Raw genomic sequence first — 72089 nt, 5'->3', positions numbered from 1 at the left:
ACAATTTTTTGACTTTGCGATTTGCTCACTTTTTACATTTCTTTAATTTAAAAAAAATATAATTTGAATTAAATTTTACATAATATTATCTTAAAGCTTATTAAATTCCTTTCAAAATGATCTATTATTTTTTTAAATTCTGCCCATAGACTTCTAGCATTTATCTAAAATGAACCCGGTATCTCATAATAGGAGTTTTTCCTCTACTTGTGTCAACTGTGTCTCCTAAAAAGACAGCAACTTTGTATTCAGAGCGTGTTTTGTTTAGACCGAGCAAACTTTTATGAGAATCAAAAATTTTTGAATGAGCAGGTAGAAAGATTTTATTTCTAAGACGCATTATATAGAGAGTCTTGTAATGTTTTTTACACAAACGAATTTGCACCAATTTGGGTTGAATTAATACTCTACTATTGGTTGACGTTATATGTTCTATCAATAGAAGAACACAACGTTATTAATCCAACAGGTTAATGCAAATTCTCTCGGGCCGAATTAGGATATGGCTGCGTTCAGTAGAAAAACAGCTTTGCATTTTAAAATTCTTTAATATGATTGGTTTTGTTCTTAGTTCCTCATTGGATCTAAATATATAAACCATATTTAAGAATTTTAAAATAATTTTAAAAACAAAACTATTTTTTCTGCTGAATGTAGCCATTATCTTATTTTATCAGAGAATAATATTTTTAATGAATTTATCTCGCACTCGAGATTATTTTTATATTTGTACACGCTCGAAAATCACAAGAAACGATTGCAAAAATGTAAAAGTTAATAAATGAAAAAAATGCCGTAAAGCAATAAATATCGTTGATAATTAATCGAACCACAATAAGGCACGAACCCTGATAGCAAGCTGACGTCAAAATGATGACAAAATAACGTAGCTTGCTATCTGGGAAAAATATATCAGTCATGCTTTTATCGAATAAACTGTATAATAAGTCTGAAAAATTAATTACCTCGAGGGATCGGTATTGAATATGTCACATCATTGAATTCGATGTCGACTGCAGCCATTTTTGAAAGATATGATATATATGTAACGCCGTTATCATTGTTGAAGGCATCTTTCTGGCAAACACCGTTATCGGCTCCATTTGCTTTGCCTTCTGGCGTAAGGTCCATGACGATCTTCCCACTGGAATTTTCTCGAAAATGATTTATCTTCAGCTAGCGGTTGTCATTACGTGATACTTTTTTCTGTGATGCGACGAGTCGTTTGACATCAGCGGAGAAACGCGATGCGAGAAAATGATTTCAACTGAAATTGAATTAAACATTTAGAAGAATGAATGACTTAAAGAAAGAAGAAAAAAGAGGCATAAAGTTTCACAGACTTGAAAGCTTAGTCATCAAATTATGACTATTCATAATCCAATGCTCGCAAGATTTATACATCTCTAGCTTATTCGGCGAACAACTACTCGAAACTCGGCGGCCGAACTGTCGAGCACTCATGTGAAGCTCTCAGGAGCGTCTCTATATCAGAAATATATTGGGAGCGCACCTTCCGCCAAATTATTATTGAAACATAACGATTATACGTTTCGCGGGTTTCCTCCGTGTCCAGATCCATTCTTGGAATGTCAATTCCAACGCCGCATAATCTTTATGTAGAAAGCACCCGTGGAAGTCTCAAGAATTATTGGAACATGTTTTTTATTAAATAATTTATTTCTATTATTAATAAAAAAATTCTATTGTTAATTTAGATAAGATATTGTCGAAATGTATGTTATCATAATTATGTAATGTATCATAATTATGTAAAACTAAAATATAAGTATATCATTAAAGATATAAGTATATCATTAAGATATAAGTATATCATTAATGAAAATTTATTCATTGTTACTTATATCTTAAATCTTTTAATATATATATAACATTAATATATAACATTACACAATTATGATAACGTACATTTCGACAATATCTTTCCATATAACCCAATACTATTGTAAGATGCGTTTTTTTAAATGTGGTTTTAATGTGGTTTCCCAATAGCCTATTCTACAAAAAGAAGAATCGAAAAGAAGAATCAAGATTATATATCGTAAAATATGATACATAATTTTGCTTTCCTGCCAAGCCACATTCCGGTATTTGATTTTTTTTTTATGGAATAGGCCTACTGGGGAAATCATATTAAAAAAAAACATCTTACAATAGTATCTCACAGGAGATGTGAAAAGCTATTGTCGAAAGTGTATGTACGATAGCATAATTACGTAATGTATTAGAAAACTACTTAAGATATAAATTAAGATATCATTAAGGAATAATGAATAAATTAACAATTAATAAAAAGAAATTTTTATGTTAGTAGAAACAAATTATTTAATAAAAAAAACATGTTTCAATAATAATTTGGCGGAAGATGCGCTCCCAGTATATTTCTGGTATAGAGATGTTCCTGAGCCAGAGCGTCACGTGAACACTGGACTGCCGAGCATTAAACGACGGGGATCGCTTACTAAAATTAGTCCAAAATATACTGATTCTAATCTCAGGGCTAACCACTTTTTTAAAGTCGTTCTTTAAAGGTGATTGTCGAAACATCGCGAATAAAATAATTCAAATTAACACATATAAAAAATAAGAGCATAAAAAACCACAGCACAAGTTATAGTTTGTGACATTTAATTATTATTACATTAATTAAAACATTAAACGTTTCGGCCACAATCTGTTTTACAAAAAAACTAAACGATGAATCTCAAATATTTCTTTTGCACAATTAAAACTTTGTCGTGACATTATGTGCTATTTTTGAAAATAAGTAGTTTATAAGATATATTCAAATTATTTAAATCAAAACATAAATTAAAAAGAAGCACCCAGCTACACGCGGAAGAAGTTTTTTTGCCGAATATATTTCAAATTAAAAATGTAAAATTACATTTTTTTATTTTGGCAAAAAACTTCTTGCGTGTAACTGTATGCCACACTTCCCATTTATGTTTTGTGTTATTACATCTCATATAATTATGTTAAATTACATTAAATTTTATCGAATTATTTATTTAGCTAGAGATGCATCAGATGGTAAAATTACTGGATATCTAGACAGAATGTAACATCGGATATTTTGCATCTAATCAGATATCCGAGAAGGAAATTTTTTCGAATTAAATTTATCGAATTAAATAAATTTAATGTGCAAAAATCAGAAAATTGGAAGAATTTATAGGCGAAGAAATTAGCGCAAAATTTATCGTATTTTATATTTTTTACGCTATAGAAAAGTCAATAAACAACTAAGAGATAATAAATAAAAAATAAAATATAATGTGCCAATAAATAAAAAAGCAAAATAAATGTAGGAAAATATATTAGGAAAATAACGAACTTTGTGCTAATATTTTTATGTCTCTTTGCTTCTTATCTACACTTTTTTTTACACAGCTTCTATATCTTGTCATTGTGCTGATTATACATGCTGACTAACTAAAAAAAGGTCTGATAAATCGAGTAGAATCTATAGTGTTATTTAAAAGCAAAAGAAAATAGAAAATGATGCAATATAATATTTTAAACATAAAACATAAATATAAAAATCGTGGTTTTTAATTAGAGCGAAAAATTTGAAAAATTTTCTTTTTTGTAAATTTAGAAAAATATGCCAGTACACCAATGAGCTTCAATAGGAACGAGTCTTTATATTTAAATTTTTAAGTCTGGCAGTGATAAGACTGACAAGATCTTCTATTTAATCATTAAAATGATATAAGTGTCTCGTGATCGTAAATAACCTTAATATATAAGATCAGATTAAGAATTACATCTTTCTACATTACATCAATAATCATTTCATCAGAAGTCAACGTTTAATAAATGTTTTACGCTGATTGATTATACTTTTAAATCTAGGAGTGATATTTTATTTGTGCGTTTTTGTCATACAACAAATTTTTCCTGTTGATTGATTATAGGATAGAGAGGTTCGAGGACTTCTCTGTCCTACATACATTTGTCGTACGACAAAAATACATAAATGAAATAGTATTCTAGAAGAATAATTTTATCTTATCAATGAAAAAAATTTCTAAAATGGAAATAAACTGAACTCAGCTGTTGTAACTATAGAAGAAGATGATAATTGTAAATATTCGGATAATTCGGTATTCTGCGTTTTCTTCATATTAAGGTGCAATTTCACGCAACGAAGGAAAGTTTTTTTCCCCATTTCTCTCACAATCAAAGCAGTTCAAAAACTGCTCTTCTCCAGTTTCCTTTTCATAGAGCGTATCTTCGCTGGCTTTAAACTAATAAAAAACTCATTTATTTTCACTAGCTTTTTCATTTTAATAAAAATGACAATTTTATACAAAAATGAATACAATTATTAAAAAAGAAAAAGTATTATCCAGATAGTAAACACACTTTGATATCAAATTTTGGTCATGTTGGTACGAATAATAATGTTAAGTGACCAAAAATTGACCAACCGATGTTTCCGTCATGTCATTATGATATCATATTTTGATCCTGCTTAATTTTCAGTTAACAAATAATTTTGATTTTACGCTTTGATTTCTCATTGACAAGGTTGGCAAGTAATGTGTTATTTGTAACGTCATTACCGTTACAAGTTACTTTTTTCAGTAACGAATGGGTAATGACGTTACATTTTCTTCTAAGTATTGTTCATTGTAACGCAGTTACATTTTTGGGGTAATGGTAATGATTTCACTAGTTACTTTTATCGTTACTTTATTTCTAACAACTGCCACAAAGTTTTAGTCGTAATTAAACCGTGTATATATATATATATATATATATATATATATATATATATATATATATATATTTCAATTTTTGAGCTTTATTGTTCTACCAAAAAATAGAATTTTGACTTCTCTTCAGAATATTTATCGCAAAAATCTACATATAATAGCGTTTTTCATTGACAGAACTACCCAGACAGCACACAATAGTTATAAAATGTTTACAAAATATTTATGAATATTTATAAGATTTATTTTAAATATTTTGTAAATATTTTTGTGATGTTAGATTGCACATCATAAACATTTACTTTAAATATTATGAAATATTTATGAAATATTTGTACATGTTACAGTAAATACTGTGAAGATACTTTTAACGAGTCATTATAATTCAAGTAAAAATACTTATTAGAAATATTTATTTATATTTATCATAAATATTATATAAAATATTTAGTCTATATTTTAATAATATTTCGAATAGAACTTTATATAAAATATGTATGAAATATCTATATAATATTTCACAAAATGAATATTAATAAACATTTATCATAAATATTCTGTGCTGTCTGGGTAATGCGCATTCAGTGCAATTTAAATCCGTATACACAAATCGATGCAATGTGTGTATTTAATAAAATATAGAAACGCGATAAACGCGAAAAAAATCTTTAATACATTTTATTATACTATTTGATAAAATAATTAAATGTATTAAAAATTTTTAAATTAGATAAAATGCCCTTTGGACATTATATCAATTGAGATATTTCATTTTTACATTTAGATTAGAGTAATGTACAACGGCTTTAATATGCACTGAGTTTTGCCAATGAAAAACGCTATAATATTTTTGTTAGCATCAAGCAAAAAAAATAACGAAAAAGTAACAATTCATTATATTTTGAGTATCGGTAACGATAACGAGTTATTTTTATGGGGTAACATTGTCAACCTTGATCATTGATCTATACCGATGCAAATCAAAATGTCACTTGTAATAATAATTCGTTTCTATGCCTATCATTTATAATTTTAATTAATTAATACAATTTAATAATTATAATTAATTAATCAAATTTATTTAATTAATAAATAGGTAATTTAAAGCTTATGCCTCTGTTGACAGTACCACGAATGCCACATTGCCTAAGGCTAATTTTACAATGTGCTCTTTGTTTCCTGTTTCTTGTTGTTTGTCTCTGTTTGTCTCTTGCCTTTTTGGTCAATAAGACAAGAGACAAACAGAGAAACAGAAAACAAAAAGCACATTGTAGAATTAGCCTAAGTGTAGCCATGTTTGATTGTGCTATTTGTGTTTGTGTCTAATGTTTTCCTTCCCCAGTCTATCGCATCCTTGTTCTTTTTCGAGAAGTGGTTGCCCTCGACTGCGGCACGATATTATCAGTACCAGGCTGTGATAGATTTTCTAACCTGAATAATCGTAAGATTAATATCTTAGGTAGGAGCAGAGTGACGCTTTTTCTTGTCAGATCCCTTCATTTTATTTTTACACGTCAAGCAAGTCTAATTTTATTATCATTTAAAAATGGAGGTTTAACAAGAAAAAAGAATAATAATTTAGTTTCGCCACTGGCATTTCAAAAATCAATAAAATCAGCTTATTTGATGTGGTTTTGCATAAAACAAAGAAATCTGGCAGAAAAAAGCGAATTTGAGATATTAATCATTAAAGTTCAGACTATTCAGCAGGAATTTTTTTTTATTTTAAATAAGATGTATTGTATTTTTCTTAAATATGTTTTTAAAGCTTCAAATGCTTTAAACAATACTATAAAAAAAAACATATTTAAAATGTTAAAAAAACATTAATTAAGCATGTTTTAAAATATGTTTAATATGTTTTTTAGCTATTCAGGTTAAAAAATCTGTCACAGTCATGAAATACTGCGATGCAAATAAGCGCTACAGTCAATATTTTCGTGGCGCGAATCTGGGTCTAACGGGCTATTATTTAATAAATTATAGACTATTTAATAAATTTTATTGGGAATGCTAAGCATTTCCATACCAGGTCCATATCAGACACAAGACTAGATTTTTTATGAATTATGCCAGATTTTTTTATGACGTGGCAAAGCAGTGGCAAAGTATCATGGCGCTGATCAGTATCATTCAGTGGCATTCGTGGTACCGACAAAGAAATTTCTACAAGGGCACATACATGCAATTTATATATATATATATACTATTATAAAATCCTTCAATAAATTTCGGCTGTAAATTATTATTTACTATATTTGTCTTAATTAATGTTATGTAATAACATAGATAGCAAGCCGATGATGTTTGTCATTTTTATGTTAAAATAACTAATAATATCAACATTGCTAGCTATATGGGTCTCAACACAATGATAAGTAACTGAATCATAAAACGCCAGTTATAGTCGTAGATCAACATACAATATTTTGGGATTGTGCATTGATCCATAATTATGACACAGATTTCACAATTTAGATACGGCCATCATTGTGTTGAGTTGAGACCCATATAGCTAGCAATGCTGACATTATTTGTCGTCATTTTAACGTCAAAATGATAAACGCTTCAGCTTGCTATCTGTGTTGAGACCCTATATAATATTACTTGAAAACATCTTAACATGACGTCAACATGACGTTCCCGTGATGACGTCAATAGTTTATGATATTCGCCCGTCATTAAGATGTCATTTAGTGACCAATAATCACCCATAGTCATCCATGGTCAGTAAATGACCAAAATTTGACGTCAAAATGATGTGCGTTTGTTTGGTAGCACCCATTTTCAAAAATCCCAGCGAATATGATTTTTTTCTTTGCTTTGCTTCCGAAATTTATCTTGGAAGGCATACAATTCCATGAACATGACATGTCATGTAATGTATTTTGTGATGTTTCGCTATTAATTGAACAATATCGAACTTTGAGCGTAACTTTACTATACATGAATTCGGTGAATTCGTACTTCTGTGAATTACAGCTAATAAAATTGATGGAGTAAGAATAAAACGTCAGCTTTTATTGGCTGTGATGAAATGGCAACTTTATAGCGAATTATAATAGCATACGTGTTACGTCATTCAGGATGTCAAAAGTTTCCTCTCCAAGAAATTATACCAGGAAATTGTTTTCTCTCATATATTTTTCAGTTTTTAATTTTTTTTTACATTTGACCATTATGCAACTTTTATTGTGACGCATGTAAACGCCAGGTAGATCGTAATAAATAAAATAAATCAGTTATACCGGAATTTTACACGCATGCGCCATTATGGAAATATAGCGCATTGAACTTCGGCCGCGCGAATGTTCGATCGAGCGGTCGGTGAATTTCAGCTAATAATAATAAGCATAAGTATGCGCTTATATTAGATGACGGTATGCATTTAACAAAATTAAATTTTTATAAAAGTCTCCACAAAAGTGTCTCTTTGTTGTCCTGTTTTCATTCCTCACTCCGAATGCGAGAATTAGCTCGACGGCAATACAATATCGATCGTGCGGTTTTACGAGCTACGACTGACTCAACCTTCTACAATTTATTCACTGCCAATCGAACTACCAGTTTTAGTGACGCATCGCGATTGAAGGGTTTGATTTATTTACAATTCGTTACGACCGAGGCGTGGGCAATGACCTTTTCTCGTGTTAAATTAGTAATCCTGTCGGCTGTAAAGACTGTGCTTTCTTCTGATTCCGCCGCTGGGCATTGTATGGTTTCAGAAAAACTGATTTCTGCGTTTTGTATTCATGTGCACGAAATCAACGAAACACAATGGTTTAAATCAGTAGCGTGAAAAAAAGGCCAAAGTTTAAAGAATTTAATTTGAATATTTTAAGCGCTTTATATTGCTGTAAACGTTTCAAAATAATAAAAATAATAAAAATCACTTTTTTGAGTGATTGTAAATTTCAGATCTTATCTCTAACAGAACATAATAAAAATTATTAATTATTTTATTATATTAATTATTTCAGATAATATATACTTTAATCAGATAATATATATAATAATTAGATAATATTGTATATATTTGATAAACTAACAACAATAACGGTGATATTAAACAATAGAGGAAAATCACCGATTCTAACATAGGTTTCCTAAAAAAATGACACTTCCTTATTTCTCAGAAACTAACTACTGCGCTTTATTAATACTAATAAAATAATGATCTGTTTATAATGATTATTATTTTATTAATAAAAATAATAATTTTTGTCAATAAACGTTAATTTACAACGACATATATAGTAAAGTAATTTTGTTTATATTTCCGACTATTAATATTCTATCGCGACGGCTTTGACGACTTAATCGTTACTATTTACATAAGTTGTATTGTTGTTTACGTTTTGACTGGAATAACGGATTTCCAGTCAGATAATTTCTTAATAGTTTTTATATTTGGTGCTAAATTTAATATTGATTATAGCATTTATAGATTAATAATTCAATATTCATAACATTAAACTTTTCAAGGTCCAATAGAAGTTGTAAACATTTGTAAATGTTGAATTTAGGTTAAATCTTATGATATTTTATCGGAAAACTTGTATTGTAAAAATAAAATGTGCACACGTGCGGCTTATAAAGTTATTATGGTTATTAAAGTTATTATACATCGATAAATGAAAATCTCTTAAATTATTTACTCTTTTCTTCAGATCCTATAATATCTGTAAAATCAAAAAGCAAAATCACAAGAAATATATAACAGATTATTATTTTATTAATAAAATAATGATCATTATAAACAGATCATTATTTTATTAATATTAATAAAGCGCAGTAGTTAGTTTCTGAGAAATAAGGAGGTGTCATTTTAAGAAACCTATGTTAGAATCGGTAATTTTTCTCTATTGTTTAATATCACCATTATTGTTGTTAGTTTATCAAATATATACAATATTATCTAATTATTATATATATCTGATTAAAGTATATATTATCTGAAATAATTAATATAATAAAATAATTAATAATTTTTATTATGTTCTGTTAGAGATAAGATCTAAAATTTATAATTACTCAAAAAAGTGATCTTGCAGTTATAGCGAAAATTATTTAAGTACGAAAAATAGTTAAAATAGATAAATTTCTAGCAAGCACTAGTAATATTGGATATGTATTGCTAATCATATAGATGACAGAGATAAAATTTAGATTTGTATTATAAATTTTATGCGTATGATATATAATTTTCTATCAGATATAAAAAAAAACAGCTATAATTCTAGAAGCAAATTATTTTTTTTCGTGAAAAATGATATGTAGTAGCATTAAATTTATAATTTTTTCGTGCTGCGAATTGTGATTAGATGTCATCATTGTGACGGCGTCGGAAAGATTACAATTGTTTGTATACGCATTTCCGGTATACGCACCACTTCGTGGCATTCTGCGTTTCAAATTCTTCGTGCTAATCAAAGCCGCGATTTTTATATTTATGTGTTTCAAATTATTCGAATTACAAATATAACACCAAATATTACACTCGTTTTATCATATCTTTTTTTAAAGTACTACGTCATTAGGTAGCACAATATAATAACAGGAGTTGTAAAGAAGTAAAAAAGAAATGTAGTAATAGATACGAAATAGAAATATAATATAAAGTTCATCTTTTTAATATATACTACACTGCAAATTTTGTTTTGTTCTTTATTTATCTCTTTATTATTCATCAACTTTTTTATTGCGTAAAAGATTTAAAATATAATATAAGTATTGCGCGATAAGTATACGATAAGTTTTGCGCTAGATACTTCGCTTCAAATTTTTTATTTTTCTATCTTTTTGCAAATTAATTTCAACTGTTTTTGTAACCATTGAAACGAATTCAGATGGAGTTAAACAAAAAATAAAGTAGTTGTTCACTCGCAATGTTCGAACATAATTTTTCAAAATCTCCAAACTTCAATTATTCGCAACTTGAAGATTACTGGTCGTTCAGCATTTTAAACAAAATTATATTCAAATTGACTGAAAAGATTTGCAAATAAAGGAATATTCCAAAAGTATGTGAAAAATTCTGCACGTCGTAAATCACCGATTAACATTTACGGGCTCGTCTCGAAATGCTCCAATTTTTTACTCTGATTTTTCGCGTCCCCCGACGTTCTTATTGCTACAGAAAATACGATATTGATCATTCGTGGATAACTCACGTGGTTCACCAATTGACACGATCACACTACTGTGACAGAGGAACTGTAAGCGGTAGAACGTTGTAGGAACTCAGCGTACCGCCACCAACAACGATGGTAGACTGACTCGGAAATAACGCTGGCTTGCGATCCACACTAGTTATATCTCTCCCTGTTCGTGTATATGTATGAGCCTTGCAACGCTTCTCATTATGCTGCAAAGACAGCTGTATACAGCGTGATGGGTGTGATACCAGAGTGTTGCAGCTTGTGACTAAAATATGATGAGATGAGACCTCAATGAACGAGACGTCAATATTTTCGACGTTGGTTCTAACGAATGAAAAAATGGCTTCCGGACTACTATTGCGTGAATATCTTTCCCAGATCAATTTCTTTCCCAGATGATTCCCCGTAATATTTTGACGTCATAACATTCCTACAAAATTCAAACCGGTTATTAAAATCGTGCGTATTTCAGAATAAAATTAAATGTTCACTGAAAATTAGTGAGATTTGTTTCCGCGTTTAAGATTTTAATCTTTAATTTGCATAAAGAATTAAAAGAAGCTCGCACAAAATGTATCGCGCGTATGATTGAGTATAAAAGATAAAAAGAGTGCAACGATGAGAGGAGAAAAGAGGAAATTGATGTATCTTATTTATGACTGGATATCCATTTAAACAATTTACTTAGTTTTATCGGATAGTTTGTCCGAATCTAACAAACAGGTTTTTGTATTGAATCAGAAACAAATTTATTCATTATTAATATTGTAAATAAGCTTTTTTTAAAACATATTTTATTTAAATCTGACAAACAGCTTTATCTGATAGACAATGGCATATCATTGAATCACAAACGTATCGATTATAAATAAATCTTTTTTTTGTAAATAAATAAATGTCTTTCTAATTTAGTGATACAATAAAGTCTGTTTGTTAGATTCGAATAAAATGTCGCATATAAAGTAGGCAAATCGTGAACGGATATTAAATCACAAGAGAATGTGCGAGACACATTTCCTTTCTTTTTCTTTCCTTTTTATCATTCTAATAGTCATCGCGATATTGATATAAAAATATTAAAGATAAAGAACGGATCAACTCTAAGCAGAATCATAATAAAGCTCATAACATATTCTCATATGCCTTATAAGAACTTACAAATGCTTATAATTTTATGCAATCTTTACATATAGCTTTTTGCTAACCGCGTAAGATTTACAAGAAATCGTAAATATTTACTAATGATCATACATCTTGTGGTATATACGAAAGTATATAGAATTATAATATCAGTTATTAACTTATAATAGAATTACAGTACATAACAATTCAGTTATTAATTATTATAATGTAAGTTTTATGAGAAGATATTATGAGCCTTACGAGTCTTAAAATGTAGTATTGATATAGCCATGGAAAGAAATCACTGTGAAAATGAGTTTACTTATAATTCTTTTTACTTTATGTATAATCATATATATCGATAGTGTTCTTGTCCTGACAGAGAATTAATCAATACACATATGATTTATTTAAGATAATTATAAAATATACGCATTTAAATCTATTGCCATAGAACTTGAAATAGAATAACATTATAAGGTGAATATCACAATTAGTGACCATGTCCTAATTAGTGACCAGGCACATATATTTATTGGAATGACAAGGAAATTCTGCAATACATATCGTATTTACTTTTTAACATTCTAATTTTAAAATAGTACATGTTTATATGCATTTTTATTAATTTTTTACTTTATCTTACTAGTATAAACACATTTAAAGTAGTCGCGTTGTCATTCAAGGCATAAGTGTGTACGCCAGTAGCTCATTATGATACGCTGATTTGACGCAGTTGCATTAATTAAAGTTTGTATTTAGTTACACGTTTTATAAAAAAATAAAAATCATTTACATTAATCAGACGTGGTCGAAGTTAACAAGTAAGTGCAAATGTACTGTAAGATTGGTAATAAAATAATCGTGGCGATCACTAATATGTATCGAAAAACATACGTGTGTACCAAAAGTTCATGCACTCACCACAAATTCAAATTAAATTATTCTGTAACAGGGATGTGGTCACTCTCGAAGTAATCTCCTCTTGACAGAATACACTTGGTCCAACGCTTTTCCTGAAAGCAATGCTGCATGTCTTCCTTTGTCAGTTTCTTTAGGAGCTTCTCGTCGTTTCTCGTTTTATGGTAATCAACAGCCACAAAATATTCACTCCCGCATAATATTTTTTACTTTAGGGAACAGGTAGAAGTCACAGGGTGCTAAATCAGATGAATAGGGAAGTCTATGGTAGTGATATTGTTTTTGGCCAAAAACTCGTGCGGTGTGCGAAGATGCATTGTCCTGATGCAGAATCCATGCGTTCTCCGCCCACAATTCGGATCGTATACGTCGCACACGTTCACGCAGACGCTTTAAGACTTCAACATAGAATTTTTCAACACGTTGAATGTTCTCATTGACATGTGATGTGGAAGGGCGCCCCGCTCATGCGTCGTCATCGACAATCTCCCTTCCCTCCTTGAATAGGTCCATCCATTTATACACAGTTCTACGCTTCATGGCAGACTCACCACACACTATTTGAAGAATTTCTTGACTGTTTTTGCCAAGTTTTATGAGAAATTGGATGTTGGTTCTTTGCTCGGTTAAAACGTCTCACTCCATTCCGCCAATACGACAAAAGTACGTTAATAAAAACAGACATGAAAAGCAGAGATCTCACTCGACCATGACCTAATTTTTACTAAGGATAATTTTTACTAAGTGACGTTTCCTCCGAGACGTTACACCACTGTACAAACTTACAGCGTCATCACGTCGACAGAATAAAATTCAGTGCACGAATTTTTTGTATACATCTCATACGTGTCAAAATAGTGACAGACTAGATAAAATAGTTTGAAATGATATGGTTTTTTCATGTTAAGTAATAATCTTATGTTATTGTAGAATTTTAGCTTATTTTTATATTAGCTTGTTTTGCGGGTTTAACTTTAAAAAAGTTTATAATCTAAAATAATTATGGGTAGGTAAATTTTTGTATAAAAATCACAAATTTATTCGTTTGATCCTTTAAGTTCTTGAAACCTTGCTTGAAGACATATTACAATCCCAATCATTAATCACTGTTGATACTATGCTGGTCACTAACCACGCCAAACATAGTCAATAATTGAGACAAAATTGAACGGTCACTAACAGATACACTTACATGTAGAGATATATCCGTTATTTAATGAATATGTTACATATAACATTATAGTGATGATTGTCTGTTGAATAGACTTAGCTTTCCTAATAATAAGAATTTCAATTTGAAAGTCAAATCTCATCTATTACTTCATAGACTTTATTTGATCACTAATTGACACATTTCAATGCAACATCCCAATATCAGGACCGGGCCTCTCGTATGTTTGTAGTGCGCACGCAGATTGTACACAGACATAAGAAACCTATATATAATTTAACGCCGGTTTCGGACGGTAGTTTTGAGAGGTTTTCTTGGCAATAGATACTCTTGGTGATTTACTAGACCGCCAAAGAGAAGTTATGTGAAAATTTTTTGGATCGAACAGGAGTCCCCTAGTATGATAGATTCGCGCGCTGTCCATCATGCTACGCTTGTGCTCAGTTAGTACATTCTTTATTTAAAAATGGTCTTGATCTTTTCATTTTTATACTATAAGATACGATAATTCGATGCTAATTTCCACATATCATTGAAGTTTGAAATACTAAGAATTAAAATAGCTATGATTCGCTCTTCATCAACAAACTTCTACAAATATACATTTAAGTATTGCTAAAGAGTTGTTTACCTTGTTCAATTTTTTAACAACTACAAAATTAAGTTAAAGGACTTCTTTTTATTTCTTCTGCAAAGTTTCATTGATTGTATTTCAAATTATAATATATTAAAGATTAATCATTGTGTCAAATATTTGTGTGTATATGTACTCTCTAAAATTTTTAGAATAAATCTCATTCTGAAGACTAAAACTTACTCTAAAAAATTAAAAATTGAATCATTCTTTTTCAAGACAACTTCACTTCTTAGAGATTCCACTCAAGAGAATTTAGAAAATAACAATACCTAAAAAAAACTTCTTTAAGGGATCATTACCTTGAAAAAATCGAAAATTGTTTTTTTTTTGCTTAAATGACAATTTATACATGTAAAAATATAATACTATTAGTAGAAATGGAAAATTCGAGGTATTGAGTCGGAGGAAAAGTTCTCTCTGCGGGTATTTTGTTAACTCAAAATTATTATATACAGAATATATTTGTTGCGAAATTTTCGACTATCTGCCATGAAAGCTTAAAAAAAAGTTTTTCCTAAAAGTTCATTTTTTTAAAATATTCTTACAACTTTTTGTTACCAAGTTATAATACATGCGGATTAAATAAAAGAGTATTCTGATTTGAATTGCATATAACTCCGTTAAAAATCATTATATGCAATTAAAAAATCAAATTCTTAAAGCTGAAACTTTGGTTTATGATACAATTACTAATTTTTTAAATATAGACTTATATGTATATAAATTTGAGTTAAAAATGATATTATACTGTTCTTATAATTATTGCGCAATGATTAAAAGAAAAGTAATGTTTTTAGCTCAAATTTATATATATTCTATTTGTTTTTAATTGGCGATTATATCACTCGATAGAGCAACGTTTCAGCGCGCACGCTTTTTTTATAAGAATCTGTTTTTTTTTATTATTAAATCCTCGAATCATTACAGTACAAAAAAATGCAAGAGATTAATTTTAAAGATTACATTCTCAGTAACTTATCCAGAATAGAACAATTTAAAATCTTTAAAATCAGTCTCTTGTATTTTTTTATACGACTAATGGTTCACGATTTAATAATTAAATATTCGCATTAGCGCTTTTTTTTAATGAATTTCTACAACTTACAATAACTTCACAAAAAAATCTCAATTTTTTTTGCGAAACATTCATGTTTTTATCTATAGCAATATATTAGCTTTAAAGAAAAATAAAATGATGATGTTTCAAAGGTACACGTTTGACGTGGAATGCCTCATAGAGTGTAAATATACTAATAAATAATAAGTCATTTTACAAAACATCTAAAGTATTAACTTACAATAATAACTAATGGTACAAATTCAACTGTGTTAATTTTTGCCCTTGTGTTGTTTTTTATGATCCTGCCATTTTAAATATTAAATTAGCAGCGCCTGTTTTCTTAGAAATGATACATAATCTAGAATTGTTTTAGGTAATACAAAATAGTACAAATTCAATCCTATTGATTTCTGATATTATTTTTCTTTCTTTCTTTTATTTTGAATTGCCAGCTTAATATTAGGCTAACACCGCCACGATTTTTTTCGAAATGATGATAACAAAATTATCATTAATGGTAACATTTAGTATAAAATGAGTACTAAAAATTCCGATAGGTCCGATTTTCTGTTGATTTGGTTCTGCTAGCTTTATAAAGTTCAATATTTACAAAATTACAACTCTTTGAAGCGTCCCCTCACTTTAATTTAAACTTTAAACGCGTTTTTTTCATCAAAACGACATTTTTTCAAATCGGCATACATCATAATTTCTATAATTTTCATTCAATACTTGAAGCTTTTAAAAAATCTTCTTTTGGTAATTATCTAAAGAACTACGTAGCAATTTTACGATTATGAACTATTATTGTTATTATTACAACATTTTTGTGCAAACTTTTTTTATTAAAAATAATTTTTTTTTTCAAATCATTTTTACAAAAATGCATATTTCTGAAAATCCTTACGTACTTCTTTAGTAAATGTTATGTAGAAAATAAAAATTTTTGGTTTTTTGTTCTAAGTCAAACCGTTTCGTAATAATCTTGTGTGCTAACTTGCTGAAAATCAGCTTATTTCAATCAACCGCGCAGTGCTGCCATTTTGTTTAAAAACATTTATTATTAAAAAAGATAATACTGTGCGATATTTCGCTATTTTCGTCATAAACAATGCAAATATGTCTTAACACTTAAGATAAAGCGCACGATAGACAAAGTGTTGGCCGAAGTATTGTGTCGTTTATGGACAGTCCATGGCAACGGATAGGTATATCCGTACACGTGGATTCGACACAATTTTAATTGTTTTCCATAAACGATACGACAGTCAGTCGACTCTTTGTCTATCATATATTTTTTTATCCTTAAACTATTATTTCAAATTGAAATAACATACAGCTATGCAGGAAAAAGAACAAGATCAAACGTGATAAGTGTAACAAGCTGCAAGATTAACATAGAAAAAAAATCAGGGTCATTTAACGGATGCACCATGTATGATGCAAATTTTATTAGTTACTATTTAACATCATAATTGTGATTAATTTGCAAAATATCAGAACTTTCATTGTTTTATTAAAAGTAATGTAATTTACTTTATATTGAAACAATACAGAAACTGAAGGACTTTATTTTTATACTTATATCTGCAAATAAAATCCATTCCATTTTCCATCGTTCTGTTTTGCATAATGCCTGTTAATAAAAAATATATTATTATATATAATTTTATATATAATTTTATATATAATTTTATTTACATATAATTTTCGTAAATTGTATTACATATTGCTAATATATTCTTTTTTTGCTAATTTTCAGAAAAAAAAAATTTCTAATAAAAAGTATATAAAGTTTTTATTATTATTGTATATCGGTTCTTACACACACACACACACACACACACACACACACACACACACACACACACGCACACGCACACACGCGCGCGCGCGCGCGCGCGCACGCATGCATGCGCATCCACACATAAAACTAATTATTCATTCATTGTATTACTGTTCTTCTTTATAATTTGTATGAAGCTAAAAAAAAACAAATTTTTTTTTATAAATATGTAATTTGAAAACACTGCATATTCCGAATGATAATCCAGAAATGATCTTTATAACATGTTGTCTTTGCAATCATTTACTTGAATATTAAAAAATAATTGTCGGTTCACACACACATACACACACAAGATTTATACCTAATAACTCTTGATAGTTCCATTGTATCTTTAATGATACATATGCGTGTAGAGAGCATCATTAGTACAATGGAAATTCCGTTTTCAGATTAGTAACGTATGATTATGAGCCAGCTAATCTTAAAGATGTAATGGTGTAATCTGTTTTTTGTCTAATTATTTCTCATCCGTAATGCACCATTTTATGATTACAGTGTTATATAAGCTATAAATTTTTGCATGCAAAAACAGATTGCAAAGCAATTATATTTGAAACGCTGCATTTACAATTTGTTTCAGAAATATCATTGTTATTTTTTATCTACGACATTAATTAAAGATAGCATTAATTAAGTATAAATTTTACAGTAAATTTTAATTGTAAATTTATTTAAAAGACGTTTAAGTAAGTAGTGTTTAAAGTTGACGTATTATCGTACATTATTTTTTTTATACATTTTACTCTTTGAAATTTGTTCTATAAATTAATTAATCGCATCATTGATAGTCATATTATAATAAGTCATAAGATATAATGTATATCTCTTTTATTGTAGTACATAATATCTTTCAATTGCAGGTAATAGAATGCTGCAGATATTGTCCAAAAATAAGAAAAAATCATCCTTATGTATACAAGTAATTAATATTGCGATACAATATAATATTAAAATATTTTTTTACCGCATATATGTACATCTATATACAAGGTATCTCATTTTAAAGGATCCATCCAAATATCTTAGAAACACTGCATTCAAATCAAAAAATTTCAGATAAAAGTGTGACTTCGAGAGGGACATCAGAGTGGCATTGGTTTGACCTTGAGTGGTGTTGTCAAGGTCAGGGTAAGGTCACTTTGAATTTTTTAAATGGAATCCCCCATTTTTCATTAGATATTCTTGTAACTTACCTCGAGAATTTTTCAACATTCTATAATAAAATATTTTTTTATTAAATACTTTGCGAATTATAAGACTCAAAAGTTACAGTATCGTCGGCATTAACATTGCCCAAGGTATTCAACCGACTATTAAAACCTCTTGAATATTGTTCAAGATCATGACCTGGATAACATTTTGATAAAATCAAGATCATTGTAGGAGGTTGTATCTCTTGTTTTCATTTCTATGTAAAATTGAATTTTTAGTGCAAAAGTGAAATTAAAAGGAACAACCTCCAATGATCTTCATCTTGACAATATTATCCAGGTCACGATCTGTAACTTGCAAACCTTAGAACTCAAAAAGTATTTAATGAAAATAAACTAATTATAGTGTTTTGGGAAGCTCTTGGTAAGCTATAAGAATATGTAATGAAAAATGGGGATTTCATTTAAAAAATTCAAAGTGACCTTATCTTGACAACGCCACCCAAGATCAAACCAATACCATCTTATGCCCTCCTCGAATAAAACTTTTGTCTGAAACATTTTTCGATTTAACTTAGTGTTTCTGAGATATTTGAGTGGATCCTTTAAAATGGAACACCGTATATTATATGTATAATAAGATATATATTTTTATATTTTTAATTTAATTTCTTAAATAAAGATCAAATTTTTTGTATGGAAAAAATGATTTCGTTGGAATATCTCAAAATTTAACTAGCTACAAATCTGAAAATAATTTTATTGGACTATAAAAATAATTACATAAGAATCTCAAACATAATGAATAATACTGCAAAATGTTTTGACATTCTAGTAATCATTTTGAGTATCCTATATATAATTATTTTGATGGTTCAACAAAATTATTTTCAGATCTACATATCAAGCTAAATTTTTAAAGCCTTTAATAAAATGAGAGGACCTCGTTAGCCTACAAGCACTAGTAATTGTCTACAGCACTATTTGTCTATATTACATTTGCCGACAGGTCGTTTGCGCACTACGTTTGCCTACAGTTCAATTGCCTATGTGTGCTATTGCGCAAATACATATAAAATTAAGAGAAAAAAGCACATTTGCGCACACGACACTATTGTTCACAAAATATATTGCATATATAATATTATTGCGTACAGATCGATTATCTACAAGCACTATGCTCTGTTTTCTACTTTAAAATTTTTACACTGTTTTAAAAACAAATTATTTTCTGTAATTTAGTCTTAATTTTATATTCGTGCGCAAAAATCCTTATAGGCAATCGATCTGTAAGCAATTAGGTATATGTATACAAAAAAAATTTTTTAAAACGATTATGATACAACAGAGATTATTGAAATTGCAATTTATCGTATTACAAAAAGCATATTTTATTCGTATTGTACAGCGTAAACTACAGTAAGGATTATGCCAATTCGGCATAATTATAGATACATGTACATCTCGACGCATCTTCTTTTACAAAAGTATATTTATACTAACAATCAATTATGTTATCAATTGATTATTGTTCGTTTCATTTAACAATAAGTAAAAATATACATGTACTTATATCGTAAGGACTGCTTTATCCATTTGAGCGTCGCAATCGCATTAATACGTATTCATATTTGTAAATCGTCGATTCAAATCCTTAACTTTGGTGAGTTATAAGAAAATATATAATACAAATAAGAATTTTAATATATTAATTTACAACGACATAGAGTCATCTTAAATTGTTATTTTCCTTTCCCGTTTTTAGAAGTTTTATTTCTACCACTTAACGATTTAACACTAGAAAAATTAACTCACGCTTGTTTGTAATCTTACATGTATATGAAACATATACTTACTGTATATGAAAAAACCTCTTGAGTAACAATTCATATACAACAAATTAACTTAATAATTTAATTTGTTTTCAAAAATGTATAAAAATTTGTTTTTTGCATCAGTTTTTGAGCACTGATACAGATACAGAGTAACGTAGAAAGAATTTATTTGCCATTATTTGTTCTAAGTTATCTAAAAAATATCTTTATGTACATTTGCACGCTATTATCTTCAACATCGAAACCTAAGCAAAATACAAGTCATTAAAATGACATTAAAATGATTAAAAATCACGTTTTAATTATGTATTCGATTTATTTTAATGTCATTTTGACTTGATGTTATCGTGACTTGTTGTTCTGCTTAGGAATATGACTGCGAAATTCGCAAGCTTTTAAACGTGCGTAAACACTCATTTTGACAGCTCGATAGAACCGTCTTTCTCTTGTAAAGCATCAAAAACATTTGACCTTCAATGTGTGAACTTAATCTGGCAAGATATATATATGTATATAAATTCATGCGCTTATAAATCATTTCAGACGTTCGTCGTTTCATCCGACCTTAATTTTAAGAACACAATTATTCACATTTGATCTTCCTTAACCCTTTCTTCTTTTTCTTTGCATCATGAAGCTCACAGCCATTGGATAAAATAGAATGGTTGTTCGTGAAACATCATTGATTAAGGCATGTTTGTTCACACAGATTAGGCACAATTGAGGGCAATTAATAAGACGCTCTTGAGGAACACGTACGAGTTGATCTTTTCGTTTTACCTTCGTTTAGCCGCACAATTTAGTAATAAGCATTTGAATTCTTCTTTTTTCAAATGATTAAAGTGTTTAAAAAAATTGCTTTGAATTTCTTTAAATATTGTACGAAACTGAAAGATTTTTGAAAGTTTGAGAAGACTCTTGAAAGTTTTGAAACTTTTGAACTTCTAACAAATCTTTCATTTTAAATGTTTGAAAATCTGGATGTGTGTTTTTTTTTTAAATAAGACTGTTTTGTCCGAAATGAGATAAAGTGTTAAAAAAAAGATGTATTCTTAAAAGATTTATACGTTCAAGATTATATATTTTAAATATTATTTTGTTTTGACTGATATTCAAAACAGTTCCAGTTTTTGGCATATATTCCAAATAATTGATAATATCTTAAGTCACTGCATGATCACGCTGATTTTATGCTTGAATTTAATGCTTAAATTTGACCATAAATTCAAGATCAATGCTTGATTGTGTTCTAACGAAAATATACATACTCTCTAAATTCTTTGGAGTGGAATCTTATTCTTGAAAAAAAAATCTTGAAAGGATGATTTTCAATTTTTGAAATTGAGATTTCACAATTCAGAGTGAGATTCATTCTAAAAGATTTAGAGAGTACTGACATAGTAAAAAGGGGAAGATATAGTATATTTCAAATATACACGGTGTTCGATAAGTTTTAACAAAGCGCTCATGTAAATACAGCGGATTAAACTGAATTGAAAAGTCCTCTGTTTAGCCCGCTATATATGAGCTTTGCGGACACCCTGTATATGTATACGTGCACATATATATATATAGTATAGAATAGTACCCTGCACAAATGTTGCAATCGTAACTACCAGCCGTCGTCGTTATTAAATTAAGGATATAAATAAGTTACATTAGTATTGGTCTTATTATCAACTAAACTTTAGCAACTCTAAAATGTGACAAAAAGTAGATACTTCGTAATACTTTCGAAATGTATTAATGCCTCTTCGACAATGAATATTATTTTCGCGAGAGTTCTCACCGAGAAGTCGCGAGAATCCATTGTTCGCGTAAAGTTCCTTATATGATTGTTATTGATTGTTATTGTCGCGAGATGCTGGAACCGAGTCTTCGTATCGCCATTTTAAAATATAATTTACGAGATTATGAAAAATGCATCCATTTTTGCCTGCGAGGTTCTACGCGACAGATAATAACACTTGTATTAACTAGCATAACTTGTAACCACATCTGATTTTACAACGTTTATACATATTGATGGTTTATCGGGCGGTCTTAATCTTCCAACGCAGGAAGAGATACGCGGCAATTCGCAGCACGACAAAGATGAGCAGGAGAGCGAGAATATCCAAAGTAAAGTCAGCGTTAAGCATGTCCAATTCTTCCAAAGTCGTCTCTGGATCCTTGAAGTGGCAGTATACCTAAAGTGCACAAAAAAATTCAGCAACACCTGTCGCAGTCAACAATCAATATTGCGAATGTAGTTTTTAACCTACCTGGAAACATTTTAGTTTCTCTCGGCCGAAGCCGTAAATGGTCAAAGCAGTTCCTTCAAAACCGTATCTGATGTAACTGAGATATGTGATCCATCGTAGATAGACCGGAATCGCGTCGAAGCTGACGAAGAATCCTGAGAAGAGAAGAAAAGGCACCGACATCACCGGCGCGAGGAACACGCCGTTTTGCACGTTCATCGCCGCACCTACCATGAGACCCACTGATTGAGCAACAAAAGATATCAATAAACAAGTGCCCAAGAACATGGAGAATCGCGTTATATCCGCTGGCTGACTCGTAAGGAAGTACACAACAGTGACGTACAATATACAAAATACCGTCTGAAAAGCAAAGGATGAGAGAATAATTATGTATTCGTTTGTGCAACACTTATATGTTATTTCTTTTCTGTCGTTATCTGATAAATCTTACCTGAAACGGTAGATCCGAAATGGTAATCGCCAAATAATACGACTTTAGAGAGTACCATCTGTTGAAGTTTTCTTTCAAAAGTACAGGCAGTTCTAACGGAACTACAAATAAAAAAAATAAATAAGTAAATGGTTATTATAAGGATAATGTATTAATGTTGCTCTTCGCGGTCGCGAGGTAATAGTGTAAATTACAAGCAACTTACAGGACAGAATTGTGATTGTCATGGAAGTATACATCAGGAACAACATGTTGAAGAACAAGAAACCCAGATTACTAAGTACTTTGGCGCCATCGTTTCCGATATCGTAATACAGTGCGCTGATTAGCCCTGCTACTAGAATGTGAGCGAAAAGTCGGAGATACATGAGAGTCTGCAAACATATAGGAGGAACATTAAAATTAAACAACATTTAAAAATTTAGAAATACAGTAGAGGTGATGAATATTTCATAGATAGTTGCGCAACCTTAAAGCTGCGAATATCATAAAACTCATAGTTAGAAAGGCGAGTAATCTTTCTTTAAACACCTACCCAATCTCTACGACTGAAAAGTAGGGCGCGCTTCAGAATGATGTAAAATTGCTTGAACTCGGATATGGGATATCTCTCAGGTGTGACTACGATTGATTCATCGAGCAGAGCTATGTTAGCATTGTCCTTCTTATCCGAATCTATTGGTATTGTCACATCTAATGCTAAAATATCGATTTTAATATTTATATTGTCTTACTGTTTGTAGCATATTTTATATATTTTGTTATGATAAATCTACGAATTTGTCAATAACTGCTCTTTGTGATCATTATACAGCGTGTTTCATTTTTATTTCCCTAGGCAGGTATTTTTAAAAATATGGAAGATACGGAAAAATGTTTCGGATAAAAGTTTTATGATTTCGAGGACGATATAACATAAGATGGTGTCATTTATTTGACCTCGAATGCTGTCGTCAAAATTAGAGCAAGGTCGATCTTTTGGATTTTTGGAATAAAATCCCTTATTTTTTATTACATATTCCTGTAGCTTTCCTCGAAAGCTTTTCTAAATATTATAATAAAATTTTTTCATGAAGTTCTTCTTTAGTTACAAGATTTGATTGATCCTCTGGTGGAAAATTTCGCTGAAATTATTCCATATTTTGGAACACTCGCCAAAATTTTAGCATTTCAAAAAAATTTCAGTTTAATTTCAGCGATTCATTTTCAGCAAAATTTCAGAGAAATTTCAGTTCTATTTCAGCAATTTTTTTAGTATATTAGCTGAAAAATTCAGTTTCAGTGAAATTTCAGCAAATTTTCAGCAATTTCACTGAAATGTTCTAAAATGTGGAATAATTGCAGCGAAATTTTTTTACCAGGAGAAAGTCATAGAACCGTAAGCATTACCCAAGGTGTAGCATTCCCGATGCGACGGCTAAAACCTTTCAAATATTGTTCAGAGTCATGACAACATATAAAATCAAGGCAATGGGAGCTCATACAGCACAGAATTTGCAACAATATCGCTGCAAAATCTCTGCAACATTGCTGCAATATGTAATGTTGCTGCAATGTTGCAGCAGTGTTGCTTTTGTACTACTACTAGGGAGGTTATTTCTCCTATTTTCATTTTTATTGTAAAAGTAAAAAAAAAGAGGAATAACATTGGCTTACTTTTACATAGTTGTCAAGGTTATGACCCTGAATAACATTTAAAAGATATTAGCAATCGATTGTGTAAAGCTAAACCTTGGATAATGTTAATGCCAGCGGCACTGTAACTTTCAAGCCTTATAATTCGAAAAATACTTTATGAAAAAATATTTTGTTATAGTTTAAAAAGCTCTCAATGTGAGCCACAAAAATAAAAAAATAGAAGATTCCATCTAAAAAATTCAAAGTGACCTTGCTCTGTCTTTAACAACACAAACCCAAGCAAACCAACACGGCACTATCTTAGATCTCCCTCAACATCTTAAACTTTTGTCTGAAACGTTTTTCCGTATCTTTCATATTTTTTGAAATATTTGCCTGGGAAAATTAAAATGAAACACGCTGTATAACCTTTGCGATTCAAATTATTTCTTGAAAGTAAGCGAAGATTAAGTAGATAACTCATTCTAAACTTTATCTAATCGGTTGATCTAAACATGAATCAAAGAATTTTTATTAATTGAAAAAATTATATATGTAGATCTTAAAAATATAATTTACTGAATATAATTATATATAATTCGTATATGATATATTATAATGATTATATTATATCATATACAACGATAATGATCATATAATTGATGAATTATATGATAGGTTGACGCATTATTGAAATTAATTCGACATAAAACCACAAAGGATTAAGATAATAAGAATTAATCTAATTAAGAAAATATAAAGAGTGAATAAAAAGAGAACACACTCATGCCACAGAAGCTTGCAACAATATTACAACATTGCAGCAATGTTAGTGTAATATTAATTATAGAAACTATTATATTAATTATATTAATTATAATTATTCAATTATATTAATTGAAGTTATTTATAAACAATTGAAAAGAGTCGTCATGTTACAATCATTACCGAAATATATAATAAAAAAAAATGTTACCTTGCTTAGCAATGTCGTTTGTAGTGTAATCATGAATGAGTTTTCCGTTATTAATTTCGTTTTTCTCCTCCGGGAACTTTTCCTGCAGATTACTGATATCGTTTTTGTCTTTGATCTTTGCTTTGTCCAAATTATCGCTGTTCTTCAATATACCCGTCGCAGCAGTGCAATTGTTCATTCCCTCTTTCGTCTCGGAGAATGGATGTCCTTCACGTATATCGTACTTGCCGTTGTTTATCGCGTTAATTAAATTCTTGATATTGTCACCATATTCGCCGCACGACACTTCAATGACTATAAAGCAGACCAGATATCATATACTATAAATATTTGCGTAAACAAAAATTACTAATCTATTAAAAATTATTAATCTAAATAACAAAAATAAATCTTTTATAGAGACAACTTTTTCAAAAGCACATATTTTCCTTACTTTATCTTTGTTTTAATATAAAACGGTTATAAAATAATCTTATTTAAAAATACTTACTAAATGATGCTGGGTTGTGATAACTCGGACAATTGAGGCCAATTGATCTTAGGAAAGGCACCAACTGTGATGTAGAACCTTGATAAACGCATTGACCTTCGGCTAACGTATAGAGAGCATCGAACATCTCGAAAAGTCTTGCACTAGGCTGATGAATTGTACAAATTATCGTTCTGCCGCCACGTGCCAAAGTTTTCAGCAACGAGATGCATTGAAAACAGGATGAGGAGTCCAGACCGCTGTAAACAACCAAATAAAATCAATCAGTATCGTTATAGTATCCTTATACTTTCTTCCTCATTATATTAGCATATTGCATATTTTATGACAGCGTTAGAAAGTATAATTGTATTGGCATATTATATGATATTATATGTATATACATCGACGAGATACTATTAAAGATCCCCTGGTCAAATTTTCGGCGGTATAAAAAAGGCCCCAAGGGCCCGAAAGTAATTGAAGAGCGCTAACATAAACATTTGGCTCATACATTATTAAATTCATGATTTTTTAGTACATAAATGTTCCATAAATAAATATGCATATTTGTAAAGCTATAATATCCTATATATTGCAGAAAAATTACAATTTTTTCTCTGCAATATCATTTCTGTTGATAATCAAACTTTGACAATAACACTGAAATTATAAATTTTAAAGAAAAATAGAGTATTATTGAGTTCTAAATGCATAAATACGTCTATTAAACTAATAAATCATGAAATAAGTACAATATTATCAGTTTTTAATTCTTAATTACTTCAATATATTTACAAGGACGCGAACTCTGCGTTAAGGGGGGGGGGATGTCGATATTTTTAATAGTATCTCGTCGGTGGTGTGTGTGTGTGTGTGTGTGTGTGTAATATATTCATATAATAAAATAAAAATGAATAGAATTATTTATGATATATATTTTTAACCGGTTAATATCTGTTATATGTGCTAATGAAGAAGTATATATGAGCAACTATGAACGATCGTTAAGATAATTATTCGTATAAAGGAGAATCAAATTCTCGTACAGACCTTGAAAAAGTTGAAAGGACCGGTCTGATTTACTTTTGTGGCGTTGTCTTTTGCCATAAAGGAAACTGATATTGAGCGATTCTTACGGAACCGGTTAAGGAATGAAAAACATTCTGCGAAGGACATGATATTACACACGTAGAGTTAGAGGAAATCGAATTCAAACTTTTTGTACAACATGAATTGTTTTTATTAACTTGTGTCATTACACAAACACGACATATCCATTACAAAAATCTAATTCTGAAAAATAGTAATTAATTATTCTACGTATTAAAAGCACTATTATTCACTTTTCATTATTTACTTTTAGTACTTGAAATAAATAATTACTGTCTTCTAGTGTATAATAAATTGACCAATATTAGACCAATATTATTTCTGTAAGAGATGAGCTAATTTATTATAAATCATCGTATATGATAAATGCGTGGAATGAAATACGCCGCTGTAGATGCAAAAATTTCAATATACCATCTCTCGTCAGTGAAAGTCTTCAGCAAGAAAGAAACATTTAAAAAAAAAATCTAGTATCGTTTACTTTCTCCCGCTGCACGTTATGCCCTTTTGTATTTTATTTCGACTGACGTGAGATATTTTAAATGCGCGATATTTGTATATGTAATCTCTTTATATATTACAGGATTCAAAATGTGGATCAGTTTTTAGAATAATAAGTAGAAGACATTAAAAGAATTTAATCTAATAAGTTATTTAATTTTCGGACAGACTTGTGATAATTTCTAAGATTCAATGTTCGTGTAAACATTTATCGTTATATAGTTATATGGAAGATGCAGTCACTTCGTTGCAAATCCGGAACGCGGCCGATCGTTGTATCGAGAGTTCCTTGAAAGTTGCAAAGAGAAATTCAACGTGAACTACATGACGCGGTCATTAAAATTAAAAAAAAAATTCACAATCTGATTTCCGTAATCTTATAAAAAATGTGATTTCGTAGTGACATTGGCCGTGCCAAGATCGAGATTCGAAGATCAAAGAAAGGCGAAGTTTCTCTCTCGTAAATCTCATTTGGAGAAAGCAAAAGAGATCGTTACTTCTTGACTTGAGATCGGATTTCTTGTTGGTTGACGAACTCAAGATTTATTCAATCAATCTTTGAATAAATCTTTGAATGCACTATTTAAGTACTGTACACACTTCCTAATTCTCTCTTTTTAATTCTCTTTAATTATTGCTTTCATTCTCATTAAGCAAGTCGTGTCATAAAATTCGTCCTTGAATTAAAATTATTGTATACAGAGAATTAAAATTACACGTGACTTAAGAATAATAATTTGTCAATTACATTGTAATTTTTATCACAATATAATGTACATATTTATCTGATTGTGAGTTAATATGTTGGAAACTTGTGCAGAATTTAAAAAAAAAACATGATTATAATTAACCACAAAGTTGCTTACTGTTGTAGCGATACTGAATTATATATATTTTTCATATTTAAAACTTACCTAGTTGGTTCATCGAAAAACATTATAGGAGGATTATTCACTAACTCTAGAGCGATGGAGAGCCTTTTCTTTTGACCGCCACTCAGGTTCGAGGTCATAGTACGGCGATGCTCAGACAAGCCGAGAGTTTCAAGGATTTCCTGGATCTGTAGAAGGATAGATAAATGTCAATTAATAAATCGATAATACATAAAACTGAATATGTTACAAAGATTTACATTAAATTTTTATTTGTATAATTAAAAAATAATGCTGATAATTAACTGAAATTATACAGATTTTCTCAGATTCTCATGAATTCTAATAAATATTAATAAATAATGTTTTTTCTAGCATTGAAGTAGATGAAACAACGATGAATTTTTCTATTTCACTATGTATAATATTGTTATATATGTAATATTTATGTATTTTATATTTACATACATACGAATAAACAATTAAATTTAATTGTTCATTATTATGCTATCACGGTTTATCAAAGGGAAAAGCTCAAATAAGAGAATTAATTTACCACTTCTTCTTTCTCTGCTTGACTAACGTGTGAGCCGAGTTTAAGACTCGCTGCAACCTTCATAGCTTCCGCTACCGTTAGATTCATATGAAGTTGATTATCCTGCATGATGTAGCAGGAGAGTTTCCTGAAGGCACTGAGGTTTCTTTCCTGGCCATTTATCGTGATGCTGCCTTCTGCACTTGACATCCTGGTAAGAAATTTCTAATAAATAATTTGACATGGAAAATATACAATTTGTTTGTAATAATATGTTGTAGCGATTTCCTATAAATTCACATATTGCATCATTAATGCAGAATTAATGATTTATAGAAGATGGGAACTTATACACGTGTATCTCTCCCTTCATCATGCTTGTAGAAATGTCTTTCATCTATTCTTACGTCAAAATATATAATGCGATAATCGCTGAAAAGATTTAAACCAATCATAGACGTTCTTGACCGAAGATACAGTCATTAATAACTCATAAATTTCTTTGTCGCATAGAAACTCAATGTTAGATCGTATGTATATCACGAAAAGATTCTCAATCGTAGATACGTAAAACGCGATATCTTGCAAATATAGATATGCCGCACTGGTTGACTATGAAACCGGTTTGGAAAAGAAGCAAACAAGCAGCGAAACAACTTTTACGCAGCAACAAATACATTGTAGGTCACTTATTATTTAAAAGCAAATTGCATCGAACATGCGAACATTATGAAAATATCAAAAAGATAATTAATCTTGAAGCGCGATTATACAGCCAAAACTGGATGGATCAGAAGTGATTCGTATTATCGGTTACATTTATTGTGTCATCATATGCGTTTATAACTATCTTTGTATTTTATAATTATATACGTTTTGGACTTTAATTAAATTACGGTAGAATATTTTTTTAAATAGATTGCGACATAAAAACTTGGTAACTGCAAACAATACAATTTATTATAATTACAGATTTATTATAATTGCTTTATATACTATAAATATCTGTCTCGATCGAAAAGTAATCATACAATATCGTTGTGCTGGGCAATTAGTGACCGGATCTGCATGTTGACTTCCATAAAGTGTATACTTATCGAAAACCAATCCAAGCAGTTTAATAGGAAAGCAGTTCTCGCCGAGATGTCATGTGCAACGCCCTTGTACAATTCAAAGGTAATGACAGCAAAAAAGATATGTCAAGTTGGTTTCCTATTGACGAAGTTCTTATACAATCTCTATGCAAAATATAGCGGAGACAGGAACGCGCCTTGACATCATAATAACTGTATTCGATTTATACGCAAATAAAAAGGAACTTTTTTTTATGTATAACGCAGAGTATGAAGTAGAAAATCTCAAACGATAGTAATCTAAACGAGTTGTAATATATTGAAAGACGAATTTTAAAAGATACTGCATTATTTTTGGACAAATCAATTCAGAATCCGTTGATTTATTTAAATAAGTACATATGCTGTATTATTCGCGTCATTCCGAGACATATGTTAAAAAAAAATATATGTTATATCTTAAAAGATAAATTAGAAAAAAATTTCATGAATTTTTCTACAGCAATTTACATAATTTTTTCTGACAAAGACGTCATATTATTATATAAATTACTTCATCGATTAGAACCATTCTAATATTAGTCAGTTAATTATAGAGAATATTAAAAATCCTCACTTAAGAAAGTCTATATCCTGAATACATCAATTTTTTTAAGGATATATTAATTATTCTCTCTGAAAAGTAAATTAAAATTGAAATGTGCTAATATTTATATGATAATATTTATACTACAAATATGTATGAGAAAGATGTATGAATAACATTATGTTTTTATTCAACAACAGGTTTTTATTATTTACTTATTTTATTTATCATTAAAATAATTTAACGATAAAATATTTATCGTTAAATTATTTTAAATAATAATGACAGAAATCTCAGTTTTTTAATATAAGTATTTTAATTACTCTCAAAATGATTCATGCAAAATTTCATCGTGATAAAGCAATTAATTGTTGTATAAATAAAAAATAAATCAATTTTATTTATTCGCAAAACACCTAATATAATCTGTAATTTTGTCATAATTTTTTCGTTATTTTGAGAACGTATGTAATATATCCTTAAATCATTTTAAAATGTTAAATGTTAAATGTTTTTACGGATCGATTTCAGTACAGACACGCAGACAATTAACTATAAATAAATACCATGTAACTAATTTACGATATATATATATATATATATATATATATATATATATATATATATATTTCTATTGCAAAATTTTTATTATTAACAGCGATATATTTCTGTTCCGTAGTGTCATAATAAAACGCGAAGAAAGTGATACCGTGTATCGCCAAAGAAAGTGAGACTGTAGTATGGCGAAGAAAGTGAAATGTTTGGACAAGATTTGAACAAAAAATTGAAAGTGCATGATGAGGTCATGGCGAGATACATGATGAAATCGATCTTTTCTATGTAAAGAGACGGCAAGTTTATAAGAACGTGCGTGGAATAGATTTACGAATACCAATACTAGAATTTACTTGTAACTTTCAGTCAATTTTTAGTTACTGCAAATAAATTCCAGTACTAATGAATACCTAGATATTTAATAACAAAGCAAACTCCAAAGCTGAGGTACTAATTATCGTAAAGAGAAAGCAAAAGAGATATTCTCTCTGATTTCTCAATGTGTATCGCATTTGTTTATTGACATATGAACAATAAACGTTAGGATTTCTTGCAGGAAATACCTATTGCTCGACGTTTTAATTAATAAACTGACAGTAAATCTTAAGAAAACGCGAGATTTATAATAACATATCAAATAGTAATATCGAATAATAATGATTTAATATGACAAAGTTTTAATAAAATAAAAAAATGAATTCCTAATAAAATGTATGAAGATCATGCTGGATGATAAATTAAAAGCGATTTGTATAAGATTTAAGAATAAAAGATTTATGATAAAAGCTTTAACAAGATAACAAAATGAATTGCTAGTTTATGAAGATCATTATGAATGCTAAATCAAAAGTGAAGTTTTGGAAGTGATTTGGTCGTTTATTAATTGTCTTTATAAAATTTTTTAATTTTTTAAATATTATTAGATATATTTTTATTAGATATATTCTTTCACAACTTTTCTTTTAATAATCTTTTGCTAGTACAAAATTACTAACAATATAAGAGAATAATTAAAACGTGATAATTGTGAACACTCACATGAATCACGAAGCATAATTAATAATGGCTGTTTAACAATAAATAGAAAATGAACAAAATGACATTTTATCTGCTACCACTGCGAGCTTATTTGTATCTATGAGAATATATGTATAAATTTTAATCTAATAATATGTTTCGAGCTAATATAATAATATAATGACAAGTGCGTCTATTTTAGCAATTAATATGCGCAAGGTTATATTTAAAAAAAACCCACGCCTTTCTTATTTAGCGTCATTGTAGCACGCCACATTACATTATTATTTCATTGGCAATAATTATATAGTGTGGAAGCTCCACGCTGACTCACTTGTATCCGGTGAGGATATTTAAGAGCGTTGACTTTCCAGCGCCTGAAGGACCCATAATAGCCGTTAGCTCGCTGGAGCGCAGTCTGCCGCTGACGGATTTGAGGATTGTTTTCGAATCTGAAATTAAAAAATTGAACTTTTAGATTCGTGAAAAAACTAAGAGTAAACATTTAATTTAAGAGTAAATCTTAATGTTTCTTATTTTATACCTATCAACATATACTATTAAAAATAAAATGTTAATTTTAACTTAATAAAGACGTGTAGTGGACTTTTCGAGATATGCAAAAATTAATATTTTATTTTTGACAGTGTAATAGTTCCAATAAACAAGTAAAAGTATTTTCTGTTTGTGCAAGAATTAAAAAAAAATATGAAATAATTACATTATGACAAAAATTATGACAAAGTTAAAGAAGATGTCCAAAATTCGGATCCTAATTTAAAAAAAAATTTTTTATATTACCGTTTTTATCAAATATTACTAATATCATTACGTCATTCATCAATAAACTTATTGTCACAACTGGTTATAGGTGTTTAAATAAGTTTAATTCTTTCATTAGAGTACAGAAAGACAGATTAAATATAACTTCCTCCTAAAATGTGGTGTATAAAATAAATTGCAATGATTGCAACGCGTCATATGGGACAGATAAAGGGACAACTTAGCACTAGAATTAATGAACATAGAAATAATATCAAACATAAGTCGTCTAGACATTCTGTAATCACATAACATAATATATCATTCATTTGATTGGGAAGGCACAAAGATTTTAGATTCTGAGAATAATTATAAGAGAAGAATCTCAGAAATGTTATATTAAAGAACAAACAGAGGGAACTTAACTTGCAAAATGACACACAGAAAATCTGGACGAATCATATTTCATTCTATTAGAGTCCGTTCGGAATAACAATAATAAATATACTTGGATGTCGTTTGGTCTGTCCTAACGTTTTTACATTCGAATCGATTGCAATTAAATATTCATGTTTATATCTTGGTATTCATGTAAGTCTTATCTCGATTATTCTATTTATCCCATAATCAACTAATCCCGGAGGAAGGGGGGGGTCTCTCCTATATTTATTCATGGATTAAGATATGGAAAAATAAATTTATGGCATGCACGTATTTACAATAGCAGATAATTAAGGGATAATATTCACAATCTTATTTTAAGAAATATCTTAAGATAGCTGATACAGCTTTCTGATAGTTTATGATATCTTAAGATTATACTTAATATAAGAATAGACTATAAATATTGGCCTATATTATTAGGCCCGTTTGTATCAGCGCAGATTCACTTTAATCTTGGTTCAACTTATTCTTTATCTTTTTCTAGTTCTAAAGATTAGAAAAAGATAAAGAGTAAGAGATTAGTAAGAGAAAGTTAATTGGTGGAATTTAATGATATTCTTGACGAGAACTGATGGATTAATCAGAATTCAACATTTTTTTTTATACGATCGTCAATTAACCGTTGACCGTTGTACCGAGATGGCATAATTTAATCTCTGCTTTTTATGTGAAATCGACAACTAATATATCTCGGAGATATCGGACAAAAAGAACAGATTAAAGTCCAAGACAAATACTCTCGTTCATTGTATTCATATATAACCAATCAGTTTATGTGATTCACATGTAGTCGCAAGGCCGGAAGAGCTTTAATTGATGAGTCGATCCGCTACAACGTAAAAAGCTAAATCATTGCGTTATTTTCAGTTTAGTTGAAGTGTCAATCGTTCAGCGATTTATATAATAATAAGAGAAACTAAGCGATAAAAAAAAACAATAAAAATTAATAACGATTAAACGAATATATGTACAATCTGTATATTTTTATTCATAATTAATTATATAAGGATTCGGCATCATAATTTCTACGTGTTATTTTCTTCGCATATTTAGAAATGTGAATCAATGTGCATATTTTATTTTATATTTTATCTAATTGCAAACTGCCTGATTAAGCAGATAATATATAGAACAGGTACTAATTGAATATATTAATTAAATGAATCAGTTTTAATTTTAAATCTTAATCGTGGCAAAAGAAATTCATATACGTTTTCAAACAAATATTTTTCTCTTACTGTGTCAGACGCAAGTTTGGTTTGCGAAAACCATTGCAATTTTTGAAATGTGGAAATTCCATTTTCATTTCACTAAAAAAATATTTCTTCTAATATTTTTATAATTAATTTATTATTCTACTTATTATTCAATCAAAGAAACACGTTTTTGGAACACATTATTTAAAGAAAAATAAAATGAATTATTCTTCAACGCGAAGCATTCAGTATAATTTTATTTTAATTCAATATCCAGAAAAAAAGAATTTTTTATTTCTGCAATATATACATATACTGATAAACACAAAATTTATGAAGTAAAAGGAAAAAATGTTTACTGTATATAAAAAAATCTATCAATCTGACTTAATGCATGTAAAAAACTATAAGATTGTTTTATCACGATCAAATGTCATGTAATTTGACCTCCCGGCTTTATAACTCTCTCTCGATTTTACATTCTTATTTCAAAATTGTAAATAAAGTAGATAATAGTCTAAATAGCGCTTTAGCAGTTTCCTAAATCAAAACACTTGATTTAAAGTTAAGCTACTTTTGCTACGCGTCTATTCCAAAGAAAAAGCAACGAGAACGAGTTAATGTATTGTTGACCGCAAAACTTTGCATATTGTTTCTCACGTCACGGTCTGCATAATCAGCGAAACAATAGACTATACGATGTCCGGCAAAACGTGATTCTCTTAAAACGCAATTCTCTGTTCTTCGATTTTAAAACTTTAACATTTTTTAATAGATACCACTTAATGTAATCATGGGACAGAGTTCTCGAAATCATTATAAAATTCATATGAAATCTCTGTATAATTCGATAATTACAAAAGTAAAATAAAATATGTAAAATATATAAATATATAAAAAAATACAAATTTTAGCTAAATATATACAAAATAAAAGTCGGATACTTTTTAACTATTATAATATACATTACTAAAAGTTAATAGTTTATAGGTACTGAATGATATTTAAAGATCATTTTAGTTTCTGAGATCTCCAAAAACGTCACAAAATGTTTTATTCATTAATTATTTTTAATTACTATTACAAAAAAAAACAGTTAAAAAAACAGTTCTACTGAAATATTAAAAAATTCAAGTACAGATCTGAAAATAATTTTATAAAAATAATTATGGAGGGCACTCAAATTGATGTCAAAATATTTTGCTGCATTGTTTATTATATATGTATTGAGTTTCCTATATTATTTTAATGATTTGACAAAATTATTTTTATATCTGTATATCAAGCTAAATTTTTAGATGCTCAGTAAAATAATTCCTTTCCTTTAAGGAAAAATATACTGTTTATTTTCATTTAGCCATCTGGACAAATTGTTTCATACGAAAATAACAGAAATATTCTTATCGCTCAAAGATATTTCATGTGTTGTTTTTCCATAATGTTACGTATGCACGCAAAGTAGCAATTTCTCTGAAGAAGATAAACACCACTATTGTCACGTATGACATTCGTATCCTTCACCTGGCCTTCTGGTAATTCTCTATACGTGCACAAATATTTGAGAACCGAATGTGAAGGTGCATAAAATTATAATGACACAGTAAAACGTTATTTTAATTTCAAGACGAATTTGTTTCGATCCGCTTTTAAATACGAATACATAGATCTGTTTTTTGTGGCTGAACTAGTGTACAGTTTTGGAACTTGAAGTGAGACAGGTATATGTTTGATATTTGATGAAAATGAGAGAGTGTTAGTGCAGTCTAGTGCAGGAACAGAAAACATACCATATACCAAGATAATGCCCGAGAATTCTAAAATACAAATCAAGCGACAAAAGCAAATCGTATGTAAATCTCTAAATGTCAAATGCAAATAGTTTTGGGCTTTTTCATAATAAATAGCGTACGAATTTATTATGAACGTTATTATGAAGTATCTCAAACCACTTAATGTAAATGAGACAGAGTTTTCTCTCTCTCTCTCTCTCTCTCTCTCTCTCTCTCTCTCTCTCTCTCTCTCTCTCTCGAAATCATTATAAAATTCATATGAAATCTCTGTATAATTTGATAATTACATATGCAACCACCAGAAACATCGTATAATATTAAAATCGTATATTCTACCAAATGACTTCATATATAGTAAAAAAAATTATTTCTCAGAAATCATATGAAATCAAATAAAATTATATAATCAGTAGAACAATATTTCAGCTAGTGGTTACCCCTTCAAATGTCTTTATCATCGATATTGCTTCTTACGAGCGATTATTTATTACACAGAAAGAACGATTTCGCTGAAGTATCTAAAAATTTAGCTAGATACAGATCTGAAAACCATTTTATTGAACCATTACAATAATTATGTAGGAAACACGTACATGAGCAATATTACACATACGATGAGCAACATTATATAAGCATATATTACACAAAATTTTAATAATTTAGCAGCTTAATGTATCTATATTCGCCATAATTAATTTGATTGTCCAATAAAATTATTTTTTAATTATTTAGTTGAATTTTTAGATACTTTATTTTTTTTAGTAAAATCGTTCTTTCTGTGTTCATTATTACGTTTATCGCGTACATATCTGAAAATTCTTATAAATCCATATCTTATAAATCTTTATCTATCATTGGGACAAAATACTTACAAACTATTTATTTTTTTAGATTAAATAAAAAACGAATATACAAAACTTTATCTTTTATTAATTATCATATTTATATTTGTTTTGGAATGTATATCAGTTTTTTATCAGACATAGACATTGTTGCTATTGCTAGGAAATCCGTTAATGTTTCTCTTCGCATAACTATCAATGTAATAAGCAGGAAACATGTGATTTTTAGAATATCCTGTATATTCTCCGTGTTTTCTCGGCGCGAAGTTAACGTGAGGCCATTTATTATCTCGTAAGATAATTTCGCTTTGACAGTTTATCACTAAATGACATTTATTGCTTGAATGTACAATATTACGATCGTCTAACTACTATATAATTATACATATATAGGGTGTTTCAGAAATAGTTAGCCAAACTTTAAGAGCAGATTCTACTCATTATAAGGATGAAAAAAATCATATAAACATGAGTTCAGAAACACTTTCTTTCCAAGTTATAAACATTTCTTATTTAATAAATGGATAAATATGTAGTTTAGAGGAATCCCTCCTTGACATATGTTGTCAAGGTCATGACCCTGAGTAACCTTGAGAAAGTTTTGACCATCACTGATTAAAAAGTTCATCCTTACAATAAGTGGAAGAAAGCTCTTAAAATTTGGCCAACTATTTCTGAAACACTCTGTGTGTATGTATATGTGTGTGTGTGTGTGTGTGTGTGTGTGTGTGTGTGTGTGTGTGTGTGTATATATTAATATATATATATACGACACGATTTTATATAATTGCTTTTTTATCAACGTTATATATAAATATGATGTCATAAAAACACTAACATCCCGGATCGTAAATTACTATAAAGCTATTAAAACTCGGATTTATCGCGCCACTTATAATTAACTCAAATAGCAACTATTATTACCGATGACGTATACTATAAGGACATTTCGTGTGACAATATATATTTATGCCTCAATTTATGCTAATGATTAATAAATATAATTAATAACTAAGTAGAAATAAATTTATTCGTAAGTCAGAGAATTTTGGTGCTTTGTTAATAAAACCTTAATACACATTTTTGGATTATTTGTGTCTGTACATTTTTTTTCTTTGAAATAAGAGCATCTGATCAAATATATCAATCTCAATATAGTTTTTCTATTCCTAAAAAAAGTTTGGCATTTAGAGAACAAGTTTTGTGCGTCGTCGGCCTCAATTCGTGCAACTCCAAAATTCATCTCTGGGTCACAAATGACCCAATATGTGTATAGAGTGTACATTTTTTGTAATTAAAAAAATTTTTTCTTTATTTTCAACTAATCAATTGTATTGCGGGAATATTTCGCGAATTATTAAAAAAATAATTTAATCTTAGAACAATATATTAACTCTTAAAAAACAATTTTTGGCACCCTTGTGCTAAACATTGTTAGTAATATCATATATTATGTTGTCTGTAATGTTATAAAGAACATTTTCCTAATAAATTTTAAGTTTTTTTTAATACAGTAATAATAATAATAAAATGCATTGTTTAAAATATAAATGCAATATATCTTCAATTTATAATCATGCATATTAAATTCATGCATATTAAAAAAACATCATTTTCAGGTTACTCAATAATTAAACTTTATGGACAGACACTTGAACTATTATTTTTTGTAGTTTGGAATATCAATTTTAAAACATTTAACTATATTTTTCCTTTAAATATTTTTGTTTCAGAATTTTACATTTTTATATGAAACAGTCCATTTTTCTTATTTTGTTAATTATATTAGATGTTGGAATTAATTCGTAGCGTTTTACAAGTGATGGGAAGTACTTTCATTAATGTATTTTTTAATGCTCATGTGAAATAAATAACATTCTTTCATTAAAAAACGCTACGAATTAATTCCAACACCTAATAGTTATAACAATTTATTTATAATTTGTTATGAATATATAATATAACTACAAATATTTTCTAAAGATATCAAAATATATGTAAAAATATATTTTGATAAAAATCGTTTAATAATTTATATACTTGTGATGAAAATTCATCCAGGACACGAATGACCTAACGTATGTATTAAAAGATTAATATTAATATCCTGAAAAACTGGTCTAGTTGGATTAAATAGTAATAGTCTGATGGAAAATTGACGAATCAGAATTTTTAAATTTATTAGAATTCTGATTGATATAATAATTCTGATGGAAATAAGAATTCTAGTAGATTTTACCAGAAATATTTGTATCAACCAGAATTCCGGTTATATCAGTTAGAATGCTAATAATTTTAAAATTCTAATTTGTCCATTTTCAATCAGAAATTATTTTCAGTATTATTAAAAACCGTTAATAGATCTAGTTCTGATTGAATAGACTTATCTCTCTACTTACATACATTATATGTATTTACATATCGGTTCATTTATTATAAATATAATTAAGTTTTTATTTTTAAAATTTGTTGTATAATTTTTACTATGTTTTCTGACTCTGAGTATTTCAAAGCACGACTGTGTTGTAATGAGAACGCGAATTTCGTTATCATTTGAATAGAGAGCGATCTGTTTAAAAAAAAGGCAAAGTGCAAGTGCTATTGACCTAATCTTTTTCTCGAAAAGCGAACATAGAAATGACCTCCGCATACTGATGACTGCTTCGTAAGTAGCAACAAACTATAGTATAATCATTAATTTAATTAAAGCAAAACGCTACGTCCTCGTGGAAAAGTATGCGATTATATATCTAATAAACAAGCTATTTCATAAGCTTGGAAAACAGCAAAATAAAAATATCAACCGTGCATGACAAAGGCCATCTAACGTAGTCAATCTAGGTCAATAGATTCCTAACATACATTTCGCTATTATTTCGAAATCATTAATGTTGTGCTTATCGTGACTTATTTTAAAATTACTGCATTGCACGAAGATATAAAAAAATATAAGAGTTACTCCCCAAGAGTATTCAGATTTCTAATAAAGTTACAATTAAAATTGTAAAAAAAAATCAATTAATAAATTCTATTTAAATAAAACATATTTCAAGTTTCGCTCGGCGTAACTGCGTAGTTCATCCGTATAATTTCACGATGACTACTGCTTCTTTGAAAAATATAAAATAAATATCTACTGCAATAACACCCACGTACTATTAATTGCACCATTGTTTGCTGTTGATTGATCACGTACGTAGAATACTGCCGACCATGCATGAACAAGTTTTTAAAGTTCAAGTCGGGCCTAGACACGTGCAGAGAGAAAGAGAGACGAATCGAGTTGGCTAATTTCAAGTCTGGAAGAGGCTGCACCTCTTGGGCTGCACGAATTGCGCAAATAGTGGATTGCAAAAATCTCGCTGAGATGACATACGGCGGTTTACAGCGTTTTAAATTATTCCGCTTGCTTATATAGAGAGAAAGACAGAGAGAGAGAGAGAGACGATAAAGTCTCAAATTCTCATGCCCAGCTAGCTATTTTTGCGAGGTCATGCTAAACTTTCTTCATTTTATTTTGCAATCACACGGATACAAGCAATAAGACTTTACATCTTATTGAGACGTAAAATCTTGTAGCCTAATTTCATAATTTCGTAATTTCGTAATGTATTGTATAACGCAACATCAACTGTGACGGAAAGTTCTATTTGAATACTCATACTGCTTCGATAATTTTAACACAAAGTTTACAAGACAACACAAAATAAATTAGAGAAATCGGCATACAAAATTACTCCTTGCAATTTCTCTACATGTCACTCTGAAGAGAAAAATTATGTAAACATTTTCTCCAAATGAAATATCGACATTGAACGTTTCATTCACATAATAATTTTGTGATAGAAAAATAAAAAGTATCTAAGATCTGCGTTGAATTTCTGAAATGTGGAAATATGAGTTTATTCACCAGACGGCGTTCATGAACTCATCTGCTCTTAATTCATTACTATTCTGCAATGTTAATAAACATTTTAATAGCTGCAAGGAAAATGATAATTGCGAGCAAGTATATACTCGATTGGAGATGCTGAACGCTCGATAAGTCATTGTGTCACATTTTGTTATGTGGACATCGCCTTGGTGCAACAAAAAGAAAATAAAAGTAAAAGATAATTGCGAGCAAGTATATATTCGATAAGGGATGTTGAACGCTCGACAAGTCATTGTATCATGTTTTGTTATCTGGACATCGTCTTGGTTCAACAAAAAAAGATAAAAGTTTGAAACAAAAAAAGATAAAAGTTTGACATAGGAATTTCTGCAAGGAGAAAGATCGTAAGAGGTCATAATAAAGAGAGTATCGTAAAAGAAAGTAAAACATAAAGAGTAAAGGTCAGTAACAGGATACATAATTATTGTTCCATGAAGCAAGTTTCTTTCATACTTTTTGCACACGTCAAAATGTGTCGTTCAGGAACGATCTAGGTATTGTTATACTCAAAATGTATCTTGCTCTTTAAATTGGAGAAAAACACACGCGGTGATCGTTATATTTCTTTGAAGACGTTATTTGAGAAATGTAGGTCGTAATGTAATTTGTATTTTCCGAAAATTCTATTTAAGCAAGTATCAATTCATCAGCGATATGTCGTAATTTAAAAAGTCGAATTTATTAAATATATGGATAAGTTTGCCTTGTCGACAATCTTTTTCATATCAGTAACATATGGTTATATTCCCCTTGTGCACATTTTTATAATAAGACAAGTAGACTTGACAATACCCTGTTTAAAAAAGATAGCAAATTTCATGTACATTTAACAAAAGCAAATTTAAAGCAAGTATAACATTAAAAACATTTAATGTTGTCGATGAAAATAAAGTTGCAAGTAACTTAAATTTAATGTTCACATGCATTAAATTTCATACAAATCCACATAAAATTTTATGGAAAGTACAATAAATGTACAAATTTACAAATATGCTTTTCAATTATAAGTACATTAAATTTAATGTAAATTTAATTAATCATTAAATTAAATTAACTTGTGTAAAAAAATACGTTAAATTTCATAACATTTTTAACAGTACTTTTGGAAATGGTTCCTTTTCATGTAAATAAAGTTCGTTATTATGAAACAAAATTAAAAGTAACGAATGATTTAATTAAAAATTAAATTACAGTAGTTACTTAAACGTGTACACTAAATTTCATAAAATTTTATGAAAAGTACATTAAATTTCATGTACATGTATACAAATATATATATATTTTTCGGTTATAAATACATTAAATTTAACGTAATGTCATGAAATTAAATTCAAATTGTGTAACTTAAAGGCACATTAAATTTCATGAAATTTTTAACAGTGTACATAAAATGTTAATAAAATTCAGAACATTTTTTTTATTGTATAGGTGAACTTGAAATATCTTCTTAATGATAGTCTTCATTGATTTTCGAGGAGACATCTTAAAAGAGAAAATCATCAAAGTACGTGCATCCACAAATGCATACCTATAATTACGTGTTCCAAGATAAGAATTATCGAACATAATGAAATATCACTCTGTATCACTCTTTATCTAGCTATGACAATTATTATTGCTTGTATTTTCTCGGTCCCGAACAAGCAATGACTCTTCTATAATATTGTACATTAAACGAATGATATTTCTTGTTCGTGTCAAGTTACGAAAGCGAACAATTGAAATATCCGCTAAGTGTAATGTCTATCACTGGAAAAAAAAAAAATATGACGCGCCATTATCCGGTGTTTAATCGACACTCATCTTCGACAGGAAGATGAATATTATTACTGAGATATCTCCGCAAGATAGCATTACTAGAATAATGTAATACTTGTAGTATCATGTCTTATGTAGTCATCTTTATTATAGATTCTAAACAGGCCGTCGGATTTTCAATTCTCGCGCCGAAATGACATGACGATGGTATATCGCATTATAAAAAATATTCGATTATCAAAATAAATATTTTCACGATCGATGGCACGATAATGCATGATCGATACTACGTCTTTATTTAATTATCAAAGAGCAAATGACTGATATTCAAATCCAAAGTACTCTCTGATACTTTTAGAGTGAATTTACTTTCGAGAACATCCAAAACGATGATTCGCGGATAATATCAGTAAAATGAAATTTTATCATTTCAAGTGAAGCGATTTACTTCGCGTACGCGATAAGACGGAACAAAGACTGTCCAATGATATTTACCACTCGATATTGTTATTGTACGTTTATCTATCGATTATATACATCGATTCAAGCAGGCATTTCGAGTAAATTAAAGAGAAATATTCCATTTCTTGAAAAAAATCATTCATTTCCTAAAACTTTTTCTAAAAACTTTTTCTATAGTCTTAGATGCACTTGAGATGCACGCGTATGATTAAATTGAGATTTGTGTGTTTCTTTGGGTTCGAAAATTATAGGTATACCGACGTAATTGATGTACATTGGAAACCTCTGAAGTATCATGCTACATCGGCCTTCCTGCAAAATTGCGATCACTAACCCTACTCGTAAGAAACGTCGAATTATTCCTTTTATGATGGATTTTTCATCGGGAACTCGGAGAAATACATGCACGTTACTTACGAATCAAAATGTTGCGCTCATGCGAATGAAAAAAAATTAATGAAGGCAATTATCCATCGCGATTGTCCAGTAACTTGATTTTATCATAAAAATAAACAGCATTGAAAACGATCGATTCTATAATCCCCGTTTGATTCTTTTTTTAATACCGCAAAAACTGATTCGTTGTGGAAGTATTCTCATGCGAGCTATACGAGCAAGACAAATGCGTCATGTTTCTATAAATAATCGAAATATACAACGTACGTAATCTATGACGTATGTATACTTGACTCATAAAATATGTAACAAAACGTCGCGTGTTAAATATAGTCTGAAATATAATCGCAATACAAAGGGCATTAGAGTAAATGGTTTGTGCGTAGGTATATATTCGGTATGACTTCCTATAACACATAAATAAGTATAGTAACATTTAGATTATCGATTTGGAGCATAGGTACAGCATTGATACTCTACACAACAGGTGGTATTGTTTAGCTTCCGTCCATGAATTGCATAGCGTCAGTATATAGTATCAGATGGTCTGCTAGACGTTTATGTTTAATTTAAAGTATGAAATGAAGCTATTCACAAGTCTCTCGCTTTTGTGCGCCACATTCCAGCGTTATCTCTCTCATATGCTGTATCACGATGATAAGAGTACTCGGGACTGTACTTGCGAAATACATAGAATTCGCGCTCACTGCCACGCCGTTGCATCGTGCTACTTTTCTTTGAACATACATTTCTTTGACGTGTTTGGCACACGAGCGGTGTACTTTCACTCGATGGTCAATGTCATCGGAAACCAGTTTGTAATCATACGAACAACGCCGGCTCATTCCTGTATACGAGAAGATGGAGAAAAAAAGAAAATCCTGTATTCGTTTTGGAAGGTTTTTTTGAGTATGTGTAAATGATTCGAAAGATATTCACGGCTCAGGTCTTCGAACAATAAAGTTACCTACTATCGCATCAGATGTTCAACACGTGATACATTATTTAAAAAACTATGTAATATCGGATAATTGATCGATGCTAGGAAGATAGTTACGCGATAAGTAATATTATTTTCACGAAATAAGTTAAACGATACTTTGTTGCTAATAATAGAGAGGCAGGTTGTTGCTTGTAAAAAGTTTTTAAATCGATATCATATTCTGCTTTCCCATAACAACAAATTAAACACACCTTTAGTTATAAAAGATATAAAAATAAATCTTAGTCTGAAATGAGAAAACTAAAATCAATTCAAACTGAAAAGAAAGAAATTTCACTCCAAAAGACTGAAAATTGAGTCAGTCTTGAAAAAAAGAGTGGAAATATTTTCACTCTTGAACAAGTGTGGCAGATTTTCATTCTTTAGGAGTGAGATTTTATTCTTTTGGAGCAAGATTTCAGTCTTTTGGAATGAATTTCACTCCAAAAGAATAAAATCTTCAAAAAACACTGAAAATCTGCCATTCTTGATCAAGAGTCAAAAGTTTCACTTTTTTTTAAGATTGGCTCAATTTTTACTTCAAAAGGTTTAGAGAATAAATAAAAGTATGATTCATAGATAAAGATTGGTTGTCGCTCACTATTAACAATATTCAAGCTACTATAGAGATAAAGCTTCAATCTATAACGTTTTTAATTCCAATGGCGAATTACTATACACGAACATTCAACGATGCGTTAAAATATTCACTGAATATTCCATACAGTATTCTATCATCTAATTTCATTGGACATTAAATACATGTGCATGTTTCTGCACTCTTCGAAAATAACTTGTAACTAGTTGCATTGTATAGATATTTATTAACCTGTATTGTAATCTGGATGAAAGTTAACGTAATATTAAAATGTATTATATTATAAAAATTTTACGATACATAATAAGCAAATTAAGCATATTAAGCAAATTATTTTACATGAAAATAAATAATGTATGATAATTTGTAATATTTGCGAGTGGATTATTTCTTGGATATTCGATACAGGAAATTATCCAATTTTCATTCGTTTACGTTTATGTTTAGTAAGCAATGTTTTGTAAGCAATTATGGTAATTATATAGCGAGAACTCGGACGATTGCTATCTAGAAAGATTCCCTAGTCCGTGCTGAAGTCGAATAATGTAACATTTGGAATGCAGTTCAAGGGCGCAGTACATTCACATACTGTGTAATTTACAAAATAATCTTTTTGCGGTTTCACGACTTTTTCTTGTGTGACGCTACGTATTCTATAATAATGTACTATCATATCCAGGTAATGCCTAATCGGCTGGATATTAAATGTTACGTTACGCTCTGAATGTTAGCTTTTCTTTCCGTTTCTATCAACTAAGTTTTATCATGGATTTTTAAAAATCATCGACTTGCCCAATCGAATATTATCCAATTAATGCTGACATGAAGTATGCCGGTCACGTGTTGGACTGGATTACGAAAATCTCAGATTAATTTAGATAAAGAATATTCGTTAAACTGCAACGATTACGGAATATAAAGAAAAATTAGTTCTTCGTTCTACACACGAAAATACTCAGGAGCTATAATTATAAAAGTAAACTGTATGAATATATTATGTTTAATTTATTCATGCCGGCGAAGAATCAACAGAATGAAGTCATCTTGATTCTTTAAATATTCATAAAAAAATACGTGATAATTCGCAAAAACACTGTGTGTGTCGCTTATTAAAAAGTGGTGTAACTATTTGCAATGCAAAGCCTGAATTTCAAAATTCAGCAGATTTTATTAAAAACAAATATACGAACAACAAAAATAAACCGCCTTTGTTGTACGTTCTTCGCGAAACGCATGAACGTATGAAATGTGCTATACGTGATATTATGAAAAGATGTTACAATAACCTGAGTAACAATCTAATAAAAGAAAGCGGAGAAATTTCCTTTTTCTTTCGACATTCAATTCTTTCGTAGCATTTCGCTATATTAATTCACTTGCCTCAATCAAATGTTAAAACAGTTTTAATTACTAACAACTCGTAGGACAATATTCGACTATGAAATCTCATTGACTTGCCCAATCGAATATTATCCAATTAATACTAACATGAAGTATGTCGATCACGTGTTGGACTGAATTACGAAAATCTCAGATTAATTTATAATAGATAAAGAATATTCGTTAAACTGCAACGATTACGGAATATAAAGAAAAATTGGTTCTTCGTTCTACACACATGAATAAAATACTATCAGTAGCTATAATTATAAAATTGAATATATTATGTTTAATTTATTCATGCCGGCGAAGAATCAACAGAATGAAATCATCTTGATTCTTTAAATATTCGTATAAAATGATAATTCGACAAAAACATTGTGTGTGTCGCTTATTAAAAAGTGATGTAACTGTTTGCAATGCAAAGCCTGAATTTCAAAGTTCAGCAGATTTTATTAAAAACAAATATGCTAACAACAAAAAAATAAATGCCGATAATTCGACTGTGAAATAATTTGTACGATTAGGATATCGATAATAAATAGAGATAGAAATGTACTCACTATTTTTGCGGCCTTCTCGGACCTTATATGTAAGATCGGTGAATGCCAGGTCGACCGGTGGTCTTTTCGGCAAATGCGTGATCGTCTTTGGTTGCATCGGCACGATCTGCAGCCGCACCGCCGAGTTCTTCCTAGGTTGCAACAAAATTCCATTGGAATCCTCCGCCGTTGAACAATTTCCCTCATGCTTCATCTTTTAGACGAGATATTCCGTCCTTTTCTTCTAAATGCCGATCGCTGATCCTTCGATCAACCGCGCGCGTTTTTCCTTCGCAATGTTTCGAGATCGAATCACTTTTCGTGAAGGTAACATGCGAAAAAATTCCGTAATCGTCGATTTTTCACAACCTGCAATATCGCCCACATGATGCAATGCAGCTTCGCAAGACATGTTAAATATAGCATTTAATTTTTGGGAGGGGGAGAAAGAGAAAATTATATCCGTATTACGAGTTATGTTTCTGTAGCATGTTTGATTCGATAGCAAATCTACTCGCTGACATTGTGAAATCAGTCACGTGGAATTATTTAAAATTCAAGTTTGCAAATTTTTTTTCTATTGGAATTCAATCGCGCTTCTTTCAATTCAGTGAAGACATTAAAATTATATACTCTGCTTTATAATAATTTACGTAAGCATGCAAGTCTCTTTTCAGCAAAAAATTGCGCTTCTATCGAATCAGCTATTGAAGTTTTACATCCCATTTTATTATGATTTAATACCATTCACGGAAAGACGCAAAAAACGTTAAAAGAAAAAAATCGTAGATACTGAGATGTGAATAAATGTTACATTTGCATAGAATATCGAAAGAAGAATTTTTTGCTAAAGTATTTTGAAGTATCTAAAAATTTAGTTAAATACAGATTTACAAATAATTTTATTGGATATCAAAATAATTACATAAAAATCTCAAACATGATGAGCAATAAATCTTAACATTCTAGCAAGAAATCCTATATCTTAGTAATCAACCTTCCCAAATTAGGAAGAATAGTCTCAAATTTTAACTCTTCGTCCCAAACTTTGTCTCAAATTAAGAGCACGATTATAAATTGTTCCTCTTTTAAGTGTAAAAATAAAAAATGTAAAACAAGAGTGGATGTAATAAGTGTGAAATATAATTTTCAACTAATATATGAAAATATTTTGATTTTTTATTTAAAATCCTAGATATTATTCATAAAATATATTCAGTAGAAATAAAATAAATATAAGTAGAATTTAAAAAAATATAATGTGATCTGGTAACACGACGTAATCTTTGTTGTGATCTTATGTGATTACACATTAAGTCTTAGTTATTTACAAACATAATAATATAATATGTTGTTTATGCATTTCGTTAACAATTACTTAAAAAATGTTTATTAAAATTTAATTATGACAATTAATATTGAATTTCTTTTTTAATATCCCTTTTGACCTTCTTAATCACCTTATTCTGCTTAATTATTAATATATTTTGATAACTCAACAAAATTATTTTCAGATCTATATTTAGCTAAATTTTTAGATACTTCAACAAAACCGTCCATACATAAATATTGATCATTTTTCATATATAATCCTTCTGTATACACGATGATCTTCCAGCATTAATTTTCACTTTAACAAATATTATTAATAATTCTTGCGTATATTTTAATAGCCGAGAGATTAATCATTAATAAAAATGATTTCCAATTTCTTATATGCACTTTAAAAATGATTTCAAGGTGATTTTTCGGAAGAAATTTGGAATGTGCGATCTAACGTATGGCGATACTTTTTTATTTCAAATTAATTCTTTATTTCAATAATAAATGCTGGATTGCTTCATTGAATAATTTCCTCACTGATTTTGCAGATAAATAGCCCCTCATTAACATCTTTCAGAAAGAATATGTTCTACATATTTCATAATATGACAATTGGCACTGTGACATTTTTGTACGAGTTCACCTTCACATGATGAAAGAACACGTTTATATTGTACATACTTATATTACACGAATTGAAACAAACAGTTGAATTTAATGTTAGCTATATGTAATTCTGCGTTTTAAGAATATTGCGAATTTATTGAAGATGGCCAGATTGTGGCTGAAATATCTAATGTTTTATTAATGTAATGATAATTAAATTCACAAATCAAATCACAAATAATATCTTGTGCGGTGGTTTTTATGCTCTTCTTTTCATAAATCTTTCAGAAAGTATTCGTAAGATTGTATTTAAATAAACTGTATATAAATGTCATAACTAATCACCTGATATTCTATTTATCGAAGAAGAAAAACGTGCGAGACACAATGATCCAATTGTATATACTAAGGATTAAAAATGTAATCATTAACATTAAATATCTCATCGCAGTACAATACTGAAGTAAAACATAAATGATTAATTATATTTCTGCAATTTACTCTAATCGATTATTATAATTTCCTAATAAGATAAATCACTATACAAATCACTTGACACACACATTTACACAAAACCAGCATTACCTATAATTTCCTAACATATAATATCGATTAGGCGTATAAAGATCACATGCAATAAAAATATGTAAAGCAGAAGAAAAAACAAGATATAAATATAAAATTGTTTTATAAATTACAATAATATTTTATACAAGTATACGAACAATTTCTGATCGACTGTCATCATCATAACAGACTTTTTTACAATAACGATTAATTTTACCAGCATATTTTAAATAATTTTTATGTAACTATTTTCCATATTTTAAAATTAATTCTATACGATAAGAAATATTTGAGCCGCCGTATTGTGTTGCAATAACAAAATTCACAGCAAGAAAAATCATCAAGTTTTTTTCCAGGAAATACACAAATAGACTTTTACGAAAACATTAAAAAAAAAATCTCTCTCTTTCTTACGAAGGTTCTACTCCAGCAAATCTGACAGCGAAAATCACAGAACCGAAACCGCCTCTTTCAGAGATATTGTCTACGTTCGGCAGAGAAAATTATTAGTTAGCGATAATGATTGAGTCTTGCCTTTAGTTCTTCGCTAAATCTAAATGTAAGAATCAATTTTTATAATTATTAAAGAATCACTAAGCTCTAACTAATTATAGTTTTTCATTAGTTTTCTCTGCTGAACGCAGCTATTCTTTTGTGGAAAAGAGCGAAGAATAGAATAATTTTGATGCACTGATTCTTACATTGCTCAACTTCGCGACGTTTCCTTTTGCCGTCGTTGAAGAAACCTCTCCGCGGATATCGAAATTAGCCTTGAGATGCAACGAAGCGCATCTCCAGATTTAACACAGAGCGATCACGAGTACAACGAATGTGAATGAGACGATCAAGAATGACAGACGTAATTCACTCGATCCGTACGGTTGCACGTGTCGCGACGCACTCCCGAGCATACGCGATATATCGCGGTTTTTAAAATCTCACCGGATACGCTCCGATAATAAAGACTCGCGGCAGGAAGTAACCGGTACGGTGGGGAACCGATGAGAGACGAGCGAGCGGTGCTTTACACCTTGTGATGCAACCACCGCCCGCGACGACTCGAACTGAACTGAGCTAAAAAGCCGCAACTGCAAGTCCGTTGCCGATGACCGACATCCCTTTTGTCTCGCCCCCCCCTGGCCTTCCTATCCTTTTTCCATTCCGTGCGACTAAGGAAGAAGGCATTTACGGTTGAACATGAGAACAACGCTATCGACAGATCAAAGTCTACGTAAATGTGATGACTAACATAATGTTAGCTATATCCGCACCGAGGGAGGTCAGTCATCCTCTTTGATTTTATCACCATCTTATCTTTTTGTCATTTATTATATGATAGAAAATTAGAAAGCTGTAGGCGAATATGACGTCCAATAACTGTTGAAAATCGTACGAATTCTCACTGCATTTTAACGAATCATTTTCACAATCAGATTGAAAATTTCAATACTCTCTATGTTACATGGCAAAATTTGGCGAATAAAATTTGTATGAAATATAAAGTGGCATCTACAGTGAGATTTTTTGTCTCGGTTCACAACTTTGCTTTAAGAAGTCTTAAGTCATAAGTCGAAAGAGGTTATAAGCGAATTGAGCAAAACCCAATTCTTACGGCCTAAAAGTATAAGTTCTGTGTCTATCTTTGATATATCATCACTTACAGCTTACGGCTTAAGACCTTTTAAGCCCAGTTTTTCATTAACCTGGATTTACAATAGATGATTTAAGCCTTAAGCCGTAAGACATTGACCAATTATATAGTCGAAGAATGCGAGAAGAATAATCGACTGTGATTTGTCCATTTCTTACTCTCTAAATCTGAATCAGTGGATAGTCACTAATTATCCAATGGCATACTTTGGACGAATTAAAAAAGGACGAATGTTTGAGCATTATATAACTAAAATACTGATATTTGCACATTAATTTCAATCTTCCAATATCATATTCATTGAATTTAAGTACTAAAAATAGGTCAGTTAAATCACACAATAAAGATTAGCTAGGGATCTCACATTTAATTCACTGATTATCAGTGGCATACACTGATATTAGTGATTATCCACTGATTCAGATTTAGAGAATATGGCTATGGAGACGAAATTAAATATAATTAAATATAATACTTTTAATCTCTTGCACGCACATTATCTAATAGTACACACTTTTAGAATTAGATTATGTATAATACAACACGCTCTTAACAGAATGTAAATGAATCGCGTCTTGAATTGCTACTGAGAACACTCACCTAAATGGTTCCTAAGCAAGATACGTTTGTCCACAGCGACGGTTCACAGTAGAAGAGACAAAGGAAATGAAAGTCTCTTAAATGATGTATATAGACATAAATAGATGGCGGAATGTAAATTGAAGCATTCCAGAAACATAAACATTAGTCAAGGATATCCTAATTAATTGATGTACGCAGCACATCATAGAAAAGTCAAGTTGTCCTCGAAAATATTAAAAAAAATTAAAATTAATTAACGTGTTACGCATTATTGCTCGGTAATAACGTCAGTGATGATTAATCTCGATTTCAGTCAGCCATTAGTATTGATAATGCATCACGCGCGCGATCACTGAAACAACAGTATCTGTGTGTACCTGTGTCGATGCTTCGTAAGTGGGCTTATCGAAGGCAGTTAATTAACGTCATTTTTGAGAGACGATGTGATACTACAAATCATATCACCAATGCTAATAAAAAGTTGGAAAAAAAATTATTTTAATTCGAATGAAGTATACACTGCCATGTAAACTTCAGACTTCCTTGGAATTCTAATGGAATGATTCATCAAAGATAACATATCGTAGTGTAATTATAATATGACAAAATAATAAAGACAAAACAATAAAGTGCTCATTGGAGTGATAATTATTGGTAATTTTCATGAGAAACGATATTCTGGAAGAATACTGGGACAGTTCCGAAGCCACATATTGAATTAGTTTGCATGTCATGCATTCATTCATAATGTAGAAGAGATATAAAGCAGCCATTGTAGTGCCACCATTAAAGAATTGTCATTAATCGATTGACGTAAGTCCTTAATATGATGATTTAATAGAAGTCTAAAAATTAATAGACCATGATGAATTAACATTTACGTTTATCATGATCAGCGTTTTTTATTCTCTAATGCTCTTGTATTATTATTGAAAAAATTGTATTCTCAAAGTAAGAAAATTATATCTACTTTTGTAAATATTTTTAAATATTCTTAATGAAAATGATAATATTTGTATCTTTCTGTCAATATTTTTAAAATATTTTTTGGAACTATAATTTCTAACTTATAATTCTTGATAAAATTGACGATCTACGCAGTGAGTCTTTTGTACTTTTTCTACAGAGCAATACGTTTCTGCGCGGCAGCGACATTTGTCTCAAAAAAGAAGCCTTACAATTTAAGTAGTGCAGTGTTTAGCTTTAATAGATGAATGAGGCGATGAATGAGAAAATAATAAAAAAAAAGAAAAATTAATCGGAGGATTTGACGGAGATTTATAAGTAAGTTTCTGAGATATACATGTTGTAATATATATTTAGGCACGAAATATATTTAATTTCTTTTATCAAATACCTCGCTAAAAATAAAGACAAAAAAAAAGTGTCACTTTGTCCTGTGAATTGAGATTTATTTATATACATTAATCGATAAGAAGACGACTATTCAGGTTAGAAAATTTGTCACAAGTACGAAATATTGCGATATTTAATGCTTACTTTGCATAGTCTGTTTAATCTTTTCAGTTTTTATTATTCTTAATATATGTATATTAAACTCATTTCTCAAATTTTATGCACTCTATACAAGTATAGACATTCTCAGTATTTCCGAAATGTATTCCAATTCTGAGAAAAATTATTATAAATAAGAGTAAGAGTAAATTTCACTTTATTAATATATTCTCATAAATTAAGAATATGTGATACTGATTTATTCTTCAAAAGAATTTCCTCTGAAGTTAAGAAAATTCTTTTGGCACTTATTTTAGAAAATTATAAAAATAAATGGAAAATTCTTAAGAATTCTTAGAGAATTTGATCAGTATTATTACTACAGTAATTGAAATATTTTTGCCATTTCAATACACAATGTTAATGAATGAAAAAGAGAAACTTTTATAAATTCTTCCATTTCTTTATCATGCTAAAAGTATTAATCGAACAATTCAACAAAATAGGCTTTGATGTCAATCTCAAAACCTGTATACTCCGCATGAATATATGATTAGGAAGACCAGACGGTCAAGAACTGATCACGAATTATTGTTTACGTCATGGATATTGTTTACGCTTATTCATTCATTAAATACAACTTGTATTTTTTGCGCATTAGCAAATGTGCTTGAGGTCATATTCTAGACCTTTATCTTTGACTGTGTCACAATCGTCACGTATTGCATTGTGCTCATGCAAAATGAAAAAGTAACAAGAGAAAAGCATTAAAATCAGTAAATATTTATCTACTTCAGACATTCGAAGAACATAAATTTAAATATTACATTAAATACAGACCATAAAGAATTATGGGAAAGGTAATTTACGTTGTTTTCTTTAAATATCTTTAGTGTCACAATTAAAAAATAAATAAGAAAAACTAACTGAAAGAGATCAGCAAAGTATATTATAAATTCTAAATAATAAGGCGTAACAAAATTCATTCCTAATACAAAAAAAGCAAAGAAAAAAATAGTACTGTTTAAAATTTTCTTCAATTTGATCACTACGATCATTATAATTTATTAATTGTTTTTCACACTTCATAATTGTAAGGGACATAGTACACAGAAAAATGTAAGCTTATCGACTAATCACAGTAGAAAACGTAAGACAATAATGTAAGCAGTAACAAATAAAAATATTGTTATACAATATATAACGAGAGGTAATGTCGCTGCGCGTAGCTTAGCGCCAAGACACTGCCAGTGTCTTCAGATTTGCTTACATTTTAATGCTTACGCATATCTGTCATATTGAAGATATAAAATTATCAAATTGAATAAAGCACAAAACCGATGTCTGAATCATAAAATATGCATACATTTACGTATCATTTCAGAAGAAGTGTCTCGTAAAAAATATTGTCAGACAACTCGATAACTCACGTCTAACTGCTCTGAGTTCTTTCTGTTTAATTCTGTCATTATGTATGCGAGTATAATATTATACAAAGTGGTTCGAATGCGCCGTATGCTCTCACTGAAGCTAGTCGAAATATAATTACAAATTAGAACAAGTAAAAAAGAAGCTTTCGACGAAATAATATATTATCATCTGTATACAATTCCGTCAGTACCTTAATTGCTCTCTCATGTTTACGTAATAGTAATAACTCATCACGCAATAAGAATTATGAGATAATCTCTTCCTGATCTCCTCAAGTATCCAAGTCACACGAAGCAATTGATTTTTTTATTTTGATTTATTATGCTGAAGCCGAGATCCTTTATTTCAAAGAAAGTAGATCAAGAAAACAGAGACAAGTTTTTAATTTCGATCTTCAGTCTCCAATAAATTTAAAAGTGTTCGATCAATAACGGAAATGCTGAGCACGCTGTCGCGAACGTGATTCTTTTGCCGATGGGTGTGCGTCTATCTCTTCTTACTGGAAATCTTAGAATAGAATTATACGCGGAAAAACGAAGAATTGCAAAATCCACTAAGAAAATTAAAAAAATATACATAATTAGACTCAGACAACGTAGACAAAGTGTAATTTTCTCTGCATTTCCTGAAAGGCAACAGTATAGAACTGAAGGTTACATAACAGATTCAAAAACATTGCAAAAGGACAGTTGTCATATAAATCCTATTAAGTGTAATTTTCCATAATAATTATACATATTCTGAGAAATTTCTTTATTAGAATTATTTTATTTTATTTTAATAATTATTGATTAAATAATTATTTTGAATAATTTAGAAACTTAGAAAAGTACTTTCATATTTCTGTAAGAGCAGTTTCATTCTAAGTGATTTTCTTAAAATAAAATGTTTTTTAATAGGCACATTGCTTTAGCGTGCACGCATTAATTAACAATATTTCGCTCGAAGTATACATTTTCATTATATTATTACAAGAAGCATTCGGTGTAATTATATTGTAATCTACTACTTAATTATACGATTTAAAAAAAAAAGAACCTTGATCTGATATAAAATAAAAGCGATAACGATGATGTAAAAACAAAATATAAAGATAACAAGATATAACAGTCGCATAAAAAAACGTTATAATATAGAAGTTATTAATTATATATAGCAACGCCTCAGAGAATGAAGAACTTATAAGGTTTGCGAAAGGAATACATAATCAATTTATCAAGCATAATTTATTAAATAAACAGAGAGAAGTTTTTCCGTCAATTGCTCCGGATGTCCGAGATTATCAGCATTTTCTATCATTATCTTTCTCAACTGATTTATTTTCAAAAGTTGCGGAAGAGTTTCTTACTTTTATGAGAAAACATATGGATCGCAAAATCTTGATGATAAAATCTCAGTGGAAGCAAACATCTCAGTGGAAAAAATGTACTGTTCGTATGAGTATATATATCTGATAGCCTTCAGAGATCATGGCCTAATTTACATCGTACTTGATGAACGTATTAACTAGTAATTAAATTATTTTAATTTCAGCAATGTATTTAAAGAATGATGTACTAAATTGGTGCAATATATATCATAATATATATCATAATTAAATACATATATCATGTATATGTATTCAACATATCGCCGAAATCATTAATTATCAATAAGTCATTCAATAAAAAGTTACTAGTTAATACCCGTATGCACGATGTAGGCCCATATTTTCGTATGGCGAACTATCGATAGAATCCGAGAATGATCTATGCACAAGATGCCAGAGCGAACGTCACTTGCATAATAAGAAAGAAAAGCGCAAAGTCCGCACTGGACGAATCACCAATGATCGTGATAATGGTGTGATAGTCACGAGGAAACGTCGCGTAGAAATTTCGCTGGCGTATTTATTCAACCGTATAAAATCACCGCGCTCTTTGTTCCTTGATATCGCCATGATGCGCGATGGAGAGGGTAATTAAAATCTAATAATAGCACTGCCCGTATATGATATATTTAACGTTACGATACAGATGGACTTTACTTTATTTCAAATAAATAAATAAGTAAATAAACAAATAAATCACTTATGATGTGAGAAGATAATCACGAAATTTTTATCATGAGAGAGAAAAAAGGATTGACGAAACGCCGTGACACATTTAACTGGCGATGATCTTAATTTATTCATAGTTGTTTTCGTAAACTATAATACCTAAAGATGTATGTGTTAGTTTTATAGTGGACTTTGATTAGGTCAAATGAACGCGAATGAAAAATGAGGATTGCGATAATGCAATTTGACACAAAATATCGCAAGATGAACGCGACATTCTTTACTCGGGATAAATCGCATTTCCACTGCCTAGGTCACTGCAATTATGTAAACTGATGTTACGCAATGTATAAATAAACGTCACAAAAAGCAATTAAAGTAGATGTATGTAGCAAAAAAGTCTAATGATTTGCCAACCTAGCTATATCTCATTGAAGAAATTCCCTATGTGATCACACTAATCTCTAGATCTTAATCTATTGTGTAACTGATTTGCATGATAAAAATAAAAAAAATTCTTGCCAGTTTTTCTCCTTGGATTGAATACCAATTAAAAAAGATTCTGCGACGTTGATAGTTTAAAGTTAACTGGTTTAATATTATATGCAAGAATGCTGATTCAGACTATAAAAAAAAATGGCAAACGAAAATCTATTTAGAAAAACACGTAATAATAAATTTAATTTATTCCGTGACTAAAAAATCCGATATACAGGATGCATCACCAAAATCCAGATAAATCGAACAATTTCTTTAAACAAAATGTTTTTAATGAAAAATTATTAAATATTACAAAAAATTTCTTTTGGCATTTGGGGGATCTCTATAGAGCACAATTATTCGATATATCTCCCATTAGCTTGAACGGCCTCTATTCTCGATTTGAAGCACGCTGTAATATAGCGTTACCCATGCCAACGAATACTGCCTCAACAGTTCTTAATAACGTCACATTGGGATGCTGAGACTTGTTTGTGACCCTTCAACTACGTTCCATACGTAATAGTCCAAGGGATTTAAATCTGGGCTGTTGGGAAGCCAGAATTTCTTGGACCAAAACATATCGACACTGTCCTGCTGAAAACCAGGATTTTAGTGACGCACCCTATATATTAATTAAGCTGGAGCTAATGTAGATTTTAATTCATCACTAAAAGATAATTATCTTGAGAGCGAAATATACAATACTGTATCTATTATATACAGTGATCATATTTTCTTAAAGAAAACAAAAGATAAATTTGTTGAAATGTTAGGGCTTTGTATATGTTTTCAAACCAGTTTGTGACTGTCAAGAATCTGTGTATTATAAAATTTTATTGCATAATATAATCAAATTGAGATAATGCGCAGTTTTCTGATAGTTTGAAACTGGTTCGACTGTATTGGAATAAACCTTTTTTTAAAAAGATTCGAAATAAAAAATGAAAACAATTGTAGTTTAAATAAATTTAATTTGAAAAATTAAGACATATAAAAAATTAACAAAAACAAATTGTATTTATGCATGAAACTGTAAAATATTTTCCGTAAAAATTTGCTCATTAATATATTATTAAACATTAGAACACTAGTTAGAAAAGAACTCGGAAAAGAATTTCCCACAATGTCAAAAAAAATAACAATAAAAGACAAAACTGAGTTTTGAAGAAACAAATAAATTTAAAGGACAGTTACCTAAAATAAAAGACTGTCCTACAATAAAAAATGTACGGTCACCGTAATTATAAACATATTATTTAATTTTATTATATACATATTCTATTATAATGTATACATACATATTCTATTATATTCCTACATATTCTATTATACATATTTAATTTTATCGTATTATCTATCTTATTCATTTGTAAACTTTTCTCAAGTGACGAAATGAATTTCAAATTCTTACACAATAATCAGCATGGCATCAATTAGGAACTTTGATGATATCTCTTAATATTTGTTCGAAGATCAATGCGAGTTAGATAATATAAAAGAACAAAGTATCGAGTAGGTATAAAGTCTTACTGATGCAACATTAGCGATTAATCGTCTATAAAGTCATCACAGTACACACGCACTAAAATATTGAAGAATATAATATTTATTTTTCTTATGATGCAATTAGCATAGCAGTAAATTTTATATGTTTCTATCACGTTCAAGTGCAAAGTTTGACAGCAAAGATCAATTTGAAGAAGTTGTCGTAATTAGATTTTTTGCTAATATTCAAGATATTTTATATCATTGAAATATATCTTTTCTTATAATTGGCATTCATTTGCAAAATTGATCATTATATTATCTCTTTTATTATCTTTTTATTAGGTCTATATCGCAATAATTTATCGTAAACTCGTGAAGCGAAATATTATTCCAATATTGCAAAAAATTATTTAAGTTCGTTATTTAATAATTATTCGAGAATATTTAAAATAATTCCTGGCAATCTAAGACTTCAAGTCTTACTAGATTCTTCTTGAAGGTCTTATTATAAATAAATGGTCGGCAACAACAAAGTTCAAATTCCGAAGTATCTTTAAATTCTATTCACATCAATTATCAAGCAGGATGATTTATCAGTGATTATCGATTATTGTGAAATTACAGCTTTTTGGTCAAAATTATTAGTTTGAGGGAATAACAAAAATTTTCAAATTGCTTTAAATGAAACAGAACAAAATATCACTTGAATGTATAAATCAATTAATTGATTAATTAATGTAGTATGTTTTACTGTCTTTAATTGCTTAGTTTGATAAATACTTTGACGCGTTAAATTAATAACTTAATTTATTTAGTTAATTATTTCTTAATACTTAGTTTATTTAGTTAATATACTCAGTTTTTTAATATTTAGTTTTACTTAATTAATATTACACCACGTTGAAAGCGCAATAAATTTTTTAATTGTTATTTGAACTTTCTTTTTTTAATCCCGCAATCAATGATTTAAAAATTTCACAATACTTAAATAACAAATCCAAAATAATAAATTTTTTAAAAACGTCTTACGTATTGCATGATTAAAAAGTTAAACATCATAAATGCGAAAATACAGTTCAACAAAAAGGAAACGAAAACATTATCAAATATGTGGACGAGGGTATTCTATAACGCTGAACGTTGTTAAACATGATAATAATGATGAACAATATTACAGCATTGTCCCCATTGTATAAGTGTTCTAGACGAGTGCATTGCATTGTTCTTGCAGGTTGCAAAATTTTGAAAATTTTTGTTGTATAATTTTCGTTTCTTAAATTTTCCCTTATTACTCAATATATCATTACCCACATTATTATAACACGGCAATTTAGATCGTGTCACAGATTATGAAGCTTGAGGGATTATTTCTTATTTAACTTACGTATAAATTCAGAAAATTGCAGCAAAATATAAGAAAAAAGAACAATATTAAAATTGAAAATCAATGAGATTAAACACACATGAGTGAAAAAATGTATTATATTCAATTATTCGGTCAGTTCTTCGTGCCTAATAATATTTCGTCACACAGTTTGCTTCAATTGGAAATTAATGAATTTACAAGAAATATTATTATAGATACGAAAATTTACCTTGACCGAATATAGTATTTTTTCATTCAAGCAAAAGAAAAAAATATACAATTTTAAAAACTCACCCGCTAATTCCATTACCAAGAAGTCCGTTCTGCAAGCTATTTTTTCCACCTTCCACCATGATTGAAGTCACTTTGTTTCACGCACGTTTGATTTACGATACGTACAACACACAGCTGAAATTAAAAAAGAAAATCAATGCAAACACACACAGAAGGCCGATATATGTCTATATTCTCTGGAAACGAGGCCGTCAGTTATAATTGCAATCATATAAAAAGTTATTTATTCATTGCGGAATGATACTTACTTATGATAGAATACTAATGTACAAAAAAAAAACAGATTTCGCAAGGATGATTCCAGATATTCAGAAAAATGATACACATGAGTAAAAGTTAATTTGCCGCAAATTTGCCGCAAAAAAATTATGCATTTTTCATAATTTGCGTTACATAATTTTAATTATTACTTTAACTGCTATTAAATAATCTATTTCTCTCACTCTGGTAGTAGCAATTAGTTTAGAAAAGTCATGATAAAATATCACGTGCATAAAAAATACTGTATTTTTATATATAATTAAAAGAATTATTCAGAATGTTATGGAACTTACAACTCAAAAAATGACATTAATTATTTAGTTATTTTATTTTAATTTATTAATTCGCAGACAGTTTATGTTCCAAACGGAATCTAACTTGTCAACATAAATCAATGCCCATTGATTGATTTGTTTCTTTGATCTTTAATGCTTCTTTTGATCGCACGTCGTTTTCTAATTATAGGAGTTACTTCATCAAGTAACTGACAGACGAAGTTCATGTTCAACACGGCAAACAGCGTCTTGCAATATTGCGCGTATCTTGTACAGATGCAAGCACAATCGTCAGTGATTGTATGTAATTCAGTTTTTATTTACGAATGATTACTATGGAGTTCATGGGTACGGTATATATTGTATGTATGGGGAAACACAGAGTGCGATCCATTATTCATCAACATTATACATCATCATAGCAATAATCAAACGCATTTCATAATATCCTTTTTCGCCATCTCTTTCTCACGCTTGCTCTGTAGAAAACGAAATAACCGGTAATTATTTTGTTCAAGGGCACAATTATTCATATTTCAGGTTTTCGAATTTATCGCAGAATTTAAACTAACTTCGACACGACGCTTTGCTGCTTTCCATTTGCATGTTTACATTATTGATCAATTATAAACTGATATTAATCCTTATCTTCGTTCAGAGAATCAGAAAGGAGATAAGAATTTTAATTGTCTATATTATCGATTCTATGTCGACTACTATTTTTCTTCTTAAAATTACGCAATTCTGTGCCACGAGTAAAATAATGCGAACGTGAATTTATAAAATTAATAATGTAAATTTAACACATTCGTATGTTCCATTAAGATCTTTCTATTTCTGACGTGAGCCGAAAACATAGAGTAATTAAGCAAATATGTCGAACGCCTCAGAGAACGAATAATACCCATAAGGCAACACACACAGTTTCATCATAAAGTACGAAAAATATTCTAGTAGGCTGTTTTTCTCTCGGCATGGTACACGTGCAACACAGATAAGAATAAATACTACATACCGTTGCAGCTGGCACGATATAATGGCCGAAACACACTAGCGATATATCTTATGCAACTTTTACACACTCGTTAGAGTACATTGCTCTTAATTGACTTTTATTTTTAGTTCCCAAATCTCTAATAAGCATACTTCATTTAATTTTTGTTATTACTATAATTTATTTAGTTTCCAAAATCACTATATTCTCTTTGGAAATATTTATATTTTTATTGAAGTTATCAATTGTTAAATATTTCGAAATATCAAACATACTAAATTTTTAATATAAATGTAATTTATTTAATTCTTGTTATAACTATAATTTATTTAGTTTCCAAAATTACTATATTCTCTTTGGAAGTTACATATTTTTATTGAAATTATCAATTGCTAAATATTTCGAAATATCAAATGTATTAAATTTCTAATAAATATAATTTATTTAGTTTCTATTGTAAATATAACATAGTAGTGTCGCTGCGTTTGGTTTAGCGTCGAGACACTAGCGTCTTCTGATTTATTTAATTTCTAAAATCTTTATCTTTGGAAGTTACATGTTTTTTTTTTATTGAAGTTAGCAATTGCTAAATATTTCGAAATAACAAACATACTAAGGTAATATTTTTAATACTTGTATATAATATTTTAACTGGAATAATACAATATTACTGCAACTATACTTTATTCTTTGCGAATATGTATGTAAGCTTCATCACAATTTTTTATTTCAAACAATTATCATTGTATCGTTGTATTTTAGTATAATAATAACTTATTAATAATAAGAGGTATAGCTAATTTATGGATCAATTTTAAGATAAGACTCGTAACATGTTTTCAACTTGTAAGAATTTATGATTAGTATAATTTTATGCATAGATATGTCTAATATCATAAAACGATTATTCGTACGTAAATATCTATGATTTCTTGTAAATTTTATCATTAGTAAGAAGCTGTCTGTAAAATTTTTGTATAAAGGTCTATTAAGCATTTCAAATTCTTACAAATCGTACAAGAATATGTTACGAACCTTATGATTCTGCTTAAAATTTAGGCATCAGTTTCAAATTTAAACAAAATTTTCGCTGATTAATTTGCAGAGCGCGTAATGTTTGCTTTTAGATTTTCTCCATGTTCGAGGACGATTCATCTTTTCATCAGGATCGTTATGATTCAAACTAATCACACTACAATCAACACAATAACCAGGGTTGGCAAGTTACGCGTTATTTGTAACATCGTTACCGTTACAAGTTACTTTTTTCAGTAATCAATGGGTAACGACGTTTGTTTGATAAAGTAGCATAATAAAATATATTGAACATTTTTAAATTAGATAAAATGTCCTTTGGAAATTATATCAATTGAGATATTTTATTATATTTTTAATTCAAATTAGAATAGTGTACAACGGCTTTAATATGCGCTATTTTGCCAATGAAAAACGCTATAATATTTTTGTTAGCATCAAGCAAAAAAAGTAATGAAAAAGTAACAACTCATTACATTTTGAGTAACGGTAACGAATTATTTTTAGAAAAAAAGAACGGTAACGGTAAAGAGTTATTTTTATGGAGTAACATTGCCAACTCTGCTAATAATAAATATAAAAAAATTCACAAATATCAGATTTAATCATTACATTTAAATATTTGATTTCACCGATCACTTGAAAAAAATATCTAGAATCAAATATCTTAATTAGTGTTATATTCCTAGTCTCTCTCTCTCTCTCTCTCTCTCTCTCTCCCCTCTCTCTCTCTCTCTTTCTCTCTCTCTCTCTCTCACGCGATTGATTAATGATTAATGAAATTATTAATGAAACTATCATTATATTAGTAAAGCATACAAATAGCTCAGATAATCGTGAAGTAGAGAAAATAATTAATAGTTACCTGAATGTACCGCGTGCGACTCCGCTCTTTGTTCCGATTTCGTAAAAAAACCGATGTGATTAGTTCTGCAAGGAGAGCCCGAGGTGAGAAAACGAGGATGGACCGGATCCGGAGGACGGAAATGAGTGACGCGGACACTCACGCGCGTGTTAATTCGCAACCCGACATCACACTAAATTAAGCTTGCCGATCGATCTCAGGCCGGCTACGTCTTCTAATCGGCTCGGATCTCGACGTCCTCGTTCATGGATCTCACGCAGCGGATTGGTCGTCGATAAAAGCCTTTGGCGTCGATAAACTTTGACACTCGCCGCTTCTCCTGACCCCACCAAGTCGCGAAAGGCGCGAATGCGATCGTTCATTCGCCATTCACGCACTGCAGTCTTTAATCGTCTGTATTTGTATGCGTGCGTGACTTGGGTAGGACCGATGACGGCGTGCTTTGACAGCGAGTCAGCTGACCAACCGAGTTGTTAGCATGACGCATGTGCGATAAAAACTTGGGTGTGCTAGATATAGATTTGTGTGTCATATATGCACAATTAGAATCAGACGAGACAGAATATACATTTCTGATGATTCTTTAGAATAAAGTTAGGATACAATTTAGATTATTCGCAAAGAGCAATTATATCATTCAAGTCAACGATAAACTTATCCTTTCTAAAGTGTTGAAGGAGAATTGTGATTATTGATGACATCTTTATGCAGTTGGTAGCTTATCAGCTATCGGTGTGGCAGCTAACTGCTCATCGTTGAAAAATTAATAATTTTTGTAAATAAATTGAAAATTATAAAAATATATGTATTTTTTAAAATTATTTTTTAAATACCATTTATCATTTTAAATAAATATTTTAGAACCTTGTAAATATTGATTTGTTGATATAAGACTTGTGAAGGTTTTTGAGCAGCCTGACACCATCTTGCGATTGTGGAACGAAGCGTACTGGGTCTGGCTAAATTTAATCACGAATGTTTGAGAACGACGATGAGTCGAGCTTATTTTTAGTTCCTTCTGCGAAATTCTACGAAAAATATACGAGCAACTTTTGATATATTTACGACACATATTTTTAAAAGAAATATAATAAAGTATGTACATCACAAACTATCATTTATTCGCACACTAAAAGTGGGAAGACAAAACAACCATTATATATAACAGTAAAAAAACTCGCAGACATAATGTGTTTCCTTCTTATTTATTACATTTTCTTCAAAATTTAGAAATAAAAGAAATATGGTAAATTACAAGAACAGTTTCTTCCTTGATTTCGTTGTCGTGCTTGCCGCCAGAATATAATATTTAATTTCGATGCAACTCTTCAAATATTCTCCAGGCACGCGACGATTATTTTCTTCAGTTTAACGGAGTCTCCGGGCCTCTCGTTCGGATTCCAGCAACGTTAAAATGTCACCTTCGCGCACTGGACCTTTGACATTTCTAATTAGCTGCCTGTTCTGCTCATTCAGGAATTCTACTTTGACCTGCGTGCATTGTCCTTGAGATCCCGTCCTGCCTAGGACCTTTACTACTCTCGCCCGTACTATAGGTTTCTCCATGCTCCCGTTATGCCTTTATCTTATCTGTGCAATTAGGACGCACGTAGAACAACTCTCGCTCGTGTTGCAATATTCGCAATCCGTGCTACACTGAGCGTGCAAGTCGCTTGGACCAACTTGGACCACATGCGGACACCACATGCAGATCAAATATCATCTTGGCAATGTTCCAAAGAAAGAGAGATATATTAAGCCAGATAAGACAAAGTCTTAGAAAGGATTCCGCACTAACTGTATGGAAAATTAGGTTCGAGTGAAGTAAGTTTATTTTCACGTATTTGTATTGTAGTTCATAATATAATGTGATGAACAAAACATGTAATAGACACAAAACTCAATAATGGATTTTGAATGTTGATATTTCAGATCACATGCATTGTCTAGATTTCTTTATGATGTCTCTTTTACACGTATGTCCCAGAAGACGTCTTTATGATGACTGTATAATGTCTTTTAGATATTTGTCTAAAGTATCAAATATATAAAACAGAATACTTGATACAACACATCATATTCAAGAACTATCTATATTATTAAGCCTTTTATGTTACATCTTTTGTTAATCATGTTATAAGTTAGTGAATTCAGTTAAATACATACTAGTGTGCACTCAATAGACTGACGATGCATATTAAAACCATTGTAATAAATGTGTGTTTAATGTAAAAAAAAAAAAAAATTAAATCGCGAAATTTTTAATATACTTTATTGTGCTTAGGTAAAATACATATTTTATAATAATTAAAAATTATATATGTCTCCTCTCAATATGTAACAAATTCAAAAATAGAGTATAACGGGAAGTATATATATATAGGAGTCAACGCAGTACTTAGCACAATTATAATAATTGAATAAAATTTTAAATAGATAGTCTTACATTTAAATTAAATCCGATTACAGGTGACTTAAAACTTACTTATTATAAATAAAAAAAACAAAGAGCTACGAGCCTAAAACGATCAACACAAAATAACAATCTGCATTAAACAGTTAAAAAATGAAATAAAACATGTCATGAAATTAAAAAATGTAAAATATAATTTGACAGTCAGCAAGTGAATAAAAACAAACGTTTCGATCCCTGTTAGATCATTTTCAATGTGACGACAAGATAATAATAGAAATGTGTAACGTAGATAAAATATGTAGAAATTAAATAAAATTCGCATACTGACGCAATATCAACTATAAAATTCGCTCCAAATTGAGAGAAAACCAAACAAACGATTGTAGTTGGCACCAATGTTTCTCTGAACTGTGTGTGTGTGTGTAAAAGGACGAACATGTTTCTTAGTATGTGTGTCAAAATGGTGTGTTATCGATTAGACAATGCGATGGGAATCAAAATTGATCATCTCTCTAGGAAGCTAAGAGATAAAGACACTTATTATATTCTATTCTTGAATTTGTTATACATATTTTATAATTCAAAATCTTTGCATTTTTCATTTTTACACTCTGATTAAATCGGTGTAATTAAATTGCTTTAACATGCATTAGTACGCACTAGTATGCTCGAATCGAATTCGCTATTTGAGTATACTTAATTTTATGAAAATAAAAATCAGAACGCAAGTCGAATGTAATAGGAGAGTAATAGAAGCGTAAATGAAACTTTTAGGAAGTGAAAATTGAAACAAAATGTAAAAAAAAGCGTAAATGCTTCTTTTATATTTCATTGTTCCAATTTTCGCCTTCTAGAAGTTTCATTTACGCTTCGATTTTTATTTTCATTAGGGACATCGAGAAGAATCCTTATCAAACTTCGGTATTTTCGAAATTATTATTCACTATCTTATCATGGTTCAAATATGTCTGAATCATCTAGATCGAGAACAGAATGCATACAGCCGAACTACATTCGGTGTCAAATCATGGAGGGCAGCGAAGGACGGACAGCAGTTGACGTCAAGGATATGAATAAGCGAGAAACGTGCGACGATACTAAATATAATGGATTAGCAACGAGCAGAAAGAGCATAATTGAGGAATGGCGAAATCCTCCGAAATACTCCGAAGATTTGCTGCGAAGCGATCAAATGTATGAGGAACGAGCGGTCGACGTTGTAATCGACAATCGTCCTCCATTGAATCTTCCTAAGAGACACCTGCAATACGCGTCGCTATCAAAGATCGTAGACAATGACACGAATAAAAATAACAACGATGATGAATTGATTAAGATTAAAAGACCGCAAGGTGGTGGCACAGTTAGAAGCATTCCTATTAAAGATTATCAAGCGTCGATCGCGCATAACATCGGTACTTTGAGGCGATCCGTGGCACCTCAGTCGCAATTCGAGTCTCTAGTATCCGAACCTGAGAAGAGTGTTTACGTGCCGTTAAGAAAAAGAATTCCTCTAACCAACAACTTGCATCATCGGTCCGCATCGCAGACTACATGCATCGCCGCGCAAACCCTGAAAGCCGATAATGTTCGAAAGAAATCTTGCTGCTTTTGCGACAGTCAGCACAATTCGCGCGGCTTCTGTTGTGCTAACGCTGATTCAAGCAAGCACGTTAAAGACATTCGATACTTTAATGAAACGGAGGATCGACGATCTCAGGATGGTTCCGATATAGATGAATATTTTCACAGGAGTTCCCATGGCAAATTCTCGAACGATCATCGGGTTTCGAGAAGCACGCGCGAATCTTCGGGAACGGTAATGGCGACCGGTACGAAGAATGAGAAAGCGAAAGCAGAGGAGGAAGCGGGAGCGTTGCAATTAGCAGAAGGTCACGTTGGTCAGAAGATATCGGTTTATGAACAGAATGCTCAACGTAGCTTGCGCGATGCCAATCCCAGATATCGATCCTTCGAGATAAAAGGATATCGTACAATTGGTGTACCGTTGGTGGGTATGCATAATGCTTGCGGTTTACCTGTCGTGGCTTCCTGGCACGATCACGAGCTTCTGGATTCTCTGCGAATTACCCGCAAGCTCGCAAAACCCGCGGGACCCATTTACAAGAGTCCTCGCACAATTCCGAACGTGCGACAACGGACGCAACCGAGATGAAAGGTGCTACAACCGGACCGCGGAATGATTCATCCGAGGGACATTGATCGTGGCGTTAAAAGATCGATAGTCAAATCAGTGGGGTATTTGGACGCTATTAATGGCGGCAGATCCAGAAGAAAACATCGTCGCTCGTAGTTTACCATGACAAAGATGGGATCGCTGTCCTCGAAAAATTCCTTTAAAAGGATGCCTAGAAGATATGGAATAAAAGCGAGTTCGCTGGTGGATACCTTCGGTAGAAAATCAATTAAAGGAGGAAACGCGAAACGGACGACTCTGTATGCAAAAGATGACGGGGAAGAACCGGTACAAGTTCTCAAGAGCTTATGCTTGAATCCTTTGGCGCGTGCCAATCCAGAAACAGACATAATGTGGTGAAGACGCTCTTGAAGAAATTAATGTATTTGCTTGTCTGCTCTTACCGATTAATGCATTTATATGTATTAAATTATTATGTTATGTATTTAATTATTATTAACATTATTTAAGCCATTTGAGATAAAAAAAACTTAAGTATCATTTGTGCGAATATGAAATATTGTTCGCTTAGCTATTTAATTTCAATTTAAACACAAAGAGAGTAACAAAATATAAATAAGCTTTTTCTTTATTGATATTTCTATTAATTACCTCTTATCTCTTTGAATGTTCGTACATTAGTATAACGAATAAATTAATTGTGTGTGAAATAACTGTGTGATTTAATTATGTAAATATGTGTATCTGATATATTATTGAATTTTCTATTTCAAATTTTATATTAAACAGAATCCCTTGCTGCCCTCATTAAAGTTTGTTTTTGTCATATACCTATTATACCTGTCATATTTGTATTTTTTTTTAATACTATATTTCCGAATTTTTATCACTTTTACTGTTAAAGTTAAATAGATACGCGTTACTATCAAAATATAAGCAAACTAAAAAACAATAAAAATTTATTATAATCAATGTTAAATTTAATATCTTATAATAAACAAAATTACTTTGGAATGTAAGAAACAGAATATTCAGCACATATATCAGCATAGAATATTCAGATATGCTACATGTTTGCGTACAGCGCACTATCATTTTATTACTAAAGCCAGAGAAAAATCTAAGAGAAAACATAAGAGCTTTTTTCCTGTAATCACAAAATATGCCCGCATACTAATGTTATCTCAAGAAGAAATGTCAACTATATAACAATATCCATTTTTTTGCAGTGCTCCTGATGGAGATGCCTCCTTTTGCCTACAAATCGATTGCCTACAGTATCATTTACCTGTCTCACTTTTGACAGTTTGTTTTTAAACACATCCCTACCAACATTATTTTATAAATGTATGATAACATCGCTAAATTAGATCATATATAATTTTAATTAATAACTCGCAATTATAAAATTTATTAAATTTTATCTAACACGAGCAATAAGGCGAATAAAAAAGTCATTAATATATTTATCTCTCATGCACATTTCCAACGTAGATTAACTTTAATCTCAACATAATTCAATTTACTCTTCGTCTTTTTCTAATTCTAAAGAAAAAGACAAAGAGTAAATTGAAGACCCAGATTAAAGTTAATCTACATTGGTGAAAACAAACATTAATCGTTCAACTGATCCAACAATTTGACCACCTCAAGATCCCTCCGCCTAATGGTTTACGATTATTATCCGCTATAAAGAACTCTTCATAGTAGAGAGCGAACTTAACGTATTTTGATTCTACGTCAAGTTCATAAAATCCATCAGCAAAGAAAAGTTTATTAAATGATCCGTCAAACCAATGCTCTTATTACAGGAAGGTGTGAATCCCGATTTTTCCAGACCGCTTACGATAGTAATAATTTTGACAGAATATCAATTACAATTACTATTTTTATCGTATCTTTAATGTAATATAAAAGAATATTTAATATAATATTAAAGGTCACATACCGTGAGAAAATATGTTCTAAATTTCATTAAAATTCATAAAAGTGTATTATTAAAAATAATCTTTTATTAAAAAAGAATGAATAAAATGATTTTCTTATGGAATAGTGGTTACGAATAAATACATTTAATAATAATAAAACACAAGCGTTATTGTAATTTTTTTATGCATGGATACAAAAGTTTCTCGGGTACCAACTGAGACGAGCCGAACCCGATAATAGTGGGACTTTAAGAACTATTTTATACTAAAAAATCTATTACATAACTCTAATAATTTCCTATATTTTTCTCTATTTTTCACAAATTTTAATTGTTAATATCCCGCTAATATGAGGGTACTCAGTCGACTCATCTCGAATTTATTTTTTGTATCCAAACATTTTTAATTAAATTCATGTATTTATGATAATACTTACCAAAAGAATATAAAACATTTTGCACATGGTAAAATTATCTAAAATGTCAAAAATCAAAATTTGTTGAATATAATAATCTCATAATTTACGCGCACGCATGTATTTTATTATAGAAAAGTGTATACATATATATAAATATTTATATATACGTATACATATAAATTGCTATTACTAAAATAATTAATAATATCCTAGCGGGAATGGCGGGATGTCCAATACCTAAAAAAAATTTTTTAAACAATCAGAGAATTAAATATATATATTCGTAACTATATTTTTGTTAAAATATTCATTAAAAAACAAGCCAATTATTTATACAAAACTTGAATTAATTTATTTAATAATATGGATTCAAACAAATATCCATATAAATATCATATAAATTAAAGTCTTATTGCCATTAAGACAAGTTAGGACAAGTTAAGACTGTTACTAGCATTATTACTAATGGGAGAACATTTATTAAAACTAAGAAAGCAGTGAAAATTATATCTCAAAATATACAATTGAATTAATGTTACAACGTGATTTTAAAATATATAATAATTGTCATTAACTCATTGCAAAAATTATTACTTTCTATTAAAACTGCTCAGAAAATCCTGGACTAATTTTGATTCTGTAATAAGAATTTCCAACGGGGCACCTAGACTTTGCAAAAGGACTTTATGAAAAGCGACGAAGAAAA

The 72089-nt window shown here is 29.8% G+C and overlaps 3 protein-coding genes across 8 annotated transcripts in view; all 3 read right to left on the bottom strand.

Moving 5' to 3' along the window:
* Positions 1 to 13353, bottom strand: part of LOC105145682 (ATP-binding cassette sub-family G member 1) — a 37927-nt gene extending 24574 nt beyond the window's left edge. The window contains exons 1-3 of one of the 3 annotated variants that reach the window (XM_087413157.1): positions 12953 to 13353; positions 10919 to 11336; positions 966 to 1267 (exon numbers count right to left, since the gene is read on the bottom strand). In XM_087413157.1, the coding sequence (XP_087269283.1) occupies positions 966 to 1131 (166 nt within the window). In that variant the 5' untranslated portion in view covers positions 1132 to 1267; positions 10919 to 11336; positions 12953 to 13353. The remainder of the gene's footprint in view (positions 1 to 965; positions 1268 to 10918; positions 11337 to 12952) is intronic. The other 2 variants (XM_011055438.2, XM_087413156.1) reach the window with 2 other exon arrangements.
* Positions 13354 to 20183: 6830 nt separating this feature from the next.
* On the bottom strand, positions 20184 to 64816 carry LOC105145690 (ATP-binding cassette subfamily G member 4). Of its 4 annotated transcripts, XM_011055470.2 has the most exons (13): positions 64464 to 64816; positions 61034 to 61147; positions 47771 to 47901; positions 32998 to 33115; positions 29454 to 29643; positions 28940 to 29085; positions 26433 to 26671; positions 25943 to 26236; positions 23885 to 24048; positions 23555 to 23723; positions 23350 to 23450; positions 22917 to 23258; positions 20184 to 22841 (listed from the first exon to the last, which is right to left on the bottom strand). In XM_011055470.2, exons 2-13 carry the CDS (start codon positions 61090 to 61092, stop codon positions 22683 to 22685), a joined length of 2112 nt encoding a protein of 703 aa, XP_011053772.1. In that variant the 5' UTR covers positions 61093 to 61147; positions 64464 to 64816; the 3' UTR covers positions 20184 to 22682. The 4 variants fall into 4 exon arrangements, with proteins under 4 accessions (XP_011053772.1, XP_087269279.1, XP_011053760.1 ...); XM_087413153.1 differs by lacking the exon at positions 47771 to 47901; XM_011055458.2 differs by lacking the exon at positions 64464 to 64816 and having other exon boundaries at positions 47771 to 48118; positions 61034 to 61152.
* Positions 64817 to 65649: 833 nt separating this feature from the next.
* Positions 65650 to 66149, bottom strand: LOC105145715 (small ribosomal subunit protein eS28). The gene has a single exon (XM_011055481.2). It carries the CDS (start codon positions 66027 to 66029, stop codon positions 65832 to 65834), a length of 198 nt encoding a protein of 65 aa, XP_011053783.1. The 5' UTR covers positions 66030 to 66149; the 3' UTR covers positions 65650 to 65831.
* Between the last annotated feature and the right edge of the window lie 5940 nt (positions 66150 to 72089).

The sequence above is a fragment of the Acromyrmex echinatior genome, chromosome 14 (genome assembly GCF_024713525.1).
Source record: "Acromyrmex echinatior isolate Ae372 chromosome 14, ASM2471352v2, whole genome shotgun sequence".
NCBI lineage: Eukaryota > Metazoa > Arthropoda > Insecta > Hymenoptera > Formicidae > Acromyrmex > Acromyrmex echinatior.
This window is presented reverse-complemented; position numbering and strand designations above follow the sequence as displayed.

Bases quoted from the DNA above. Each gene is read 5' to 3' on its own strand.
- LOC105145690 (XM_011055458.2), bottom strand. From the start codon at position 47,963: ATGAAGCATGAGGGAAATTGTTCAACGGCGGAGGATTCCAATGGAATT. The intron at 29,086-29,453 runs GTAAATTAATTC...ATCCTTCTACAG, and splicing joins AAGCAGAGAAAGAAGAAGTG to ATCCAGGAAATCCTTGAAAC. The intron at 23,451-23,554 runs GTAAGTTGCTTG...TTTTATTTGTAG, and splicing joins GACAATCACAATTCTGTCCT to TTCCGTTAGAACTGCCTGTA.
- LOC105145715 (XM_011055481.2), bottom strand. From the start codon at position 66,029: ATGGAGAAACCTATAGTACGGGCGAGAGTAGTAAAGGTCCTAGGCAGG.